The sequence below is a fragment of the Capricornis sumatraensis genome, chromosome 10 (genome assembly GCF_032405125.1).
Source record: "Capricornis sumatraensis isolate serow.1 chromosome 10, serow.2, whole genome shotgun sequence".
Taxonomy (NCBI): Eukaryota; Metazoa; Chordata; class Mammalia; order Artiodactyla; family Bovidae; genus Capricornis; species Capricornis sumatraensis.
In genome coordinates this window covers 70,099,693-70,171,781 of record NC_091078.1, presented here as the reverse complement: position 1 = coordinate 70,171,781, position 72,089 = coordinate 70,099,693, and positions in this window count along the sequence as shown.

The following is a 72,089-nucleotide window of genomic DNA, read 5'->3' as shown; positions in this document are numbered from 1 at the left end:
TCATAGGCAGATATCCTGAAAGCAGATAATCCAAACCATCACTACTAAGTGCTGCAGTTCTTTTCAATATGATGAGTAGTGTTTAAGTGAACCTAGGAGTCAGTGGAAAACAAAAAGTTTGTGGGAGTTTTCCAAAGATAATACACTACAAAGCAAGTTTTGTTTAAGTATTGATAACCTGGTTAAAATTAAGGCAAAAAGTGAGATCATATACTTCATATGGGTATGTTGCAAAACACACGCTCTTCATATGTTGTGACATCATGTACACAATAGGATACTAGCTAAACAAACATCAGTGTTCATTATTATGGTGAACATTTGGTTACCCAGGACAAAGGTTGCCAGGTAAATGAGCAAACATATGCAAAAGAAGCTAATGTAAACCACTGTTTCTCAGTCTTGGGGGCATTGATATTTTGGGCCAGGTAATTCGTTTTTAGGAGCTCACCTGTGCAATGTGGAATATTCAGTATGACCTCTGATCCTTATCCATTAGATGACAGTAGCACTATCATGTCCAAGTTGTAGAAACCAAAAATGTCTCAAGACATTGCCAAATGTCCCAAGAATAATAAATTCTCTCCACAGGTGAAAGTCACTGGCATAAACATTGACCTCAGAGATACTCACCATAAGAGGATATTTCTTGCATTTTATATTTCAATAAAGCCAGTGAGGCAGGGCTAGTCTGACACTGGTGGTGTCACTAACATGACTAAGAAAAAGTGCATTGGAATGTACTGGTGTATCTGTGCTCGTTGTTGCTTGTCTTAAGCCCTAACCTTATAAATGAGAGTGATGGTTTTATTTATTTTGAATTTGCCTTTGTTCTGACACCATCCATAAAAAAAGCACTGTGGAAAGATTTAGAATTTCAGACCAGTGACTCTTTCTTACATGCCTAACAGATTGGTGCAATATATAAAGCAGAGTGGTTCATTGCACACTTAAGGAAGCATAACCTGTACAGGAGGGGGAATGGGTAAAAGGCATGTCACATTGTTACTCTAAGGATAAATAGTACAGAGCCTTCCTTACCAGAGTGCTCCAATAGGAAAAATAAATGTATAGACAAAATGGAAAGGAATAGCTGTTAATTATTGAGTTTAGTAAGCCTTTGACAATCTATTAAACTGTGTTACATATTTACCAAACACTATTTCCCTCCATTCTGGAACTGAATGTTAGAAGGCAGGTATTTTGCTGAATATACCTACATAATGCTAAGAGAGAAAACAATGAAATGGGATAGCTTATCAATTTTATGGGTGGAGAATTATTTGCAGTAGGGTACCTGGGAGTAAACACTATCTAGATTTTTTTCACATTTTGATAAAGTTCAGATTCTCACATAATAATTCATCTAAAAGAAAGAATGCAGAAAAGGAATATGGAAATTTGCAGATGATGCTAAGCTCATGCGAGCGGTTATAAGCTGATGAAGATAAACTGGAAATAACTAACAAGGATTTCAGAAAGACCTCAGAAAGAGAATATAAACCTCTGTTACTGCAGTTGTTGAGGGGTACATCTAAGAAGAAATCAAAACGATATTTGGATTAACATTTAGATCTCTGGGAGATGATGAAGGACAGGGAAGCCTGGTGTACTGCAGTCCATGGAGTCACAAAGAGTTGGACGTGACTGAACGACTAAGCAACAAACAACAAACTAATATTCATGAAATAATGGATGCTAAACTGTCGGTCTTAACACTGAAGAAAACTAGCAGTGACTTTTTAAAACTGAAATTACGGAACCAATGATTTCCAAAGATAGAAAACATTAAAAGATATAAGTTTAATAGGACAAAATGTAGATAAAAATAACAGTACCAAACAGCAAAGACAATGTTCTCCTAACGTCCAAATAAATTATGGTAAATCTAAACATATAAGCTTGTGTTGTCGTAACTGCACCCTCAACAAAGATATAATAAGTGTTACAACAGTTTTGCATCAAGCAGTAAATATTCTCAGTAAAGTTAAGACTCATTTATGTAAGAATAGACTAAAAGTAAGAATTCTTTCTACCTGCACAGAAGATACGCTCATCATTTATAAAGCCAAGGAAAATGTGATTAAGATAGACATGGATTTTTTTCAACAAAACCTAGAATAAAATAACTCTCAGATATCCTTTATGCTTGGAAGAGGTAGCAAAGAATAAAAACATCAGGTTTTATATTATAGCTAACCCTTCACCACCTTGGAGAATTTCCTAATATAATGTGTATCAAAACGTTACTTGTACCTTTATTTGTGTGACTGTTTCACTGTCAACATAAAAGTTATATTTGGACTAGCAATAAACATCTTGAATTTTATATCAGAAAGGACATTATGCCTTCCTACATATTAAACACGAGGTATTCATGAAAAACAAATGAGGTAGTAGATATAATAGGCATTATAAGTGATAAAAGTAATGCAAATAAGAGCTACCTTGTGAATATATATGGCTCAGACCTTGACTGTGGGCCTGGTAGATCGTTCAATGGCCACAAATTCTTCCTCTCCTTGTATCTGCATCCTCTAGGAGTCCCTGTCTTCAACTGACTCTGAGCTTAAGCTTATGACTTGCTTTGACTGATGAGACCAATAGCAAACATAGAGCAAGCAGAGATTTGAAAAATGTTATTTGTTAGGACCTGCTTTCTCTTGTTCTCCTTGGAATCTTTCCACTACCATGAGAAGCAAACTGAGATAGCTTGTTGTAAGAAGATATGTGACCTCATATTTCCATCCATCATACCAGCCAACATCCAACAACTATAAGACACGTCAGTGAGGCTTTTAAGATCTTTCTGACCTAAAGAAAGACCACAGACACATTAGTCAAGTCAGTAGAGATGAGCGAACTTGGCCCAAATAGTTCAGTTCAGTTCAGTCAGTTGTGTCCGACTCTCTGCGAACCCATGGACTGAAGCATGCCGGACCTCCCTGTCCATCACCAACTCCCAGAATTTTCTCAAACCCATGTGCATTGAGTCAGTGATGCCATCCAATCATCTCATCCTCTGTCGTCCCCTTCTCCTCCTGCCTTCAATCTTTCCCAGCATCAGGGTCTTTTCCAATGAGTCAGTTCTTCACATCAGGTGGCCAAAGTATTGGAGTTTCAACTTCAGCATCAGTTCTTCCAATGAGTATTCAGGACTGATTCCTTTAAGGATGGACTGGTTGGATCTCCCTGCAGTCCAAGGGACTCTCAAGAGTCTTCTCCAACACTACAGTTCAAAAGCATCAATTCTTCGGTGCTCAGCTTTCTTTATAGTCCAACTCTCACATTCATCCATATATGACTATTGGAAAAACCATAGCCTTGACTAGATGGATCTTTGTTGGCAAAGTAATGTCTTTGCTTTTGAATATGCTATCTAGGTTGGTCATAACTTTTCCAAGAAGCAAGCGTCTTTTAAATTTCATGGCTGCAGTCACCATCTGAAGTGATTTTGGAGCCCAAATAGGAATAGTCCAATTCACCCACAGAATCATGAGCTGAATAGTTGATTTTTTAAATAGTAAGTTTCAGGGTGTTCTGTTTTATAGCAGAAGCTTATTTTGATAAATTTTTGCTACCTAGAAGTTAGATACATTTACACTTCATTCAAAGCTTTTGAAGTCTACCTCATAGAGTCACACTTTCACAAGAGCAAGCCCCCCAGAGCCTTGGGAAGGAACAAGTGAAATGATAGACATAGAGAGTATTGCTCATTGCAAAAAGTAATTCAGGTAGCAAGTTGGCATAGATTCAATTTGCTGTGCTTCTCCCCTCTGAATTTGACTATATACTCTAGAAATAATTTCACAGAAAATAATTTTTAAAAAACTGAAAAATGGAAATAAGAAGTTGAACTATCAAGGAACCTCGAAACTTGAAATATGATACACAGAAAATTTGTCATACATCTTAGACTGGGCAGCAGAGAGGGCTACAATCTATAACTGCCAACAGACATAGGAAACAAGCACATACAAGTAAAGTCTGCTCTCTGTGGGCAAAGGATTAACAAAAGGGAAAACTAGACACCCTGCCCCAGAGGCATCAGCAAAGACAGTATAGAATACCCATTGGCACTGATGGCTGGAGAATATGTCAGGGGAAGCACTTTTCATATCAGAAGTCTAGTGAACACCATCCAATGGGCCATGGAAATACCATCCGTCCCCAAAGTTATTCCTGAAAGAATTCAGTGGAAATGCCAAGTAGAACTTGAAAAAAAGAAAAAGAAAAGCAGAACAGGTTAGCATTGCAAGAGATCAGAAAACTAAAATTCTCATTGGATTGTAGCCCATATAAAGTAGGCCATAATCTACACGCTAAACTTAAACAGATATTTCCTACTAGAATAAAAGATTTAATAATACCAATAGACTTCTAAGATAACATGTAAAATGTCCAAACACAACTCAAAATGACTCATTATATCAAGATCAGAAAAACACAACTTGAATGAGAAAAGACTATCAGATGATGCCAATATTGAGATGAATCAGATGTAACCATCTGACATAAACTTTAACACAGTCATCATAAAATAGTTTCAATAAGTTATTAGAAATTTCCAATATAAGTGAAAAATGCAAAATATGAGCATTATTATTTATTAATATATATTATAAAACTTATTTAAAATAATATTTATCCAAAATATGAATTAGAGATCTGAAAAATACACTAACCAAAATAGAAAACTCACTGGATAGACTCAATAGTAAAGTGGAGTTGAAAGAAGATAGAAATGGAAAACTTAAAGGCAGAACAATGGAATTTATTCAATCTGAACAACAAAAAAGAATAGGCAACCCCCTCTTTCTCCACCTCCCTCTCCCCAAAAAAAGAGAGAGAACAAAGCCTTAGGAAACTGAGGTTCAATTACAAAAGACCTAAGATTAATATTATTTGAGTCCCAGAAACAGAAAAGAAAGAACCTGGGGCTGAAAAGTTATTTAAATCAATAGTGGCTAAAAATTAACCATATTTGGTAGAATATATAAGACTATAGATTCAAAAGCTGAGCAAATTTAAATAAGATAAACTTAAAGGAGTCCATCCAAACATCTGAAATCATGTAAATAATTCATTGTAAAGGATATAAAAGTTTTACAAGCAATCAAGGAAATGCCAAATCAGGTGATAGCTGATTTCTCATCTTAAACTATGGAGGCAGAAGGAATTTGCATAATACTTTTATGTGCAAGAAAAAAAGAACTGTCAGATGTGAATTGTATACCTAGAAACAGTGTCTATCAAGAAGTAATGGAAAATAAAAGCTCTAAATGGTAAATGAAGACTTTCTCAGGGAGGGGGGAAAAGAAACAAAGAAAATTTGTTGCAAACAAACCTAATTTAAAGAATGTCTATAGGAAGCTCCTTGGCATGGTAACAGAAAGTATAAACTTCAGAAAGATGAAATGAAAAGAATAAAATACTTAGGAATATATCTACCCAAAGAAACTAAAGACCTATATATAGAAAACTATAAAACACTGATGAAAGAAATCAAAGAAGACACTAATAGATGGAGAAATATACCATGCTCATGGATTGGAAGAATCAATATAGTGAAAATGAGTATACTACCCAAAGCAATTTACAAATTCAATGCAATCCCTATCAAGCTACCAGCCATATTTTTCACAGAACTAGAACAAATAATTTCAAGATTTGTATGGAAATACAAAAAACCTCGAATTGCCAAAGCAATCTTGAGAAAGAAGAATGGAACTGGAGGAATCAACTTGCCTGACTTCAGGCTATACTACAAAGCCACAGTCATCAAAACAGTATGGTACTGGCATAAAGACAGACATATAGATCAATGGAACAAAATAGAAAGCCCAGAGATAAATCCACACACATATGGACACCTTATCTTTGACAAAGGAGGCAAGAATATACAATGGAGTAAAGACAATCTCTTTAACAAGTGGTGCTGGGAAAACTGGTCAACCACTTGTAAAAGAATGAAACTAGATCACTTTCTAACACCGCACACAAAAATAAACTCAAAATGGATTAAAGATCTAAATGTAAGACCAGAAACTATAAAACTCCTAGAGGAGAACATAGGCAAAACACTCTCAGACATACATCACAGCAGGATCCTCTATGATCCACCTCCCAGAATTCTGGAAATAAAAGCAAAAATAAACAAATGGGATCTAATTAAAATTAAAAGCTTCTGCACAACAAAGGAAACTATAAGCAAGGTGAAAAGACAGCCTTCTGAATGGGAGAAAATAATAGCAAATGAAGCAACTGACAAACAACTAATCTCAAAAATATACAAGCAACTTATGCAGCTCAATTCCAGAAAAATAAACGACCCAATCAAAAAATGGGCCAAAGAACTAAATAGACATTTCTCCAAAGAAGACATACAGATGGCTAACAAACACATGAAAAGATGCTCAACATCACTCATTATCAGAGAAATGCAAATCAAAACCACAATGAGGTACCACTTCACACCAGTCAGAATGGCTGCGATCCAAAAATCTGCAAGCAATAAATGCTGGAGAGGGTGTGGAGAAAAGGGAACCCTCCTACACTGTTGGTGGGAATGCAAACTAGTACAGCCACTATGGAGAACAGTGTGGAGATTCCTTAAAAAATTGCAAATAGAACTACCTTATGACCCAGCAATCCCACTGCTGGGCATACACACCGAGGAAACCAGAATTGAAAGAGACACGTGTACCCCAATGTTCATCGCAGCACTGTTTATAATAGCCAGGACATGGAAACAACCTAGATGTCCATCAGCAGATGAATGGATAAGAAAGCTGTGGTACATATACACAATGGAGTATTACTCAGCCATTAAAAAGAATACATTTGAATCAGTTCTGTTGAGATGGATGAAACTGGAGCCGATTATACAGAGTGAAGTAAGCCAGAAAGAAAAACACCAATACAGTATACTAACACATATATATGGAATTTAGAAAGATGGCAATGACGACCCTGTATGCAAGACAGGAAAAAAGACACAGCTGTGTATAACGGACTTTTGGACTCAGAGGGAGAGGGAGAGGGTGGGATGATTTTGGAGAATGGCATTCTATCATGTATACTATCATGTAAGAATTGAATTGCCAGTCTATGTCTGACGCAGGATACAGCATGCTTGGGGTTGGTGCATGGGGATGACTCACTGAGATGTTATGGGGAGGGAGGTGGGAGGGGGGTTCATGTTTGGGAACACATGTAAAAATTAAAGATTTTAAAATTAAAAAAAAAAAGAAAAAAAAAAAAGAAAAAAAAAAAAAGAGAAACGCTGGGCTGGAAGAAGCAGAAGCTGGAATCAAGATTGCCGGGACAAATATCAATAACCTCAGATATGCAGATGACACCACCCTTATGGCAGAAAGTGAAGAGGAACTAAAAAGCCTCGATGAAAGTGAAAGAGGAGAGTGAAAAAGTTGGCTTAAAGCTCAACATTCAGAAAACTAAGATCATGGTATCTGGGCCCATCACTTCATGGGAAATAGATGGGGAAACAGTGGAAACAGTGTCAGACTTTATTTTGGAGGGCTCCAAAATCACTGCACATGGTGACTGCAGCCATGAAATTAAAAGACGCTTACTCCTTGGAAGGAAAGTTATGACCAACCTAGATAGCAGATTGAAAAGCAGTGACATTACTTTGCCAACAAAGGTCTGTCTAGTCAAGGCTATGGTTTTTCCAGTAGTCATGTATGGATGTGAGAGTTGGACTGTGAAGAAACCTGAGTGCCAAAGAATTGATGCTTTTGAACTGTGGTGTTGTAGAAGACTCTTTCTTGAGAGTCCCTTGGACTGCAAGGAGATCCAACCAGTCCATTCTAAAGGAGATCAGTCCTGGGTGTTCTTTGGAAGGAATGATGCTAAAGCTGAAACTCCAATACTTTGGCCACTTCATGCAAAGAGTTGACTCATTGGAAAAGATTCTGATGCTGGGAGGGATTGGGGGCAGGAGAAGGGGACGACAGAGGATGAGATGGCTAGATGGCATCACCAACTCAATGGACATGAGTTTGAGTGAACTCTGGGAGTTGGTGATGGACAGGAAGGCCTGGCGTGCTGCAATTCATGGGGTCGCAAAGAGTCGGACACGACTGAGCAACTGAACTGAATTGATGAATATGCATGCAAAATAGAAAAATAAAGATTAAACTGATAAAAAAAATAAAAAATAAACTTCAGAAAGAAAATTATAATGGAATGGTAATAATAATAAAATAATAATAGAATAGAGTAATGAAATAATAATAGAAGAGCATATAATAGACTACCCTGATACGTCTCTTAATTCATATCTGTTGGTGGAAATAAGAAAAGTAACATCTGTTGTGCTAGTGTATGGAGAGGAAATACTTGGAACAAGTATATAAATAGATATATATTTTTTAATTGGGAGTGCAAAGGACCTAAATGGAAGCAAGTTTTTAATATCCCACTTGAAGTAAAGGGTAATGATACCAATAGACTGTGATAATTTACATTTGCACATTGTAATACATAGAGCAACCACAAAAAGCATTCAAGCAATAGACTAAAAAATGCTATTAAATAAAGATGAAACCCTAAATATATGTTCAAATAACACATATAAAGAAATCAGAAACAGAAGTAAAGAAAGATATAAGAAACAAGCTGAAAACAAATTAGAGTTGTCAATGATCCGAATATAATCAAAATAATCTGGAATGCAATATATTATGGGATAGAACATGAATGTGTCCTACTACCCTGGGAACCATGGACGGGATATCTGAATTTGCTTGTACTGTGCTTAAAAATGGCTCTATGTTTTAAATGTTCTGTGACTGTACAAAGTGTTATTCACTCTGGAAAGAACATTTCTTCATTTAACCATGGGTGACAGAATCTTGATAGAAATTTCCATTAAAAAACTTAGAACTGTTACAAATATATGAAAACAGTCAATATCTTTGAGATTTCAGAGTATTTCAGAGTGTGTGTGTGTATATATATATATATATATATATATATATATATGACTTGTATGTTAATATATATACTTTATTGATTCCTACCCTAGTGATGAATAATTTTAGGTTCAATCTTTAAAAAAAAAGTGTAAGATATACAAGGAAATGTAATGAAACAGTGAATAGAGAGTAAAACAATATAATTTCGCTTCTCACCCAATGAATCGGTCTGCATTTAAAAGGTTGGTTAGGGCTTCCCTGGTGGCTCAGTCAGTAAAGAGTCTGCCTACAATGCAGGAGAGCAGGGTTTGATCCTTTGGCCGAGAAGATCCCCTGGAGAAGGATAAGGCAACACATTCCAATATTTTTGCCTGGAGAATTCCACGGACAGAGAAGCCTGGTGGGCTCCAGTCCTTGGAATCACAAAGAGTCGAACACGACTGAGTGAATAACACTAAAAGGTTAATAATACCAATGTTATGAGAGTTTGAGGGTATAGATACTCTCTTCCACTGCTAATGAAATGTCACTTAATATAGTCATTCTGTAGGGAAATTAAACACTATCTATTAAAATGTCAGACAAGCAAGTTCCATGACCCAACATAGCTACTTCTTATCTATCCTAGAGTAACAAACTATTATAACGCTCAGTGATATATATTATAAAACTATTTACAAAACAAACATTTTAAAACAAACAATGTTCATGAGTAAGGTGATGACTGAATAAATAATGATATATCTATAGTAAAGGATATCATATATTTCAAAAGTGATAAACTCCTATACACAGTCACATGGAAAAGTACTGGAGTGAATATAGCCAAGTAAAGGACAAAATATATAACTGGATACTTTCATATTTTTTAAACACATCAAAAAGACCATTTTTCCTTATACATCTATGTAGATAATTGCACAGGGAAAAACGTCTGGAATGCTACACCTTAAACTTTCGACTATTTTAAATATGGTCAAAAGAACCAATATTAAAAATGACAGGAAATGAAAAATTTTTGTCTTAACTGTAATATTTTAATTTATTCAAGGAGAATGTATTAATGTATAACAAATAGTTTAATGTGTTAAAATGCAGCACAAATAGTTTTTAAATGTGTTCAGATACTGTAAATGTTTTGAAGAGCTACAACCGATTATTAAGGACTAAAATATAAGCTTCAAATATTTTAAAATTTCTTCTAAAATCTCCTTTCTTTGTCAAGACACGCTGTCTTGGCAGCAGACTGCCAGGAGGCTGCAAGCAGAGACTAGGTCATTTTCAGGAAGGCCATGCAATGCCTGTAGAGTTTTCTAGGGCTCAATTTATAAGGCCAACTCAGAAAAGTATTATCGTGAACTGTAAGTCTTTGCATGAAGAATCTGTTTGGAAGAAGAAAAGACAGAAAATAAGGCATCAAGTCAAACGTCAAAAGAGAAGATTAAATGAAGCTCAAGTGACAGGTTGCCAGAAAGATGGAACCAACTGTTGTATGAAGCACAGACACAGAGTCCTTCAGAGTTTACAAATATCTCACCCTGGACAACAAATTACATGGAATCTTCACAGAAACAGATTGTAAAAATTAACTGTGGTCATCCAGAGAATTTATTTTCTCTGGAAACTATTAGGAATTTTATTCCAATCTTAATGCTCTCAAATTTCTGATATATGCAAACATATTTGGAATCAACTGGCTTGGACTTTTTTTTTACTTTGTTTTGTTTCCTGTTTGATTTGCTTTGTTTTGATTTTGTAAACCCTGGCCAACACTGAGTGTGCCAGTTTTATCTCATATATATACATATATTTTTTTTTTTTTACTTAGAGAAGAATTTCCATTTTTATTCCTTTAGTTATTGCCTACTTTCTAGTATATATTATTCTTTTAAAGCTTCATTTAGGTGTTTTTTCTACCTTCTGAACCTACTTTCCAAGTCTCTTCACTTTTCCATCATTTGTCTCTCCCTTTATTTCCTAGCTTTCTCAGTCACCCTACAGCCATGCCCATTTTACACTTTAGCCTATCTTAACAATTTTTTTTTTGTTTTTTGTATGACTCTAGTTGGTTCTGGAGAAGGCAATGGCAACCCACTCCAGTACTCTTGCCTGGAAAATCCCATGGACGGAGGAGCGTGGTGGGCTGCAGTCCATGGGGTTGCTAAGAGTTGGACATGACTGAACAACTTCACTTTCACCTTTCACTTTCGCACATTGGAGAAGGAAATGGCAACCCACTCCAGTATTTTTTCCTGGAGAATCCCAGGGACAGAGGAGCCCAGAGGGCTGCCATCTATGGGGTCGCACAGAGTTGGACACGACTGAAGTGACTTAACAGTAGCAGCAGCAGTTGGTTCTTCCTTATATCCACCTCATCTTACTATTGAATAAAATACAGACTCATTCTTAAAACATAACATTTAAATTTTCAAAATCTTATTCTCTTGACTTTGTTTCCATGTGTGTAAATCTATGCCAATGTTGTTTGCTCTCCCTCTTTAATGATGTAACTTTCTGCAAGTGTTGAGGAATGCTGTATTCATCTTAGTAGATGAGAATTCCTATTAGACCATCTGTTTTGTTCTTTGCACAACTCACCAGCTCCAGCCATGGCCTTAACTTCTACCATTTATCAGTGAGAAGGGGGTGTAAGGAACTAGACACTGACCAAACAGCTGGTTATTTTGTAATACTCCTTATTACTCTCAGCCATTCATTACCAGATAACCAGGTACCAGCCTGAGTCTCTAATATAAACTTACTTATTCACTGCTCCTTCCTGGAAACATATACATGGAAATTGGCTGCTTGTTCCAAGAAGCATTTAACCAAAGTTGATCAGTTTGCTCCAATGATCCAGAAACTGCTCCTGGAACTTCTATTTATCCATACAATGGCAATATCCCTTTTAAATAAGTTTATCCCTTTATCTTTGGAGCTACAATTTTCCTCTTCTATCTACCAATGATTGTTCAAAGTTCCATTGTTCTGGTTATCTTTTTAGAGGAGTGACTTTTAAGAATGGGATGCTGTGGACTTGTCACATGTGCGTCCTTTGCCACCTTGAAATGAAAATCTACCATCTAACCTTTATTGACATCTGGAGATCAAAATCTAGGACATAGGGGTCTTAACTTCTAACAGTGCTGTCCTTTATAGGAGCTTTGTTAAAAGTACTCAAAATGATGCATTTGTATGTATTAATATTTCAAATAAACATAACCTTTGACTCTGGACATAGTGGAAGAAGGAGAAGGCAGGACAAATTGAGAGAGTAGCATTGACATGTATACACTACCGTGTATAAAACTGATAGCTAGTGGGAAGCTACTGTGTAACACGGAGAGCTCAGCTCAGTGCTCTGTGATGACCCAGAGGCACGGAATGGTGGGGGACAGTGGTAGGAGGGACTTATAAAGGGAGGAGATATGTGTTTACTTATAGCTGATCCATGTTGTACAGCAGAAACTAACGTTATAAAGCAATTAACTTCCAAATTTAAAAAAATCCTATGATAAACTATAATGGAAAAGAATATTTAAAAAGAATATATGTATAAACAAATCACTTTGCTATATAACAGGAGTTATACTACAATGTAAAGCAACTATAATAAAAACAAATAAGAAAAAAATAATAAACAATAGAATAAATGAAGTCTGGGAATTTGACCAATATTGTTAATGATACCATTAAGTTAAGATGCTTAACTTAGGATGTTTATTGTAGCATTTTTTTGGAAACATAAAACACTGAAAGCTATCTGGATGTCCTTCAAAACAGTAACTAACATTTTTGTCTACTTATTCTATGGTATATTATGCAGCTATTATAAACAAGAAAACATACATGGACTGATTTCAGGTTTGGAAATTATTCTCCTTTAAATGAAAATATCAAGTTATTGAGTAGCCTAGGATAGACTGAATAAGCAAACAGACAATGGTCAGCACAGATAGAGAGATAGATACTTTAATCTGATCCACAACAACTAATCCAGGAAATTAACTCATTACTAGCCACATACCCAATCTAGTCAGACTGACATCTCTAGTCACTTACCTAGGAAGCCAAGCATAACCCTTATAATAATTGGCCCCACAAGGCCAGGATTTGATTAATAAGTGACAACTTCCCTAATTTTTGTTCCATTCCAACCTAAGACAAAGCAGGGAACCCCAAATAAACACTCCTAAGCAATAAAATAGGACATCCCACTTCTTAGTTAACTTACCTACCTGCAGCTTCCCCATGCCAACCACCTCCAATCAGGGCATACCTGAAGCATCTCTCTTTGTTTTTTTTTTTTCATTAGAAAGCTTTTCCACTCTGCTGCCTACATTTGAGTCAGCCAGAACAAGTAATGATGGTTGACTCCCTTGCTATAGCAAGTTCTGAGTAAATATTTCATACTTGTTCTCATGTATTCTTACATATATAAAGTGCAATATTGTTTGTAACCATAAAGTATACATAAACAAGTTTACATGTTTAAATCAACAACAGAAAGAAAAAGCAATGTGTGATTTTGTTTAAATTGAAAGATTAGGATTGACATGTACACACTACTATATATAGACTACATAACTAATAGCCACCTATTGTATAGCATAGGAAAGTCTACTCAATACTAATTAATGGCCTACATAGGAAAAGAATCTTCAAAAGATTCTTTCGGCTATACGTATATATATAGCTGATTCACTTTGCTACACACCTGAAACTAACACAACGTTGTAAGTCAACTATGCTCCAATAAAAAGTTCCAAAAAAACAAAAAAGGATAGGAAATAGCATGCTAATTTTCTAATTCAGGCCATTCAAAAAAATACAAAACTCATTAACTCACTTATTTATGCTTATCTCATATAAAATAACTATGATAGTCATATTGAGTATGATTTTTAATATCTTTATAAATATATTTCTTATATCAGCTACTCCTTGTGGCTGTTTGAGGAGACACCTGACTGACTGTCTTCTACGTGAACGCAAGTTCAGAAGTAGAGAGCCCTTAAAATCACTTGAAAATTATTTTTGAACTACAAATATTTAGTTTAGTGTGAGAAAATGTTTAATGCTTTCCTGCTGTTCTTTTCAACATTCATTCCATGTTTTAGTCTCATTAGACTTGAACATTCTAAAATGTACCTGAGTTTTATCTTAAGTACTGCTCTATCCAAAGGAACAAAGAATGTTCCTTATCATCCCCTTCCTGCTGGACTTCCTAACGCATTTGATTCCCAGCTATTAACCCAGGAGACCTGGGTTCACAATCACTTTGTGCTTCTTAAGACTCTACCGGTTTACTTCTATAAGACATTCTTGTAAAGATTAATACATTTTTCGGTACTGAACAATGTTTGCCAATATCCCCTTGGCTTGTGGCTAAAAAATGAATAGATCAACCAGTCAAACCACTGGAGATTTCAACTTTTCTCTGGAAACACTATGTGCTTAGGGAAGAACCACCCTGGGAAAGTGAACTGCTAACAGTATCATGTAGCCTTTTGTTAAGAAAGTAGAAAGAGACCCGTCAATTTATTAGTCAACCATCAAGACTTAAATTGCTTCAAAATATTTTCAGTAAGTCTTGACAGTTGAAAATATGTAATTATAACGAAATAACTGCCATCAATTAAAATCGATTTCAGTTCTTGGTGAAATATTTAAGGAAATCCATAAGTTAATCAAATTTCCCAAACCTTTCACCACCTACATGAGTAATAGACCCACGTGTTGACAGAATTAAAAGAGGAAGTTATTTTGTCTATACTCAAAGCTGTAAAATTTTTCTTCCCTCTTAAGGGACTTCTAAATTATAAATAGCAAGTTTTAGAAATGAAAGAAAGCCAATCTGTAGATCTTTTCAAGCTGTTTTATTTCAAATGTTTTACTTGTTTTTCTAATCATTTTAGGTAGAAAAATTATTATTATTTATGAATATAAATAACTTTTGGTGTGTACTCAACATTCTACTTGTCTCTACAGAAATTTTTTAAAATACAAGCTTCTATCTCCTAAAAGGATAAGGGGGACTCATTTGCAAAGAAGTTTTTAATGGCTAATCAAGCAACAAAACCCAAATGGACAAGAAAATATACTAAGGCTTTGAGTTATACATACAAAAGAGTTTTTCATAATAAGCAAACATTCTTGAAAAATATACATTGCCTATTGCAAGGTACTAAGGTAAAATTGTGAGTGAAGGCAAAAATAGTAACTACATGCCAAATGAACTATATGTAGATAGATATAGATATTTAGATATAAATATATCCCATTATGGAGAAAACAACATTTCTAATCATATTATTTAACCATTTGAATTTAACTCAGAGTGCATGCGTGTGTGCTAAGTTGCTCAGTCATGTCCAACTCTTTGTGACTCTATGGACTGTAGCCCACCAGGCTCCTCTGTCCATGGGAATCCTCCAGGCAAGAATTCTGGAGTGGGTTGCCATGCCCACCTCCAGGGGATCTTCCTGACCCAGGGATCAAACCATTGTCTCTCTCCCAAATTGACAGGCAGGTTCTTTACCACTAGCACTACCTAGGAAGCCCTTAATTCAGTGTACAATTACTCAAATTTTCACTTGTTTTTGCCAGAAAAGACAAAGGATTAGTTGTTTGTGGCCTTGGAATTCTGATAACTACTTATCCATTTGTCAAAAAAAAAAAAAATCCATGATTAAAAATGCATCAAATGTCACTGTAACTTTTTACAGTGACTATGTTGGATTCAAATCACCAGAAATGCATATTTTAGGAGCATAACTTTTTTAGGACAGATTGTTTGGATTGACAACCATTTATGAAGATGGTGGAGAGAGAAAAAGTACTTGTTTGAAATGAAAGTGTTGCAAGGAATCTGAATTTATCTAGTATTTGATTCCATTCCAATTTAATCTATGCATTCCTATGTCATTTATTTCCATGGTAACTGGATACTCATTTTAAAAATCACATCAAACTGTGAGAGGGAAAAGATGCAAAATTTTAAATGGATGTAAACTCAACATGATGTGAAACATTTTAATGATAAATGAATATTTAAGCAGAATCCATAACTGGTTTAATAAAACTAATAGATTTAAATCAGCGATTGCTAATTTATCCCCATTTTCACAGAATATACACATTGCTCTAGCATTTTTTCATGTAACATTAATTATTTTATTCTGATTTTTAAAAGTAATATATGCCACTTACAGAAATAGCTTACCCAGGGAAAGGCACATGAGGATGAGGTGTTTTTATGGGTTTCATTCACAACTTAAAGAGAACCTTTTGCAATGTCCAGAGTACCTTATGTCCTGAAAACTAAGGAAGAGTATGCCTTCAAATTATCCTCAAATTCCTTGCAGCAAAAACCCACTTAAGTAGCACCAGCCTTGACTTCTAAATGGAACAGTACATCTACGGGAAATAAAATGATGACATTTACATCATAAAGCTAAAGAAAACCTGGGGAAGTTTTTGCTGGCAGCTTTCACCCTTATTTCCACTGAAAACTTGACTAATGTCAGTGTCATATGTCACGTCCAACTTTTTGTGACCCATGGACTGTAGCCCCCCGGGTTCCTCTGTCCATGGGATTTTCCTGGCAACAATACTGAGCAGTTTGCCACTTCCTACTCCAGGGGATCTTCCCAACTCAGGGATCAAACCCACGTCTCTTGTGTCTCCTGAATTTTCAGGCGGATTCTTTACCACTGAGCCACCTGAAAAGCCCGTCAGTGTCATATCCTCCAGGAATTCTCCCAGTAAACTCTGCTGAAGCTTTCTGATGGACCTGGAACTACTGCTGATGCTGGGTGCTTCACTTTGGGAAACTTCACTAATCAGATCCAGGCAGCCTCGGAGAGCTGTAACTTCCAGTACCTGCGGGTTCCAGGGATGACCGCTAGCCTTTCCTAGAAGAGTCTTGGTTAACCTGCCACCATCACTCTGTGAAACACATACTTCAGTTCAGTTCAGTCACTCAGTCGTGTCCAACTCTTTGAGACCCCATGAATCGAAGCACGCCAGGACTCCCTGTCCATCACAATCTCCTGGAGTTCACCCAGACTCACATCCATTGAGTCCGTGATGCCATCCTGCCATCTCATCCTTGGTCATCCCCTTCTCCTCCTGCCCCCAATCCCTCCCAGCATCGGAGTCTTTTCCAATGAGTCAACACTTCGCATGAGGTGGCCAAAGTACTGGAGTTTCAGCTTGAGCATCATTCCTTCCAAAGAAATCCCAGGGTTGATCTCCTTCAGAATGGACTGGTTGGATCTCCTTACAGTCCAAGGGACTCTCAAGAGTCTTCTCCAACACCACAGTTCAATAGCATCAATTCTTCGGAGCTCAGCCTTCTTCACAGTCCAACTCTCACATCCATACATGACTACTGGAAAAACCATAGCCTTGACTAGACGGACCTTAGTCGGCAAAGTAATGTCTCTGCTTTTGAATATACTATCTAGGTTGGTCATAACTTTTCTTCCAAGGAGTAAGCATCTTTTAATTTCATGGCTGCAGACACCATCTGCACTGATTTTGAAGCCCCAAAAAATAAAGTCTGACACTGTTTCCACTGTTTCCCCATCTATTTCCCATGAAGTGATGAGACCAGATGCCATGATCTTCGTTTTCTGAATGTTGAGCTTTAAGCCAACTTTTTCACTCTCCTCTTTCACTTTCATCAAGAGGCTTTTTAGCTCCTCTTCATTTTCTGCCATAAGGGTGGTGTCATCTGCATATCTGAGGTTATTGGTATTTCTCACGGCAATCTTGATTCCAGCTTGTGTTTCTTCTAGTCCAGCGTTTCTCAAGACGTACTCTGCATAGAAGTTAAATAAGCAGGGTGACAATATACAGCCATGACATACTCCTTTTCCTATTTGGAAACAGTCTGTTGTTCCATGTCCAGTTCTAACTGTTGCTTCCTGACCTGCATACAGATATCTCAAGAGGCAGGTCAGGTCGTCTGGTATTCCCATCTCTTTCAGAACTTTCCACAGTTTACTGTGATCCACACAGTCAAAGGCTTTGGCATAGTCAATAAAGCAGAAATAGATATTTTTCTGGAACTCTCTTGCCTTTTCCATGATCCAGCAGATGTTGGCAATTTGATCTCTGGTTCCTCTGCCTTTTCTAAAACCAGCTTGAACATCATGGAGTTCATGGTTCATGTATTGCTGAAGCCTGGCTTGGAGAATTTTGAGCATTACTTTACTAGCGTGTGAGCTGAGTGCAATTGTGCGGTAGTTTGAGCATTCTTTGGCATTGCCTTTCTTTGGGATTGGAATGAAAACTGGCCTTTTCCAGTCCTGTGGCCACTGCTGAGTCTTCCAAATTTGCTAGCATATTGAGTGCAGCACTTTCACAGCATCATCTTTCAGGATTTGAAATAGCTCTACTGGAATTCCATCACCTCCACTAGCTTTGTTCGTAGTGATTCTTTCTAAGGCCCACTTGACTTCACATTCCAAGATGTCTGGCTCTAGATGAGTGATCATGTCATCATGATTATCTGGGTCGTGAAGATCCTCTTTGTATAGTTCTTCTGTGTATTCTTGCCACCTCTTCTTAATATCTACTGTTTCTGTTAGGTCCATACCATTTCTGTTCTTTATCGAGCCCATCTTTGCATGAAATGTTCCCTTGGTATCTCTAATTTTCTTGAAGAGATCTCTAGTCTTTCCCATTCTGTTCTTTTCCTCTATTTCTTTGCATTGATCGCTGAAGAAGGCTTTCTTATCTCTTCTTGCTATTCTTTGGAACTCTGCATTCAGATGCTTATATCTTTCCTTTTCTCCTTTGCTTTTTGCCTCTCTTCTTTTCACAGCTTTTTGTAAGGCCTCCCCAGACAGCCATTTTGCTTTTTTGCATTTCTTTTCCATGGGGATGGTCTTGATCCCTATCTCCTGTACAATGTCACGAACCTCATTCCATGGTTCATCAGGCACTCTATCTATCATATCTAGGCCCTAAAATCTATTTCTCACTTCCACTGTATAATCATAAGGGATTTGATTTAGGTCATACCTGAATGGTCTAGCGGTTTTCCCTACTTTCTTCAATTTGAGTCTGAATTTGGTAATAAGGAGTTTATGATCTGAGCCACAGTCAGCTCCTGGTCTTGTTTTTGTTGACTGTATAGAGCTTCTCCAACTTTGGCTGCAAAGAATATAATCAATCTGATTTTGGTGTTGACCATCTGGTGATGTCCATGTGTAGAGTCTTCTCTTGTGTTGTTGGAAGAGGGTGTTTACTATGACCAGTGCATTTTCTTGGCAAAACTCTATTAGTCTTTGCCCTGATTCATTCTGCATTCCAAGGCCAAATTTACCTGTTACTCCAAGTGTGTCTTGACTTCCTACTTTTGCATTCCAGTTCCCTATAATGAAAAGGACATCTTTTTTGGGTGTTAGTTCTAAAAAGTCTTGTAGGTCTTCATAAAACCCTTCAGCCTCAGCTTCTTCAGCATTACTGGTTGGGGCATAGACTTGGATTACTGTGATATTGAATAGTTTTCCTTGGAAATGAACAGAGATCATTCTGTCATTTTTGAGATTGCATCCAAGTACTGCATTTCGGACTCTTTTGTTGACCGTGATGGCTACTCCATTTCTTCTGAGGGATTCTTGCCTACAGTAGTAGATATAATGGTCATCTGAGTTAAATTCACCCATTCCAGTCCATTTTAGTTCGCTGATTCCTAGAATGTCGACGTTCACCCTCGCCATCTCTTGTTTGACCACTTCCAATTTGCCTTGATTCATGGACCTGACATTCCAGGTTCCTATGCACTATTGCTCCTTACAGCATCGGATCTTGCTTCTATCACCAGTCACATCCACAGCTGGGTATTTTTTTTGCTTTGGCTCCATCCCTTCATTCTTTCTGGAGTTATTTCTCCACTGATCTCCAGTAGCATATTGGGCACCTAATGACCTGGGGAGTTCCTCTTTTGGTATCCTTTTGCCTTTTCATACTCTTCATGGGGTTCTCAAGGCAAGAATACTGAAGTGGCTTGCCATTCCCTTCTGCAGGGGACCACATTCTGTCAGACCTCTCCACCATGACCCGCCTGTCTTGGGTTGCCCTGCAGGCATGGCTTGGTTTCATTGAGTTAGACAAGTCTGTGGTCCTAGTGTGATTAGATTGACTAGTTTTCTGTGAGTATGGTTTCAGTGTGTCTGCCCTCTGATGCCCTCTTGCAACACCTACCATCTTACTTGGGTTTCTCTTACCTTGGGCGTGGGGTATCTCTTCACGGCTGCTCCAGCAAAGCACAGCCACTGCTCCTTACCTTGGACGAGGGGTATCTCCTCACCGCTGCCATTCCTGACCTTCAACGTGAGATAGCTCCTCTAGGCCCTCCTGCACCTGGCCTGCATAGCCATGGCTCCTCTGGTTGCTCCTCCCGGCCGCCACCCCTGACCTCGGACGCTGGGTGGCTCCTCCTGGCCTATCACCTCACTATGTGGACACCACCATCCAGTGCGACAACAAGGGAACTCACTCAGCAGGTCTAATGTAATGGATGCTGTCTCGGAAATTCTGCACATGTGTGGCACCAATTCCTGTGAACACTCGTGGCAAGTCATGCCCAATTTCTATTTCTATAGAGATTCTAATGAAATTGAGAAGAAAGAACATGTTCCCACTGAAAAATTCCACAAAGGAGGAATTTCAGGGTGAATGTATTGCTCTAGGTTCTGAGATTATTGTTACTCAACCCATAGTTGCAGACTGGTCTGAAACTAGGCAGGTTCCTCAGTGCCAGTCCAGCAATTCCTTGCCAAAGACTAAGCCACTAGAGACATGTTTTCAGCTCCCACTGCTCAAGCCACTGAGTGTCTTAAACTGTACTTCCACAGGCTCTTAAACAGAAAATGGAAATGAGGTCTATGGAAAATAATTTTACTTGGGGGAAAAAAAAAACAGCTTGGAGCATACGAAATACATAAGGAAAGAAAAGTAACCATACTTTCCATATGCAAGGATAACTTTTGACATTTTGAGGTTATTTAATTCCAGCTTTAATAAGTAGATTGCTATTCTTTGTATTTGCTTCCTATTTGTGAAGAGCCTCCTAAAGGAATGATGAAATATGATGAAAGTATGGTTGAGTAAAAAGAATAAAATAAAAGAAGATCTGTATTTATTTCAGTGGGAAAAGACTCTAACAGGGTTTATTAGGAGAACATTAATTACAGCTAACCTAAACCCAACTAACAGTACTTTTTATATTATGAATTAATATTTGCCATATCAAGGACACTCAGAGTCAAAATTCATCCAACTATACAGTCATATTATTATCAATTTCATTTGTGTATTATCATTCCAATATCCTTGGTATGCCTGCTTCTCACCTCATGATACCAAAGTCCTGACCGTTTGTTTAGTTCACAGTAAGATTAGAACAGAATGGACAGAAGCTAGTGACATGTGTTCTTTTTATCAAGATAGATAGTGTTTTCAATAAAGCTTTCCCAAAAGGCTTTCCATTTCATTTTGCTGAACAAGTATTTTGCAAATATACATATAAATTTATATTTATAACTTTTTAGTAGAACTTAGACATTATTGATCAATGAAAGAGGCCTAGAACAGATCCTTCCTTTGCTCACAGCCTATCAGAAGGAACCAAACACTCTGGATAAATCAGTTTTGACTTCTGGCCTTCAGAATTGTAAGACAATAAATTTCTACTGTTTGAGCTGCTCAGTTTTCGGTATGTTAATATGGCAGCACTAGCAAACTAACATCATTTCAACCCATTGTCTCCTTTGTCCACTTTCCCCAGAGAGACGGGGTTGAAACTGTAAGTATAAATATTCATTTTCTTGGTCTCCATTATGATAGAGGAACAACATTGGTCTCTTTACCTACTGTCAGGACATACATGGTGATGGACAGTGTGGGACAAAGGACTGAGATGGCCACAGCCCATAATTTAAAGTTGAATCTGCCCCATAGGTTTCTACCTCAGAATGACATCCAATCTCAGTATGTACTAGTTCCTGTAGGTCTTTCTGGGATATCTTGGTACAGCTGATAGGATTGCTTCTTTAATGATCCAAAGAATATGTAATTAGAAGAATTCAATAATTAATTATAAATGCCTCATTTGAATACTTACTTATCAAGAAAATCATGTTGAATACCCTATGTACCTATTAAGAGTGTTCAATATTGTTCAAAAGGGAATACTGTGGTTACTGGAGGTTGAGATAAGAAATTAAATTGGTGAATCTCTCTGTAGGACTGTATATCATCTCTCAGCCTAAAAGAGGAAAGAACATTCTCACTCTCTAAAGACATGTACAGAATGAAGCATGGCAAAGGCTAATAGAGTTCTGCCAAGACAACACACTGGTCATAATAATAATCCTCTTCCAACATCACAAGAGAAGACTCTACACATGGACATCACCAGATGGTCAACACTGAAATCAGACTGATTGTATTCTTTATAGCCAAAGATGGAAAAGCTCTATACAGTCAGCAAAAACAAGACCGGGAGCTGACTGAGGCTCAGATCATGAAATCATTACTGCAAAATTCAGACTGATTTTGAAGAAAGTGGGGAAAACCACTAGACCATTCAGGTATGACCTAAATCAAATCCCTTATGACTATACAGTAGAAGGGAGAAATAGATTTAAGGGACTAGATCTGATAGACAGAGTACCTGATGAACTATGGACAGGATTCATGACATTGTACAGGACACAGGGATCAAGACCATCCCCAAGAAAAAGAAATGCAAAAAAGCAAAATGGCTGTCTGAGGAAGCCTTATAAATAGCTGTGAAAAGAAGAGAAGTGAAAAGAAAAGGAGAAAAGGAAAGATATAAGCATCTGAATGCAGAGTTCCAAAGAATAGCAAGGAGAGATAAGAAAGCCTTCCTCAGTGATCAATGCAAAGAAATAGAGGAAAACATTAGAATGGGAAAGACTAGAAATCTCTTCAGGAAAATTAGAGATACCAAGGGAACATTTCATGCAAAGATGGGCTCAATAAAGGACAGAAATTGTAGGGACGTAACAGAAGTAGAATATATTAAGAAGAAGTGGCAAGAATACAAAGAAGAAATATACCAAAAAGATCTTCATGACCCAGATATGCACGATGGTGTGATCACCAACGAGAGCCAGACATCCTGGAATGTGAAGTCAAGTGAGCCTCAGGAAGCATCACTACAAACAAAGCTAGTGGAGGCGATGGAATTCCAGTTGAGCTATTTCAAATCCTGAAAGATGATGCTGTGAAAGTGCTGCACTCAATATGCCGGCAAATTTGGAAAACTCAGCAGGGGCCACAGGACTGGAAAAGGTCAGTTTTCATTCCAATCCCAAAGAAAGGCAATGTGAAAGAATGCTCAAACTACTGCACAATTGCACTCATCTCACATGCTAGTAAAGTAATGCTCAAAATTCTCCAAGCCAGGCTTCAGCAATACATAAATCATGAACTTTCAGATGTTCAAGCTGATTTTAGAAAAGGCAGAGGAACCAGAGATCAAATTGCCAACATCCGCTGGATTATCAAAAAAGCAAGAAAGTCCCAGAAAAACATCTATTTCTGCATTATTGACTATGCCAAAGCCTTTGACTGTGTGAATTATAATAAACCATGGAAAATTCTGAAGTAGATGGGAATACCAGACCACCTGGCCTGCCTCTTGAGAAACCTATATGCAGGTCAGGAGGCAACAGTTCAAACTGGACATGAAACAACAGACTGGTTCCAAATAAGAAAAGGAGTATGTCAAGGCTGTATATTGTCACCCTGCTTATTTAACTTATATGCAGAGTACATCATGAGAAACGCTGGGCTGGAGGAAGCACAAGCTGGAATCAAGATTGCCAGGAGAAATATCAATAACCTCAGATATGTAGATGACACCACCCTTATGACAGAAAGTGAAGAGGAACTAAAAAGCCTCTTGATGAGAGTGAAAGAGGAGAGTAAAAACGTTGGCTTAAAGCCCACATTCAGAAAACGAAGATCATGGCATCTGGTCTCATCACTTCATGGGAAATAGATGGGAAACAATGGATAGAGTGTCAGACTTTATCATTTTGGGCTCCAAAATCACTGCAGATAGTGACTGCAGCCATGAAACTAAGACACTTTCTCCTTGAAAGGAAAGTTATGACCAACCTAGACAACATATTAAAAAGCAGAGACATTACTTTGTCAACAAAGGTCTGTCTAGTCAAGGCTATGGTATTTCCAGTGGTCATGTATGGATGTGAGAGTTGGACTGTGAAGAAAGCTGAGCACTAGAAGAACTAATGCTTTTTAACGGTGGTTTTGTGGAAGACTCTTGAGAGTCCCTTGGACTACAAGGAGATCCAACCAGTCCATCCTAAAGATCAGTCCTGAATGTTCATTGGAAGGACTGATGTTGAAGCTGAAACGCCAATATTTTGGCCACCTGATGAGAAAAGCTGACTCATTTGAAAGGACCCTTATGCTGGGAAAGATTGATGGCAGGAGAAGGGGACGACAGAGAATGAAATGGTTGGATGGTATCACCGACGCACTGGACATGGGTTTGGGTAATCTCCGGGAGTTGGTGATGGACAGGGAGGCCTGGCATGCTGTGGTGCATGGGGTTGCAAAGAGTCACACTCAACTGAGTGACTGAACTGAACTGAAAGACATGTAGACGAGCTGGCACTGAGTGGTGGTATATGGTTTAAGCATTATATATATTTTTATATAATCAGTATATACAATAAATTTAATATACTCTATTTCACTTATTTTAAAAGACTTATTCAATGCCTTTATCAAGAAAATTAAATATTGCTAATGAGACAAATCAGCATCATTCATTTTGAAAATAATATTGAGGTGAATTTTTCATAATATAAAATTAACAATTTTAAAGTCAACAATTCTTTGGCATTTAGTATATTCACAATATTGTGCAACTAACACCTTTATGTAACTCAAAAACATTAATCACCTCAAAGTAAAACCTTTTTATATTAAGAGATTTTTCCTAACCTCTTCTTCCTCCAGCTCCTGGAAACCACCAAATGTGTCTCTCAATTTATGTATTCTGAATATTTCATACAAATAGGATCATATGATATGTGACCTTTGGTATCTGATTTCTTTTACTTGGCATAATATAGTTGAGGTTCATTTATTATTGATACTTGGGCTGTTTCCACCTTATAATAATTGCAAAAAGTGCTGTTAAAATGTGCATGTATGTATACTTGTTCGAGTACCTTTTTTCAGCTTTTTTTGTATACATACCTAAGAACAGAATCATGAGGTCATATGATAATTCTATGTGTAACTTTTTGAGGAATTGCCAAACTATTTTCTACAGTGGCTAAACCAAATTAAGGTGTAACCAGCAATGTATGAGTGTTTTAATTTGTTGACTTCATTGTCAACACTTATTATCCATTTTAATATTTTTAAATTTTATTTTTAATATTTCCATACTAGTGAATATGGAGTCATACAACATTGTCATTTTGATTGGATTTCCCTGAGGATCAATAGTACTGAGAATCTTCTCATGTTCTCATTAGCTATTTTTTATCCTCTTTGTCCAATTCAAGTACTTTGCGCGTTTTTTAATTGGGCTGTCTTTTTATTGATGGGTTTTAAGATTCCTTTATATTTCTTAAAGACTAGACCTGTAGTCAAATATATAATTTGCAAACAGCTTATTCCATTCCACAAGCTATATTTTCATTTTTAAAATAATGTACAAAACTTTAAATTTGGATGAAGTCTGATTTATCTATTTTTTCTTTTGTTTCTTGTGCCTTTGATACATAATACTTTTTTAAAATTTTAAGTAAAGCAAATACAAGCAAACATACACAAATAGTTTTCATATTTCAGTTGTTTCATACTCATGAAGGTAATTCAAGAGTATTAGGATGTATGCTTATGAAGGCGTTAGTAGTTTTTATCTTGCTTGAATGGATATGATCTTCATTAATTAAATAAAATATATACTATTGTTACTTTGAAAGCACACTTTTCCTCAAAATGAAATAAAAAGATTTAACTCCTTTTCTGAGGTGCAGAATAACATGAAATACAAGCTTGTTTGATTATTCAGTAATCAAACATGTTTTTAGTTCCTCTAATATGCTATTTTAGACAATGGAGATAAACTAATAAAAAGATAGACAACTTCTTGCCCTCATAGAGCCTCCATTCTAGTGTATAAATGTAAATAAGTAAATAAATTCAAATAGTAACAAATACTATAAAAAAAAAACCAGGCTAATGAATTAACAGCAACACTATTTTAATTAAAGCAATCCGGGAGAGCTATTGAAGATCTGACAATTGAACTGAGACCTGGGTTAAAATTAAGGTGTCATGCTAGGAAGAATGCATTTCAAGCTAAGGAAATCACAAACGCAAGACTCTGAAGTGTAAATGAGCATTGAATTTTCCAGGGACTGAAAACATGCCACCATGGGTCATGCAGAACATGAGGTTTACCTTGCACTGAGGCCATGCTAGACATGATATGTATTAATAGGAAACAAATTGTTGAAAGCCTATTATTGCTCACTTTATTCAATAACCATACATTGGACTTGAGGCTGATCATTAGACACTATGATACTTATCCAAGCATGAGAAAAAATGAGAGATGGGGGTATGGATCAGAGAAGGGAAGTGTAAAAATAAAAAAGATACAAACTTATGCCCATGAATTTATAGTCTAACAACTAAACCACCACTACCACAGGGGAATTATAAAAACACAGCTAAACATAGTACAAGGCAAAAGAGAGTTCAACTAATTACAAAGGGTTGAGTCAGGGAAGCTTAATCTTATATTTGAAGCATATGTAGTGTTTCTATAGTTGTTAGGAAAATTTTAAGTTGGGGGAGAAAGTTAGAGGCATGAATGAGTAAGGAATGTTTGGGGTATAGAATACTGTATTATAGATCAGAAAGTATGCTAAGAAATAGGAAGATATAGAGAAAAAGGCATCAAATCTGAAACCAACATGCATCTGGCTCTTTTACACTAGAACCAAGTATTTCAAGAAGGATGGAGGAAAGTTCATCACCCTTCTAATTTCATTCAGAACCTTAGCAGAAACCACATGTGTTCTGTAAATATAAAGAGGAAATTGATGAAAATAACTTTGTTACGACCATTTCATTTGAAATTTCTTGTGAAATATCCTTAAGCAACAGTGAGAAAATAAATACACATGCTAAGTATTTAGGGGCTGAATTGATTTCTCTCCCAAATTCCTGGGTTAAAATCATGACCCTTTAGTCCAGTTCAATTGCTCAGTCATGTCAGACTCTTTGAGACCCATGGACTGCAGCTCACCAGGCTTCCCTGTCCACCACCAACTCCCAGAGCTCACTCAAACTCATATCCATCAAATTGGTGATGCCATCCAACCATCTCATCCTCTATCATCCCCTTCTCTATGGTGACCCAAGGATGAAAAAGCAGATAAAACCAAGGAGGGTCTTAGAATGCAGGAACAGAAAAACCAGACCCTTATCATCTTTCCCTCCCCCATGTTGTAACTATTAATGGAACAGTATAACCTGTCATCCCTCCTTCTCCATACGGAGAAGGTATTTGCCCTATCTTCCCCTACCCAGTATACATGCCTCATCCAATCAGCAAATGACCTGCAAGACCCCATCCCACTCCTTGGGTGTAAAAGTGGACTAAGGACCCCAGTTCAACGTCAGTTCTCCCTTGAGCTGGCCTGGTGTTGTAACAATGTCTCCCACTCTAATAAACTTTATTTGCTCTCTCATTCTGTCTCATGTCTGGAAGTTCTTTACCAACACACGCCCAGACCACGACATTCTCCTCCTGCTTTCAATCTTTCATAGCATTAGGGTGTTTTCTAATGAGTAAGCTCTTCACTTCAGCTTCAGCATATATTCCAATGAATATTCAGGGATAATTTCCTTAGGATGGGCTGGTTGGATCTCCTTGCAGTCCAACAGACTCTCAAGAGTCTTCTGCAACACCGCAGTTCAAAAGCATCAATTCTTTGGCACTCAGATGTCTATGGCCCAACTCTCACATCCATATGTGACTACTGAAAAAAAAAAATCATAGCTGTAACTAGACGGACCCTCATCAGCAAAGTTTTGTCTCTGCTTTTTAATATGCTGCCTAGGTTGGTCATAGCTTTACTTCCAAGGAGTGAGCATCTTTTAGTTTCATGGCTGCAGTCACCATCTGCAGTAATTTGGAGCCCCCAAAAATAAAGTCTGTCACTGTTTCCATTGTTTCCCCATGTATTTGCCACGAAGTGATGGGACCAGATGCCATGATCTTATTTTTCTGAATTATGAGCTTCAAGTCAACTTCTTCACTCTCCTCTTTCATTTTCAAGAGGCTCTTTAGTTCGTCTTCACTTTCTGCCTTAAGGGTGGTGTCATCTGCATGTCTGAGGTTATTGATATTTCTCCCAGCATTCTTGATTCCAGCCTGTGCTTCATCTAGCCCTGCATTTTGCATGATGTACTCTGTATATAAGTTAAATAAGCAGGGTGACAATATACAGCCTTGACATACTCCTTTCCCAATTTGGAACCAGTCCATTTTTCCCTGTCCAGTTCTAACTGTTGCTTCTTGACCTGCATACAGATTTCTCAGGAGGTAGGTCAGGTGGTCTGGTATTCCCATCTCTTTAACAATTTTCCACAGTTTGTAGTGATCCACATGGTCAAAGGCTTTGGTGTAGCCAATAAATCAGGAGTAGATGTTTTTTTGGAATTTTCTTGAAAACAAAGTCTTTAAAGAGGTAATTAAGTACAGTGAAGCTATATGGGTAGGACATAACCCATCCTAATGATGTCTGTAAAAGAAGACATTAGGCCATTGATATGCACAGAGGAGAAGACTCTGGAGAGGTCCTTGGACTGTAAAGAGGTCAATCTTAAAGGAAATCAACCCTGAATATTCTTCAGAAGGACAGATTCTGAAGCTGATGGTGCAACAATTTGGCCACTGAGGCAGAAAACTGATTCACTGCAAAAGAACCTGATGCTGGAAAGATTGAAGGCAAAAGGAGAAGGGGGCAGCAGAGGATGAGATGATTAGATAGCATCACTGACTCAATGGGCATGAATTTGAGCAAACTCAAGAAGACAGCAGAGGACCCAGGAGCCTGGCGTACTGCAGTCCATGGGGTCACAGAGTCGGACATGACTCAGTGACCGAGCAACAACAAGTGCACAAAGAAGAGAACATGTGGAGACCCGAGGAGAAGGTAGCCATGTACATGCTAAAGAGAGAGGCCTCCAAAGACGCCAATTCTGCCTGACATCGAGGTCAAGCTTCTGGCCTCCAGAATTGTGAGAAAACTAATTTCTGTCATTTAAGCTACCCATCTCTGGCAGTTTGTAATGGCAGTTTAAAAAAATATGCTGGAAAGCATGTTTAACTGACAATATTATCTCTCTCTCCTATTTGATGTGAGGAATTCAAAGTCTCAGAAAGAAGTAACTCGGTCTTTGTCACGTGTATCTTGCCATGAAGAACACTCACTTTTTAACTAGAGTATGCACATAATCTATTATGCTAACTGGGACATTTTTGAGAGTGCATTTGGTACTATGAATAATTATAGTGAGACAATAGGTGAAAACCAGGTCACACATCTGAAAAATAGTATCTTAAGCTCCCTGGTAAAGCAAGCAATTCTCTCTTCAGTGGGATTTTCTTGATCTATTCTAGCTGAAATTGAAGATGTTTAATAAGTTATTAACAAGATGTTACCAAGTCATACATTGCCTCTTTTATAAGTATTCACAGAAGAAATTTCTAATTTTACTACCAAGAATAATTGTGTTTCATCTGAGCTTAATTGGGTTGGTTTATCTTTTGGAGACTATGAACTACATGACTGACTGTGTCTCCCTCCTCCAGTTAGGCTGCTGGAAAGCTTAACCCAAATTTGAATCCTGATTCAAGTGTAAAGATGAGCATACCATGCTATTTTCTTGGTTTCATCTCACTTTTCTATATTCATCTACGTTTTCTTATTACCCTTCCACCTTTGCCTTTTTAAATATCTTGTTATACTTTATGTATCCTTGTGAGCTACATTGAATCTTCTCTGGGAATGTGGTTCTATAAATCAATCTGTCACTCAAAAGATGGACTCCTTCTTTGCCACTGTTCCAGACTTTCTTTTGCTATTCAGTGCCAGTTGAAAAATTTGCATCCAGATTCACTCTTATTAGATCATCCTGTTTGTATCCTAGATGTTTATAACTTGTGGGATTCCAAGCCTGTGTGCAGTCATGTGGCGATTCCAAGGTTGGATAACAATGTGAAAACACAGGGACCATCTGGAAGAAATTCGTATTAGGCTGTGCTACCTGCACATGTTCTTTGTTGTGGTAGAGGAAAAGTAATTTTCCTTCTCTACCATAAAAACTACCATTATATGATTTTTAAAAAGAAAACATTTTCTAAACTTTAGCAACACTACAGGTTGTCTATAATTATAATGTGACACTTTACTCAAATTACCCTAGAACAAAAGAATACTTCTAAGTTTATTACATTGTACTCTCTGTACCATTACTAAGTATAGAATTTCACATTGGTCTACTCCAAATATGTAATTGTTGAAACATGGGAAAAAGAAGAGCAGTTCACTGGCATGGATTCAGCAGAATTCTTGCTGTGTTATTCTTTCTGGGTATATTTTTTTCCCAGCCATTTAATTGTAACACACCTGCCTTATTTCTCAAAGATACATAAAAATAACGTGTCCTAGTATGCTTTGCTCTGAGTGAGATTAAATGAGCAGCTGAATCTCCAATGGAAGACAAAGGAAGAGAAATAAAACTTGGTATATACTTTGCCTCCATTCAGCAATACCTAAGTTTTGAGATTCTCTTACAGTCAGTGTGTGGGGGAAATACGTGATGCTTATATGCTTGAATATAGAGTACACATTGAACAAGATGAATAGCAAAGAGGGTGTTTACGACTGAACAAAGTATGTGTTTAGGAACTGAATTGCACCCCTCCTGCAACCTCCAAACCATATGCTGAATCCTTAACCCCTCAAAGTGGCTATTTTGGAAATGGGCCTTGAAAGAGACAATTAATGGTAGAGATCATAAGGCCGAAGTCCTAATCCAGTACCACTGATGTCCTTATCAGGAAAGATCACGTAAGGGTACAGACAGAAATTCAACATCTGCTAGCCAAAGAGGGAAGCCTCAGAAGGAGCCAACCTGCTGACATTTTGACCTTGGACCTCCAATCTCCACAACTAAGAGATAAATTCCTCTTGTTTGAGCCACTCCCTTTGCGGTGTTTTATTATGGCAGCCCGACAGAGGGGATTGAGAACTAATGAAATTATATATATATATATGATGCTTTTGTCTAATCCTATGCAAGTTATATTATATTTCAACTGTACTACAGACCAAAGAGTTGGGCTTCCCAGGTGGTTCAGTGGTAAAGAATCTGCCTGCAGTACAGGAGATTCAGGTTTGATCCCTGGGTCGGAAAGATGCTCTGGAGGAGGAAATGGCAACCTACTCCAGCGTTATTGCCTGGAGAACCCCAGGGACAGAGGAGTCTGGTGGGCTGCAGTCCATGGGGTCACAAAGAGTCGTACACACCTGAAGCGACTGAGAGCACACAGACAAAAGAGTAGTCAGACTATATGTTCTTTTTTTTTCAGTTGGCTGTGCTGGCGCTTAGTCCTGGAATGCAGGATCTTTGATCATCATTGCAGCGAGCAGAGTCTTCAGTTGCAGCATATAAACTCTTAACTGCGGCATGTGAGATCTAGTTCCCAGACCAAGGACCGAACCCAGGCCTCCTACACTGGGAGCATGGATTCTCAGCCACTGAACTAGCAAGGAAGTCCCCAGGTTATATGTTCTCATATCCATTCTGTAGATAAGAACATAAGAAAAGGGTTTAATCTCATACAAGTTAGTTATTGACTGGGAGCTATAATTGTAAGAGAAAAAAATTAAAATCATCTTTGTGTATATTCTCATCTTCTAACACTTTCCTTTCCTACTCATTTTGAACATGCCTTCAGCAAATACATATGCTTTATATACACAGAATATGATAGCTTTTATTGGGGCCCTTTGTAGTTTTCCAGACTGCTTTTCTATCCAGATGCAACATAAAAGAATTGGCGCTGAAAAGATGTATTAGCTCCTATGCTGCTCTGATAAAGCAGATTCAAAGCAATGCCAACTCCCTGGAGTATCCCAATTGTATAACAGGGCCTCACTTGAAAGACTTCAGAGTATTCTAACAGAATTATAAAGCATTTTTTTTTAAATTCCCATAGATAGATTATAAGTAAAAGATAAATTTTCATCGTGGAATTAAGACAGGAAAGTAAAAAAAAAAAATTGAAAACAGTGTTACAGTAAAAATATCATAAGATTTATATGAACGTACCATATAAATGGTTGCTAATTTACTTCCAACAGTGTAGATAAAATTTTTGCAATTTCAATGCTGTTTTGGATGGCCACTTGCAAAGGATTCAGTAAGCTTTAACAATTTCCAGTATTTAAAAGATGCTTGTGGAGCAGTTTTTAATTGTACTGTAAAAAGATAATTTGGCTCTGATAGCAATAGAAACACCACTTTCTGAGTAGACAGAATTTTCCTGCTCAGTCTTTATATCTTATTTATTTCCGACAGTAGCTTGTCAACAGAGACAGCCTGTTTATACAAGAGTCAGTGTTAGAGGTAACCACGTATACATTGTCAGGCACATCTGTGTTCAGTGATGTGAAGAAGTATGATTTTTTTTTAAACCAGGAAGGCTACTTTTCTTTGATAATTTGGGGGGGTGAGGAGGGGAAATATATGTATTTGAAAACCATCTGTGTTTTCTGTTTAAGTTTTATAAACAAACTGGAAAGACTGGATCAATTTGAATATAATCCCCATAAGAAATGAGTTTATAAGCTGGATCTTAATGGTAGAATAGGAAGACGTTAAAAGTAGATTGATCTTGAACCTGAATTTTTATTCTCTTTGGCAACAGGTATTTTTAGAATCAAGTGAGAAACCTGGATTTCTTAAGGCATATTACATCGATTATCTGTGTTTCAGGAAAGGGAGATTTAAAAACTAGAAAACAGGAAGCCACGTGTGACACCTCCTGACCTCCCAGCCCACATCTAATCCATCAATAAATCTAGCTGGTTTACATTTTCTTTGCCAAGATACCATTATTTTTTTTGTTTTCTTTCTTTCTTTCTTTCTTTTTTAACCTCCACTACAGTAATAGACATATTGGTCCCCTTATTTCTTCTCCTGTTTTTACCTCAACCTACTACTGGACTGAATCCAGATTAAAATGGAAATCTGTCCATCCCCTAGTAAACCTTTCCAGGGATCCCCAATGTCTTAGGACAAACATTAAAATCCTTAACATAACTACCTGACCTTGGATGATCTCTCACTTTCCTGCACACAAAACTTCTTCCCCATCTCTGTGATCCAGCCACAAGCAACTTTTTCAGTTCTTGCAATTAACCTTGCTCCCTTCTGGTGAAAACTTACCATATTCAATTCCTGCTCTTAAAACACCATTTACCAGCTTCTTTCTGCTAATTCACTTGAACTCTTCACATCTCCATTCAGTTATTTCCTCAGGGAAGACTTCTACAATCTAACTAGGTCAATTTCTTCCTCTCATGTGCTTTCAAAGAACCTTGCTCTTCTTTGTCATACCACTTTTCAGTGCAGGAGTTTTACTTTTGCATGTATGACTATGTCATGTCTGTTCATCTGCTCCATTATAAAATTCCATGTGGCCTGGAAAATGGCTGTGTTTACACACTTTCCTTTATCAGGACCTTAGCTTAGTAACTAAAACATAGTTTATTCTTGGTCATGCCGTTAAAAGCTAATAAATTTTATCTTTGTTAAAATTTTTATCTTTGTTCCCTCTTCAGTTCAGTTCATTTCATTTCAGTTCTGTTCAGTTCAGTCACTCAGTCGTGTCCAACTCTTTGTGACCCCATGAATCGCAGCATGCCAGGCCTCCCTGTCCATCACCAACTCCCGGAGTTCACTCAGATTCATGTCCTTTGAGTCAGTGATGCCATCCAGCCATCTCATCCTCAGTCGTCCCCTTTTCCTCCTGCCACCAATCCCTCCCAGCATCAGAGTCTTTTCCAATGAGTCAACACTTCGCATGAGGTGGCCAAAGTACTGGAGTTTCAGCTTTAGCATCAGTCCTTCCAAAGAACACCCAGGGCCGATCTCCTTCAGAATGGACTGGTTGGATCTCCTTACAGTCCAAGGGACTCTCAAAAGTCTTCTCCAACATCACTGTTCAAAAGCATCAATTCTTCAGTGCTCAGCATTCTTCACAGTCCAACTCTCACATCCATACATGACTACTGGAAAAACCATAGCCTTGACTATGGAACATTGTTGGCAAAGTAATGCCTCTGCTTTTCAATATGTTATCTAGGTTGGCCATAACTTTTCTTCCAAGGAGTAAGCGTCTTTTAATTTCATGGCTGCAGTCACCATCTGCAGTGATTTTGGAGCCCAAAAAAATAAAGTCTGACACTGTTTCCACTGTTCCCCCATCTATTTCCCATGAAGTGATGAGACCAGATGCCATGATCTTTGTTTACTGAATGTTGAGTTTTAAGCCAACTTTTTCACTCTCCTCTTTCACTCTCATCAAGAGGTTTTTTAGTTCCTCTTCACTTTCTGCCTTAAGGGTGGTGTCATCTGCATATCTGAGGTTATTGATATTTCTCCCAGCAATCTTGACTCCAGCTTGTGCTTCTTCCAGCCCAGCGTTTCTCATGATGTACTCTGCATATAAGTTAAATAAGCAGGGTGACAATATACAGCCTTGATGTACTCCTTTTCCTATTGTCACTCAAATTTTTACATAGAGTAGACAGCCACTATTTTTTTAATTTTGATGTACCAAAGAAATATGGTAAGACTCTATGTCTAGAAAGCATCAGTGGTATGATGTAGTATGGTACTTAGAAATATCATATGGTATTTAAAAATATGTGTATTTAAGTATTATTTTTCTTTCTTATTGATTCTCCACTTTGAAGTTTAAATATTCATATAGCAATATTAATTAAAAGATTATTTTGTCAAGAAAACATCAAAGTTTAAATTTTTTCAGCAATATATTATATCTTAATTATTCATGAAACCCCAATGACCAATTCAGCCTAATTTTAATGTTAGCAAATATTACATATAGATGAGTTGTTTGGTTTTTTAGTGATAGCCTTACCCATCTGGAAATATATACTCATATAGATGAAAGACCAAAAAATACACTTAATAATATAGAGAATGCTAAAAAGTAAATGAGTTTGAGTTTGCAATGTATATTTTACTTGAGTTATACTTATTTGAACATGATGGAGCCACTGAGATTAGATCACAGTATAATTACTTCTATTGGTTAAAAATGAACAGCACAAAGGAGGTGTTGAACAGATTTAGGTTTGCAGAAAGTAAATCACAGAGGATGAGATGGTTGGATGGCATCACCGACAGATGGCCATCATCATGGACAGGGAGGCCTGGAGTGCTGCAGTCCATGGGGTCACAGAGAGTCAGACACGACTGTGTGACTGAACTGAACTGAACTGAAATCACATGGACCAATTCTATGTTTCAAAATTCATTTTGTATAAGCTAGGTGACCTTTGTGGTTGTTTGATTTGTTTTGTTATTGTACACATCTTATACCTTGCTCTCTTGCCTTAAGCCTTCTAAAGGCTTGTGTGTTATTCTTCCCTATGTGTTATTTCCTTTTTTAGAAATTTTTACTTACTATTTTTAGTTTCTGGCTACTCTGGGTCTTTGTTGCCACTCACAGGCTTTCTCTAGTTGTGGCGAGCAAGGGCTAACCTTTGTTGTGGTGCACAGTCTTCTCATTGAGGTAGCTTCTCTTGTTAAAGAGAACAGACTCTAGAATGTGTGGGCTTGGTAGTTGCAGCATGAGGACTCAGTTACTCTGCGACATGTGGAATTCTCCTTGACCAGGGATTGAATCTGTGTCCCTTGCGTTGGCAGGTGAATTCTTAACCAGTGGACCATCAGGGAGGTCCCTTATGTGTTATTTCTATAATCCATTTGTCATAATCATTTCCAAATCAACTTACATATTATGTGCTCATTTTGATTATCTGACATGTGGGACACTGTATTTTCACCCCTAATTACAGTGTTCATAAAATAATGTTTTATTTATGGTGGTGGTGGTGGTTTAGTCGCTAAGTTGTGTCTGACTCTTGTGACCCCCATGGACAGTAGCCTGCCAGGCTCCTCTGTCCATGGGATTCTCCAGGCAAGAATACTGGAGTGGGTTGCCATTTATTGTGGCAAATAGAATAAATTATAGTAGTCCACCTTACTAGAATTTCACAAGGTGTTAAAACTTCCATACAAAACTTCATAATAATCAAAATTCTAATTTGTGTTTGAAATCAGGGCCTGAATTCCACTTGTTTTCATTAGTGAAATACTCATTTCTCCATGTCCAGGGGAAAAAGACATTTTTCTCTTCAGTGTAGAGCTCATGCTACTGCATTTAGGAATTCCAGATAATTCAGAGAGTTCATTATAGCAAGCTCACTTTGGGCTGAGTTGGGTTAACTTAATTGTGGCTGTCTTTTCTCATGTTAACAGCAACACTGAAAATAATTTAATACAGTCTGGGCCACTTTACCAATTCAGTGCACTCCAGAGTTCCAGATGAGCTACAGAAAGGAAGCAATATATGATCAGGCAGGGGGTTTGCACTTATTAGCACCAAGTGCTAAGCTGCCACTGGTAGCAAAACCCAGGCTGCATAAACAATCCCTTCTCTCACTCACTTCCAGGCTGTCTGAATGTGCCTGTAGCTTCAATGCATATGTAACAACCTCTTGTGTGACCAAAAGAAAAAACCCATTACTATGAATTCCTAAAGTTAAAAACATTTGATGTCTTTCTGTTTACTAGCATTTGTCTACTCAAGAGGCTGGCACTATTATCATTACTTTATGAATAATCAAAATGGGTTCATTACGACATGATAAATGTTAGTTGTAGAATTCTTAACCTTGGAATTATTAAACATCTACGTGTTAAGAAACCCCCAAGCTGAAAATCCAGAGACTTGAGTTCTCCCTGCTTGGTAAGGGAGAGTAGATCTGAGACACGCTGGGACCTGGGACCTTGCAATAACTGCCTAAATCTACAGTTGGGGGAAATTCTGGACAAAAAGATTTTTTTAAAGACCAGAAAAACCCATCTGCCACTTCTGAAGAGCAGGGAGCAAAAACAGTTTGGGGAGCAAAAGCAGGGTATAGCACATGCTCTCTGCACTCAACACCACCTGAAGGATGGGCAAAACACCTAAGCCACACCTCCGGCCTGACCCTTGAGCATTCCCATACCCTCACCCATTACCAGTTTACCCCCGACTTGGGGAGTGAGCAAAGGAGCCTCTTACTTATTTTTACTCCCTCCTGTGGCTGCAGGAGTTCCAGTAAAGCCTGACCTGAATTTGTTGTCTGGCCTCTAGTCAATTTCTATTGATTGGAAAAGGTCAAGAATTCTGGTTGTTGTTAGATCCTTCAGCTCTCAGGATTCATTCACTCTTCTCAGATTATTCTCAGTGGTCCCAAAGACCCCTGCATTTCTAAACCTATTTCCATGGGGCAGATTGAGATCTTTAAAAATATCATAGATGTTGTGCAATATTTTTCTAGGTCTGTGGGCTATTTCTGTTCTGTCTAAGCCTTTGTTTAGATGTTTCTCCTTTAATTTGACCTCCTTTCAGAAAATAATCAATGTATTCAGTTCAGTTCAGTCGCTCAGTCGTGTCCGACTCTTTGTGACCCCATGAATTGCAGCACACCAAGCCTTCCTGTCCCTCACCATCTCCCGGAATTCACTCAAACTCATGTCCGTTGAGTCAGTGATGCCATCCAGCCATCTCATCCTCTGTCATCCCCTTTTCCTCCTGCCCCCAATCCCTCCCAGCATCAGAGTCTTTTCCAATGAGTCAACTCTTCACATGAGGTGGTCAAAGTACTGGAGCTTCAGCCTCAGCATCATTCCCTCCAAAGAAATCCCAGGGCTGATCTCCTTCAGAATGGACTGGTTGGATCTCCTTGCAGTCCAAGGGACTCTCAAGAGTCTTCTCCAACACTACAGTTCAAAAGCATCAATTCTTTGTTGCTCAGCTTTCTTCAGAGTCCAATTATTATTTACTTCTAATTGCTCCATTTGCTCTATTAAAGTTACAAATAATGCAACAATCAAGAAATTTAGATTTCTCCTCATTTTTTTCTACCATCACTATTAGTGATAGTTGTCCCAAAGGTAAAGTTAACTACTAATTTAGTTTGGCAAATGTTGTATCTATAGGTCATTTTTTTAAAAGCACCAATGTCTCCACCTGAAGAACAGAATTGGGTCACCAAGTATATTAGCACATCACAGACAATTATTCTTTCACAAGCTAGAAAAGAAGAGAGCAAGAAGCAATAGAAATGCAAAATCTGCCATGATTAGTTTGTGTTCAGAAAAGGAAAACGTGCTCCTCTGAAGAGATTCGTTTGTGAAGCATTAGCTTTAAAATTTCTGCAAATCATGCAGAAGCTCCTTGCAGAAGCTCCTGCTACCTCAAAATAGTCATGGATGTTATGGATTTTACAGTACCTGAGCATTCACATGGAAAAAATTTTCAGATTTCACAGTTGAGTGCCTCCCATGCAGGCACGTGTTTGTCAGAGCCCTGAGTACCTTCCCTACTCAAGGAAAAAGAACCAGAAATTCCTAAATCCCATCCTTGATTCACTGCTTATTTTAAACTGCTCAAAATTTCAATGAGAATAAATTTAATAAAGGAAGAAAATGAAAAAAGCTTATAGCCTTAGTAGGTAGATTCCAGATTTGGGAGTTGCACAATATTTTCAGGCATTTGCTTCTTTCTCTTCTGCCTAAAAAATTTTATGGGTTTATTGTTTGTTATCAGTGAGGAGCATTAGCCTGCTGGAAAAAGTGTTATCCTTTTTTTGCACTTAGAGGAATGAAATGTCCAGTTTAAAAACCTTTTGGATTTCACCCTATTAATAAGACAATTTAAAAAATTGACTGAGATATAGCAAGAACAACTTAAGAATAGCTGAAACTTAGGAAGGTAATACATAAATACCTAAAATCCTCCCAAAAAATGAAGCAGAATCCATAGGTACTCCCAACTTAATGGAAAATATGGCCAGAAAATGTAAACGGAGTGTGTGTGTGTGTGTGTGTGTGTGTGTATAATACATATACAATATGTAGTTATAGATGATGTAATTTTAATGTAATATATGTTAAATTGCCAGTTACCAAATATAATGGCATTTAAACAAAGTAATAAATAGGAAAGCAGAAGCAAAACTATTATTTTGAAATAAGGACCAAAATAAGATTTTAAAGGAAAAATTGGTTTTTTTAATATTTATATTAACTAGTTCAGTGTATAGCAACATAGTAAGAGCTCAGTTAATACAAGAATTGATGAATGATTGAATAAATGAGTAAATGTTTGTGACCTAAGCTAAAGAGATACTTTGTCTAAAATCTTAGGCAGTTCTATGCTTTAAGACCAAAAAGAAAGCACCCACTTATATATTTTTAGAAAATGTATTCTGTTGCTTCTATAGTTCTCTACAATACAAAAACCAAGGGTGTTGATATTTGTAGCAGAAGCTCTGTGTGTATTTGTTTTTTTTTGTTTTTTTTTTTTTTTTTTTTTTTACTTTATTTTACTTTACAATACTGTATTGGTTTTGCCATACATTGACATGAATCCACCACTGGTGTATACAAACTCCCAATCCTGAATCCCCCTCCCACCGCCCACCCCATGTCATCTCTCTGGATCATCCCCATGCAACAGCCCCAAGCATCCTGTATCCTGTATCGAACATAGACTGGCACTTCGTTTCTTACATGATAGTATAAATGTTGCAATGCCATTCTCCCAAATCATCCCACCCTCTCCCTCTCCCTCTGAGTCCAAAAGTCCTTTCTATACATCTGTGTCTCTTTTGCTGTCTCCCATACAGGGTCATCATTACCATCTTTCTAAATTCCATATATATGTGTCAGTATACTGTATTGGTGTTTTTCTTTCTGGCTTACTTCACTCTGTATAATTGGCTCCAGTTTCATCCATCTCATTAGAACTGATTCAAATGTATTCTTTTTAATGGCTGAGTAATACTCCATTGTGTATATGTACCACAGCTTTCTTATTCATTCATCTGCTGATGGACATCTAGGTTGCTTCCATGTCCTGGCTATTATAAACAGTGCTGCAATGAACATTGGGGTGCATGTGTCTCTTTCAGTTCTGGTTTCCTCGGTGTGTATGCTCAGCAGTGGGATTGCTGGGTCATAAGGCAGCTCTATTTGCAATTTTTTAAGGATCTCCACACTGTTTTCCATAGTGGCTGTACTAGTTTGCATTTCCACCAACAGTGTAAGAGGGCTCCCTTTTCTCCACATCCTCTCCAGCATTTATTGCTTGTAGACTTTTGGATCACAGCCATTCTGACTGGTGAGGTACCTCATTATGGTCTTGATTTGCATTTCTCTCATAATGAGTGATGCTGAGCATCTTTTCCTGTGTTTGTTAGCCATCCGTATGTCTTCTTTGGAGAAATGCCTCTTTAGTTCTTTGGCCCATTTTTTGATTGGGTCTTTTATTTTTCTGGAGTTGAGCTCCAGGAGTTGCTTGTATATTTTTGAGATTAGTTGTTTGTCAGTTGCTTCATTCGCTATTATTTTCTCCCATTCAGAAGTCTGTCTTTTCACCTTACTTATAGTTTCCTTTGTTGTGCAGAAGCTTTTAATTTTAATTAGATCCCATATGTTTATTTCTGCTTTTATTTCCAGTATTCTGGGAGGTAGATCATAGAGGATCCTGCTGTGATTTATGTCAGAGAGTGTTTTGCCTATGTTCTCCTCTAGGAGTTTTATAGTTTCTGGTCTTAGGTTTAGATCTTTAACCCATTTTGAGTTTATTTTTGTATGTGGTGTTGGAAAGTGATCTAGTTTCATTCTTTTACAAGTGGTTGACCAGTTTTCCCAGCACCACTTGTTAAAGAGATTGTCTTTACTCCATTGTATATTCTTGCCTCCTCTGTCAAAGATAAGGTGTCCATAGGTGTGTGGATTTATCTCTGGGCTTTCTATTTTGTTCCATTGATCTATATTTCTGTCTTTGTGTCAGTACCATACTGTCTTAATGACCGTGGCTTTGTAGTAGAGTCTGAAGTCAGGCAAGTTGATTCCTCCAGTTCCATTCTTCTTTCTCAAGATTGCTTTGGCTATTCGAGGTTTTTTGCATTTCCATACAAATCTTGAAATTATTTGTTCTAGTTCTGTGAAAAATATGGCTGGTAGCTTGATAGGGATTGCATTGAATCTGTAGATTGCTTTTGGTAGAATACTCATTTTCACTATATTGATTCTTCCAATCCATGAACATGGTATATTTCTCCATTTATTTGTGTCCTCTTTGATTTCTTTCACAAGTGTTTTATAGTTTTTGATATATAGGTCTTTAGTTTCTTTAGGTAGGTATGTTCCTAAGTATTTTATTCTTTTCGTTGCAATGGTGAATGGAATTGTTTCCTTAATTTCTTTTTCTACTTTCTCATTATTAGTGTATAGGAATGCAAGGGATTTCTGAGTGTTGATTTTATATCCTGCAACTTTACTATATTCATTGATTAGCTCTAGTAATTTTCTGGTGGAGTCTTTAGGGTTTTCTGTGTGGAGGATCATATCATCTGCAAACAGTGAGAGTTTTACTTCTTCTTTTCCAATTTGGATTCTGTTTATTTCTTTTTCTGCTCTGATTGCTGTGGCCAAAACTTCCAGAACTATGTTGAATAGTAGCGGTGAAAGTGGGCACCCTTGTCTTGTTCCTGACTTTAGGGGAAATGCTTTCAAGTTTTCACCATTGAGGATAATGTTTCCTGTGGGTTTGTCATATATAGCTTTTATTATGTTGAGGTATGTTTCTTCTATTCCTGCTTTCTGAAGAGTTTTTATCATAAATGGATGTTGAATTTTGTCAAAGGCCTTCTCTGCATCTATTGAGATAATCATATGGCTTTTATTTTTCAATTTGTTAATGTGGTGTAGTACATTTGATTGATTTGTGGATATTGAAGAATCCTTGCATCCCTGGGATAAAGCCCACTTGGTCATGGTCTATGATCTTTTTAATGTGTTGTTGGATTCTGATTGCTAGAATTTTGTTGAGGATTTTTGCATCTATGTTCATCAGTGATATTGGCCTGTAGTTTTCTTTTTTTGTGGCGTCTTTGTCAGGTTTTGGTATTAGGGTGATGGTGGCCTCATAGAATGAGTTTGGAAGTTTACCTTCCTCTGCAATTTTCTGGGAGAGTTTCAGTAGGATAGGTGTTAGCTCTTCTCTAAATTTTTGGTAGAATTCAGCTGTGAAGCCGTCTGGACCTGGGCTTTTATTTGCTGGAAGATTTCTGATTACAGTTTCAATTTCCATGCTTGTGATGGGTCTGTTAAGATTTTCTATTTCTTCCTGGTTCAGTTTTGGAAAGCTGTACTTTTCTAAGAATTTGTCCATTTCTTCCACATTGTCCATTTTATTGGCATATAATTGGTGATAGTAGTCTCTTATGATCCTTTGTATTCCTGTGTTGTCTGTTGTGATCTCTCCATTTTCATTTCTAATTTTATTGATTTGATTTTTCTCTCTTTGTTTCTTGATGAGTCTAGCTAATGGTTTGTCAATTTTATTTATCCTTTCAAAGAACCAGCTTTTTGCTTTGTTGATTTTTGCTATGGTCTCTTTTGTTTCTTTTGCATTTATTTCTGCCCTAATTTTTAAGATTTCTTTCCTTCTACTAACTCTGGAGTTCTCCATTTCTTCCTTTTCTAGTTGCTTTAGGTGTAGAGTTAGGTTATTTATTTGACTTTTTTATTGTTTCCTGAGGTATGCCTCTATTGCTATGAACTTTCCTCTAAGCACTGATTTTATAGTGTCCCACAGGTTTTGGGCTGTTGTGTTTTCATTTTCATTCATTTCTAAGCATAATTTGATTTCTTTTTTTATTTCTTCTGTGATTTGTTGGTGATTCAGAAGCGTGTTGTTCGGCCTCCATATGTTGGGATTTTTAATAGTTTTTCTCCTGTAATTGAGATCCAATCTTAGTGCATTATGGTCAGAAAAGATGCTTGGAATGATTTCAATTTTTTTTAATTTATCAAGTTTAGATTTATGGCCCAGGATGTGATCTATCCTGGAAAAGGTTCCGTGAGCACTTGAGAAAAAGGTGAAATTCATTGTTTTGGGGTGAAATATCCTATAGACATCAGTTAGGTCTAACTGATCTATTGTATCATTTAAAGTTTGCATTTCTTTGTTAATTTTCTGTTTAGTTGATCTGTCCATAGGTGTGAGTGGGGTATTAAAGTCTCCCACTATTATTGTGTTATTGTTAATTTCCCCTTTCATGCTTGTTAGCATTTGTCTTACATATTGCAGTGCTCCTGTGTTGGGTGCATATATATTCATAATTGTTATGTTTTCTTCTTGGATTGACCCTTTGATCATTATGTAGTGGCCTTCTTTGTCTCTTTTCAAAGCCTTTGTTTTAAAGTCTATTTTATCGGAGATGAGTATTGCTACTCCTGCTTTCTTTTGGTCTCTATTTGTGTGGAATATCTTTTCCCAGCCCTTCACTTTCAGTCTGTATGTGTCTCTTGTTTTGAGGTGGGTCTCTTGTAGGCAGCATATATAGGGATCTTGTTTTTGTATCCATTCAGCCAGTCTTTGCCTTTTGGTTGGGGCATTCAACCCATTTATGTTTAAGGTAATTATTGATAAGTGTGATCCCGTTGCCATTTACTTTATTGTTTTGGGTTCGGGTTTATATGCCCTTTTTGTGTTTCCTGTCTAGAGAATATCCTTTAGTATTTGTTGGAGAGCTGGTTTGGTGGTGCTGAATTCTCTCAGCTTTTGCTTGTCTGTAAAGCTTTTGATTTCTCCTTCATATTTGAATGAGATCCTCTCTTGGTACAGTAATCTGGGCTGTAGGTTATTTTCTTTCATTACTTTAAGTATGTCTTGCCATTCCCTCCTGGCCTGAAGAGTTTCTATTGAAAGATCAGCTGTTATCCTTATGGGAATCCCCTTGTGTGTTATTTGTTGTTTTCCCCTTGCTGCTTTTTGAATTTGTTCTTTGTGTTTGATCTTTGTTAATTTGATTAATATATGTCTTGGGGTGTTTTGTCTTGGGTTTATCCTGTTTGGAACTCTCTGGGTTTCTTGGACTTGGGTGATTATTTCCTTCCCCATTTTAGGGAAGTTTTCAACTATTATCTCCTCAAGAATTTTCTCATGGTCTTTCTTTTTGTCTTCTTCTTCTGGGACTACTATAATTCGAATGTTGGAGCGTTTCATATTGTCCTGGAGGTCTCTAAGGTTGAACTCATTTCTTTTAATTCATTTTTCTTGTTTCCTCTCTGATTCATTTATTTCTACCATTCTATCTTCTATTTCACTAATCCTATCTTCTGCCTCCGTTATTCTACTATTTGTTGCCTCCAGAGTGTTTCTGATCTCATTTATTGCATTATTCATTATATATTGACTCTTTTGTTATTTCTTCTAGGTCCTTGTTAAACCTTTCTTGCATCTTCTCAGTCCTTGTCTCCAGGCTATTTATCTGTGATTCCATTTTGATTTCAAGATTTTGGATCATTTTCACTATCAATATTTGGAATTCCTTCTCAGGCAGATTCCCTATCTCCTCCTCTTTGGTTTGGTTTGGTAGGCATTTCTCCTGTTCCTTTACCTGCTGGGTATTCCTCTGTCTCTTCATCTTGGTTATACTGCTGCGTTTGGGGTGGCCTTTCTATATTCTGGGAATTTGTGGAGTTCTCTTTATTATGGAGTTTCCTCACGGTGGGTAGGGTTGTATCAGTGGCTAGTCAAGGTTTCTTGGTTAGGGAGGCTTGTGTTGGAGTTCTGGTAGGTGGAGCTGGATTTCTTCTCTCTGGAATGCTATGAATTGTCCAGTAATGGGTTGTGAGACTTCAATGGTTTTGGAGTAGTTTTGAGCTGCCTGTATATTGAAGCTCAGGGGTGTGTTCCTGTGTTACTGGAGAATTTGCGTGGTATGTCTTACTCTGGAACTTGTTGGCCCTTGGGTGGTGCTTGGTTTCAGTGTAGGTATGGAGGCATTTGATGAGCTCCTATTGATTAATGTTCCCTGGATTCAGGATTTCTCTGATGTTCTTAGGATTTGGACTTAAGCCTCCTGTTTCTGGTTTTCAGTTTTATTTTTACCCTAGCCTCAGGACTTCTCCATCTATACAGCACTGATGATAAAGCATCTAGGTTAAAGATGAAAGGTTTCTCCACATTGAGGGTCACCCATAGAGGTTCACTGAGTTACACGGAGAAGAGAAGAGGGAGGGGGTAGTTAGAGGTGACTGGAATGAGATGAGGTGGGATCAAAAGAGGAGAGAGCAAGCTAGCCAGTAATCATGTCCTTATGTACGCTCCACAGTCTGGACCACTCAGAGGTGTTCACGGAGTTATACAGGGAAGAGGAGAGGGAGGAAGTAGACAGAGGTGGCCAGGAGGATAAAAGAGGGAAATGAAAGGGAGAGAGAGAGATCCAGCCAGTAACCTGTTCCCTGAGTGTTCTCCACCGTCTGGAACACACAGAGATTCACAGGGTTGGGTAGAGAAGAGAAGGGGGAGGGAGGAGACAGAGGACACCTGGTGGAGAAAAAGGAGGGGAGAGTGGTCAAGCCAGTAATCTTGCTCTCAGGTAAAATTGGGTACTGAATATTGGGTTTTTACATGTACAAAATTGACAACAAATACCAAAAAGCAAAGATTAAAAATCTGGAGTAGAGACTGGATTTTCAAAAATACAATATTAAAGAAAAGAAGAAGAAGAGGAAAAAAAGAAAGAAAAAACAAACAAACCAAACAAAACAAAACAAAAAAGCCACAAGAATTATTAAAAATAATAATTAGAGAAGTAGAGTACTTAAAATTTTAAGAAAGTTAAAAAGGAGGAAAACAAAAAAAGAAGGAAAAACAACCACGCAACCCCATCAACTCAAAAAAAAAAAAAAAAGACTGTGAAAATAGTAAAGGTATATCTGGCCCTTTCTCTGGTGTTGTGGGTTGTGTGGGGTCACTTCCAAGGCAGCTCCCTCTGTTTAACTTCCTCTGTTTGCTGGTCTCTTCAGTGTCTGATTTCCATCTTGACACAGGGGGGGCAGTGGTGGACACACTAGGTTCACTATTCAGTCGCGCTGTGGGGAGGGAGGGATGCTGCAAACAAATATTACTGGCGTGAGCTTGCAGTGACTCATCTACTCTGGGCTTGCCCCTGCTCGCGGTGCACACTGCTCAGGCTCTACGTAGCTCTGCCAGGGAACTGTCTGAGGCCGGCCCTAGGCTTCATGCACCTCCCCAGTCTAAGCTGCTCAGGCTCGGTGCTCAGGAAGCCCTCAGAGGCGCAGATTTGGTTGGGCCTGCATTTTGTGCCTTTCCCAGGTCCGAGTAGCTTAGGAGTTTGGCGAGCGCAATCGCTGCGACTATGGCCTTTCCCTGTTGCTCAGTTTTCTGAGTGTACTGCTGGCATTCCTTCTCAGGCGGATGATGACTGTCCAGAACCCCCAGAAGTCTTAGTTAACAAAGAAGCCTGCTTGCATTTTGGTAGGTAATTCTCTCTTAGGCTGCGATTGCCCCCTTCCAGCCCTTAAGGCTCTGGCTGCCTGTCACCGGAGGGGATGGTCTGCAGCCGGCTATTTCCAATCCATCCTTTGTTCTGTGCACGGTCCTGGCGGTGTCTAATGTTTGAGCATTTCGCGTGGTAGCTATCCCACAGTCTGGTTTGCTAGCCCAAGTTAGTTCGCTCTGTCCATGCGCAGGGCGTTCCAGCCCAATTCTCAAAAAAGCACTGCAGCCCACGCCTCCCATGGCCCAATTCTTAAAAAGCACTGCCGGCTGTGCCTCCCGCTCCTCCCTGCCCAGCCCCCACTTGCTAGTGGCGGATCCAGGCGTCTGCGCTGCTTTTCCGCTGGGGGAGTTACTGTTGGGTACGTAATCTGTTGGGTTTAATTATTTATTTATTTTTCCTTCCTGTTATGTTGCCCTGTGTGCTTCCAAAGCTTGCCACAGACTCAGCTGCAAGAATGTTTCCTGGTGTTTGGAAACCTCTCTTTTTAAGAGTCTCTTCCCAGGACGGGCTTCCCTTCCCGGGACGGAGCTCCTCCCTACCTCCTTTGTCTCTTTTTTCATCTTATTATATTTTTTCCTACCTGTTTTTGAAGCCAATGATCTGCTTTGCTGGGTGCCTGATGTCCTCTGCCAGCATTCAGAAGTTGTTTTGTGGAATTTACTCAGCGTTGAAATGTTCTTTTGATGAATTTTTGAGAGAGAAAGTGGTCTCCCCGTCCTATTCCTCCACCATTTTAGGACCGCGCCCCTCTGTGTGTATTTGTTAACCATATAAGAAGAGTAGGAAGAAGTGAAGTAGAAAGTACTAAAGATCACAGTGAGATCATGAAGGTAGATGCTAGGAAGTTACCAATTTGACTTTAAGCTCCTTAAATTCAGTGTTTGTCAGGTGTTAGGTGGGCATCCCTGATAGCTCACACAGTAAAAAATCCGCCCGCAATGCAGGACACCTGGGTTCAATCCCTGGGTTAGGAAGATCCCCTGGAGAGGTGCATAGCAACCCACTTCAGTATCCTTGCCTGGAGAATCCCCATGGACAGAGGAGCCTGGAGGGCTACAGTCAATGGGGTCGCAGAGTCAGACACTACTGAGTGACTAAGCACACACACACAGGTGTTAGGCAAGGCTTCTACTGCTTATTTCTCCCAGAATGTGCCACAGTTTCCCTTCATAACACCGATGACAACTGGTGATCAGAGTTAGTTAAATCAAAGTAAGATCAAACCAAAACAAGTTAACAATTCAGCTTGTTATGGTAAGAACATTCTCTTCTATGAAAATCTGATTACACACTCTAGCCCTTCCTTTTGTAAGGCACAAAACTACTCACAAACTAAGTTTTTCAGAGAAGTTCCTTTCTGAGCTTTATAAAATCTATATTGTCAGTTGAATCATCTTCATGCACAGATGAAGTGGGATGGTGGCTGGTTGGAAGTATTGACTCTAAAGCCAGATTGCCTGCAGTCAAGTTCCTGTGAGGATTAAATGAGTGAATAGCTGGAGGCATGTAGAGAAATGCACCACACTCAGGAAATATGCAATAAATGGTAGAGTTTATCATCGTTATATTAATTCAGTCTTCATGCACAGTATTTGCTGATTAGGTATATATGTCACTTTAGATTCTGGTGGTGCTCTTACTTTAAAGAGTACTTTTATTAATATATGTATTGTTGCATTTTGAAATCTGGAATGCATGTGACTAGATCAGGGCATCCGGTCCCATTACTTCATGGCAAATAGATGGGGAAATAGTGGAAACAGTGGCTGACTTTATTTTGGGGGGCTCTGAAGACTCTGATGCTGGGAGGGATTGGGAGCAAGAGGAGAAGGGGATGACAGAGGATGAGATGGCTGGATGGCATCACTGACTTGATGGGCATGAGTCTGAGTGAACTCCTGAAGTTGGTGATGGACAGGGAGGCCTGGCGTGCTGCTATTCATGGGGTCACAAAGAATCGGACACGACTGAACTGAACTGAACTAACTGAAAATCACTGCAGATGGTGATTGCAGCCATGAAATTAAAAGATGCTTACTCCTTGGAAGGAAAGTTATGACCGACCTAGACAGCCTATTCAAAAGCAGAGACATTACTTTGCCAACAAAGGTCCGTCTAGTCAAGGCTATGGTTTTTCCAGTGGTCATGTATGGATGTGAGAATTGGACTAGAAAGAAAGCTGGGCACCAAAGAACTGATTCTTTTGAACTGTGGTGTTGGAGAAGACTCTTGAGAGTCCCTTGGACTGCAAGGAGATCCAACCAGTCCACCCTAAAGGAAATCAGTCCTGAATGTTCATTGGAAGGACTGATGTTGAAGCCGAAAGTCCAGTATTTTGGCCACCTGATGCAAAGAGCTGACTCATTTGAAAAGACCCTGATGCTGGAAACGATTGAGGGCAGAGGAGAAAGGGATGACATAGGATGAGATGGTTGGATGGCATCACCGACTCAATGAACATGAGGTTGGGTAGGCTCTGAGAGTTGATGATGGACAGGGAGGCCTGGCATGCTGCAGTTCATGGGGTCACAAAGAGTCGGACAAGACTGAGTGACTGAACTGAACTGAACTGAAGTAGTCTAGCACCAGACAGCCCTGGTTTGAACCTTAATTCAATTTATCTGCATGATCAAGGTCATTGTTTTCAAACCTCAGCTTTCTTATAAGTAAAATTGGGGTTACAAACATTTTCTTTCCTTAAGCAGTAGCTAAGTTAATGAAGAAAATACATAGCATAATACCTGTCTGTATATATTGTGATGGGTGCTAAATAAAGTGTGATTTGTATTATTACATTAAATCTTACAATCTTCATAGTCTCCACTCCTAAAATGAGATCTCTTCTTGGATATATCAGCTCTTTTGTAATGCAATGAATCTACATTAAATTTATCAGTCTTCCCCCATAAGCTAACCTTCCTCCTAAATCTGTATTTCTATTATCTTTCCAAATGCCTATACTTGGTAGGACTCTATAACCAAGACTGTCAGGTTGGATTTTTATATAGATAAGAACATCACACCAGTTACGTGGCTTGCCTGTGGATACACAGCAGGTAAGAGACAGAGAATGTCACAGGTTTGCATGCCGAGCTTTTGGTCTCCTCTGCTGAGATTTTGAAACTGTTACTTTTTAAAGTTGCATAATTCAAAGTAAGTCATCTACCAAAGACATTCTTTAACTGTTAGTGAATGTCTATGAGATTTACACATATTTTTCATCTCCTTTGCACTAAGTGTCCAATCTAGTAAAATATATCCTGTGACCTTGTGGTAAAATATGCTTTAAAATAAGTGCCACATAACCATTCATTTTAAAGGGTATGGAGTAAATATACTGCTGGTACCTGCGGAGCAAATTGATGTTTTTCTTAATGCTATGCTTTTGTTACTTTTCTCTAGTAAACCCAAAGTTTGAACTTTCAGGCAATGACGCTAACCAAAATGTGTATACATCTAAGTGGTACATATAAAATCTCTTAAACTAGAATGCAATTACCTTTCCCAAAAGTCTGAGCATTTCCCACACAAATTTATCTTCTATTCAAAGAAATTTGTTGCACTGATGTCTGAAATTCATCAGTCATCTGACACATAGACAAAAAGCTATGACTTACAGAAACTCTACCTTCCAGACACACACACACAGGTTCACACACACACACACACACACACACACAGGAGCCCCATAATTTAATGTATCATAAACTAACTGAAAATAATTAACTCTATATATCACTCATGGTGGCTGTTTGTTTTTCTTTGCAGAATCAATATTTAAGCATTTGGGACAAAGCCCACTTTATCCAAAGACTGAATTAGTATTTTAAATTGTATGTTGACCTGATGTTGTATTCCTAGGATTTAATTAATTATCAGTTCTTTCTTTGTTTGCTTTTCAGTAAAGCACAAAGCTCCAAAGGTGATAGTCTTTTGGGAAAAAACAAAAGAAAATAAAATATTGTCATGATGATACATAGCCCATATCCTTGATATTATACACAGAGAAAGCTCTGGTTTGAAAAGATTGAAAAAATGCTCAGACTATGAGAGTGTAAACAATAGAATGATTTACCAAGTGATCTTATTCCTTATTCTCATTTTTTTTGAATCTGGTCTCTCAAAGATCAGAGAGAATGCAAAATACACTTTCTTCTACAGAACTCATTTTCTCTTCCACTTATACATATTTCACATTCTTCACAAATCTCTTTCACTTTAAGCTATCTTTTTTATACATTAATCAGTTAAACATTTTTTATCAAAACACTGTATAAGTCAGGCACAATTTCAGGTATGGGGAATGAGGCAGTACCAAAAAAAAAAAAAAACCAGGAAAATATTCCTCCATTTCCATCGCTGTTTACTCCCTCAAAATTCTTTAACAGATTTAATCTTGTAACTTTCTGCCTTTGATCTCCTCTTTGCTCAAGTTCAGATCATTCTCTCAGTCATGTCCAACTCTTTCTGACCCCATGGACTGCAGCATGCCAGGGCTCCCAGTCCATCACCAACTCCCAGAGTCTACCCGAATCCATGTCCATTGACTCAGTATTGCCATCCAATCATCTCACCCTCTGTCATCCCCTTCTCCTCCCACCTTCAATCTTCCCCAGCATCAGGGTCTCTTCAAATGAGTCAGTTCTTTGCATCAGGTGGCCAAAGTATTGCAGTTTCAGCTTCAATATCAGTCCTTCCAATGAATATACAGGACTGATTTCCTTTAAGATGGACTGGTTGGATTTTCTTGCAGTCAGTCCAAGGGACTCTCAAGAGTCTTCTCCAACACCACAGTTCAAAAGATCAGTTCTTCGGTGCCCAGCTTTCTTTCTAGTCCAACTATCACATCCATGCATGACTACTGGAAAAACCATAGCCTTGACTAGACAGAATTGTTGGCAAAGTAATGTCTCTGCTTTTTAATATGCTGTCTAGGGTGGCCATAACTTTCATTTCAAGGAGTATGTGTCTTTTAATTTCATGACTTCGGGCACAGTCTGCAGTGATTTTGGAGCCCCCCCCCAAATAAGTTTGAAAAAATAAATAATAAATAAAACTGTCACTGTCTGCCCATCTATTTGCCATGAGTGATAGGACCAGATGTCATTATCTTAGTTTTCTGAATGAGCTTAATGCCAACTTTTTCACTCTCTTCTTTAACTTTCATCAAGAGGATTTTTAGTTCTTCTTCGCTTTCTGCCATAAAGGTGGTGTCACCTGCATATCTAAGGTTATTGATATTTCTCCTGGCAATCTCGATCCCAGCTTGTGTTCACCCAGCCCAGCATTTCTCTTGATGTACACTGTATATAAGTTAAATAAGCAGGGTGATAATATACAGCCTTGCTGTACTCCTTTTCCTATTTGGAACCAGTCTTTTTTTCCATGTCCAGTTCTAACTGTTGCTTCCTGAGCTGCATACAGATTTCTCAGGAGGCAGGTCCAGTGGTCTGGTATTCCAGTTTGTTGTGATCCACACAGTCAAAGGCTTTGGCATAGTCAATAAGGCAGAAATAGATGTTTTTCTGGAACTCTCTTGCTTTTTCCATGATCCAACAGATGTTGACAATTTGATCTCTGGTCCTTCTGCCTTTTCTAAAACCAGCTTGAACATCTGGAAGTTCATAGTTTATGTACTGTTAAAGCCTGGCTTGGAGAATTTTGAGCATTACTTTACTAGCGTGTGAGATGAGTGCAATTGTGCGGTAGCTTGATCATTCTTTGGCATTGTCTTTCTTTGGGATTGGAATGAAAACTGACCTGTTCCAGTCCTGTGGCCACTGTTGAGTTTTCCCAATTTGCTGGCATGTTGAGTGCCGCACTTTCACAGCATCATCTTTCAGGATTTGAAATAGCTCAACTGGAATTCCATCGCCTCCACTAACTTTGTTCGTAATGATGCTTCCTGAGGCCCACTTGACTTCACATTCCAGGATGTCTGGCTCTAGGTGAGTGATCATACTATTGTGATTATCTGGGTGGTGAAGATTTTTTTTGTACAGTTCTTCTGTGTATTCTTGCCACCTCTTCTTTATATCTTCTGCTTCTGTTAGGTCCTTACCATTTCTGTCCTTTATCGAACCCATCTTTCCATGAAATGTTCCCTTGGTATTTCTAATTTTCTTGAAGGGTTCTCTAGTCTTTCCCATTCTGTTCTTTTCCTCTATTTCTTTGCATTGATCGCTGAGGAAGGCTTTCTTGCTATTCTTTGGAACTCTGCATTCAGATGCTTATATCTTTCCTTTTCTCCTTTGCTTTTTGCTTCTCTTCTTCTCACAACTATTTATAAGGCCTCCCCAGACAGCCATTTTGCTTTTTTTGCATTTATTTTCCATGGGGATGGTCTTGATCCCTGTCTCCTGTACAATGTCACGAACCTCTGTCCATAGTTCATCAGGCACTCTGTCAGATCTAGTCCCATAAATCTATTTCTCACTTCCACTTTATTTTTTTTTATTTTTTAAAAATTGCATATATTTTATTTGCTATTTTTCAAAAAGATTTAAAAACATATTGATTACCAATTACTACATGAAAATAATTTCATCACATGATGTGAAAGAGGAGGAGGTAGGGAATGGATGTTACAAAAATGATTCAGTCAAGGTATCAAAAATGCTAGGAATATCACTGAGAATCACTTAACTGTTTTGATGGAAGGAGTCACAAGAGAATGGTCAAGGTGAATCATAAAAGATGTCATCATTATATTTCTATGTAGTTGTATGTATGTCTAATATACTAACACATATATATGGAATTTAGAAAGATGGTAATGATGACCTTGTATGCGAGATAGCAAAAGAGACACAGATGTGTAGAGCGGACTTTTGGACTCGGAGGGAGAGGGAGAGGGTGGGATGATTTGGGAGAATGGCATTGAAACATGTATACTATCATGTAAGAAATGAATCACCAGTCTATGTTTGATGCAGGATACAGGATGCTTGGGGCTGTTGCATGGGGATGATCCAGAGAGATGATATGGGGTGGGAGGTGGGAGGGGGGTTCATGTTTGGGAGCTCATGTACACCCGTGGTGGATTCATGTCAATGTATGGCAAAACCAATACAGTATTGTAAAATAAAGTAAAAATAAAAATCACTTCCCCTTTACAATCACAAGGGATTTGATTTAGTCCATACCTGAATGGTCTAGTGGTTTTCCCTACTTTCTTCTATTTAAGCCTGAATTTTGCAATAAGGAGTTCATGATCTGAGCCACAGTCAGCTCTCAGTCTTGTTTTTGCTGACTGTATAGAGCTTCTCCATCTTTGGCTGCAAAGAATATAATCAATCTGATTTCGGTGTTGACTCTGGTAGCTACTCCATTTATTCTCAGGGATTATTGCCCACAGTAGTAGATAATGGTCATCTGAGTTAAATTCACCCATTTCAGTCCATTTTATTTTGTTGATTCCTAAAATGTCAATGTTCACTCTTGCCATCTCCTGTTTGACCACTTCCAATTTGCCTTGATTTATGGACCTATCATTCCAGGTTCCTATGCAATATTGCTCTTTACAGCATTAGACTTTGCTTCTAACATCAGTCACATCCACAACTGGGTTTTGTTTTTGTTTTGGCTCTGTCTCTTCATTCTTTCTGGAGTTATTTCTCCACTGATCTCCAGTAGCATATTGGGGACCTACCAGTCTGGGGAGTTCATCTTTCAGTGTCCTATCTTTTTGCCTTTTCATACTGTTCATGGGGTTCTCAAGGCAAGAGTACTGAAGTGGTTTACCATTCCCTTCTCTGGTGGACCATATTTTGTCAGAGGACCACATTTTTGATCAAACGATCAACAAATTTTACTGCATCATTCCCTGTTTTCATGCTTCAGTATTGTCAGTTTACTAAAGACACTCAGAATTATATCCTTATGCTCATCATCTCTCCATAGTCTATGCCTCCAAAGTGATGCCACTTCTGAGATACATGAACAGTGCTGTAACTCAGCAAATCTAGACCAAACTTTTCCTCCTAAGCTAATCTTACAGAGTTTTCATTCCCATGATCTTTCCAAATGCTCCTGTTTGAGAAGACTCTGTCTGTTGTCTGCCATACTCAGTCAACTGTCATAGCTTTGGTCCTACAGCTGTAACAAATCCAGAATTCAATTTCATTCTTTAACCTTGATTTCATTCTTCATCCCCAATTAATCTTTTTTTAATGCAATAATTTCCTTAGTGGCTTTTCTGTCTAAAATGTTTCTTTTCCTGTCCCATCCATGCTTTTTGCTCACTAAATTAGAACTGTGATGATTTTTGTAGGCTTTATAAAAATGTTGATCACCTCTCACAATAATTATTAAAATATATAATTATTAAATAAATGTTTTGCCTTCCAATTAAGACTTTCTCTGATGAACTCTCTGCTAGTGTTTCCTCACAAACCCCATAGCCCACAGTCTAGGAACAGGTGGCTCTTTTCCTGTAGTTTATGTAGGGGTCATATGTAACCTCTCTTGGCAACCCACTCCAGTGTTCTTGCCTGGAGAATCCCAGGGACGAGGGAGCCTTGTGGGCTGCCATCTATGGGGTCGCACAGAGTCGGACATGACTGAAGTGACTTAGCAGCAGCAGCAGTAGCAGCATATACCTACATTTAAAATATGATATATTTGGTGGATTAGATGACTAAATGAAGAAAACATTGCAAATATGAGAGAGTGGAACCAAAAATCAGAATCCTGTTGCTAAGATTACAGTAAGAATTTCTTATTTTTGCCCTCATCTTTCGTTGGCTTCAATGCCACCTTTCTCATGTAGCAAATAACTGTAAATTATGGTAAGATGTTCCATTATATCTAGGACAAAATTAATTTGGATTTCCAGTCAAACATCCTATGTTGAAACAACCATAACCTATGACCTGCTTATAGAGCTTCTAAATAAATGGTTTCAGCAACATGGCAATGAAATGTAGGTATGACTAGGAGGCAAATGACCTCTCAAGATCCACTGAAGAGTGATATTATTTCCTGTTACAGCATTCTCAACTGTGGAAATATTCTTACTATTTTACACTGTAAAGCTCTTGTATATTTATTGTAGAAATATGAAAATGAAAATTATCTGTAATCCTACCTGGCTGCTAAAATTCCTGTGAATATTTGATATATTTTTCTAGGATTTTTACCTTGTATGTACAGTTAAGGTTATATTTTTTAAATTAATTCATTATTATTGAAATATAATTGATTTACAATGATGTGTTAGTTTCAGGTGCACAGCAAAAGGATTCATATGTGTATATATATATATTCAGATTCTTTTCCATTATAGATTATTACAAGATATTGAATATAATTTCCTGCACTGTACAGTAGATCCATGTTGTTCATCTGTTTCATATATAGTGTGTATCAGTTCATCCTAATTTGGCAACTGTTAAGTTCATTTTCTATGTCTGTCTGTCTGTCTGTTTCTGTTTTGTAAATAAGTTAATTTCTATCATTTTTGCAAATTCCACATGCAAGTTATATCATATGATATTTGTCTTTCTCTGACTTGACTTCACTAGGATAATCACTAGTCTATACACGATAGTCTATACACTCCCTCTCTCTCTCTCTCTATACACACACACACATTTTTTATTCATCTGTCATTCATTCATTCATCTGTTTTCATTCATCTGTCAATGGACACTTAGGTTTTTTCCATGTTTTGGCTGTTGTAAATAGTGTTGTATGAACTTTGGGGTACTTGTATCTTTTCAAATTAGAGTCTTCATCTTTTCCAGATACATACCCAGGAATCGGATTGATGGATCTAATAACCAAGGTTTTAAATGATAAAGAAACCTAATAATGCATGTCTTTTTACTTAAGTTAAATTAGAAGCATGTTTTTATATCAGTATATATAAATCTATGGGCTTCCCAGGTGGTTCAGTGGATAAAGAACCTGTCTGCAATGTGAAGAAACACAGGAGATGTATTCTATTCCTTTGTCAGAAAGATTCCCTGGAGGAGGGCACAGCAACCCACTTAAGTATTCTTGCCTGGAGAATCCCGCAGACAAAGGAGCCTGGCGGGCTACAGTCCACAGGTGGCAAAGAGTTGGACACAACTGAAGCAACTGAGTGTGCACCCATATAAATCTACACCTTTGTATGATACCTTTATTGTGTAAAAACAACCCTACATTTAATTATTCAAATTGCATTGTTTTTAATTTCTTTAGTTTTTTTAAAGAACTTCACCTATTAAAAATATTTCATTAAACATCCTAGAAGTGGAGTTTAATATCTGATAGGACAAGTTTCTTCACTTTAAACATTTTAAGTTTTTTTTTTTTTTTTTTCCCCAGTGAACTTAGTAGCCATTTTGTTCTAGGATCAAACATCAGCTTTTCAGACTGAGAACTGCTTGCTTCATCATGAGTGGATTCATTTTGCATGATACCACATCAGCAAAGACTATGATACTGACCAAATACCATTGTGATAATTTTCAGTAAAAATTTACAGTCAGAGATACAGGAATATCCAACATTCTTTGATCATCAGATTATCTTCATATTATAAATCATTTGTTTTTAAAGATAAATTTCACTTAATTACTCAAACTTCATTAACCTCATTCTCTCTTCCTAAATATCCAACATGAGAAGATTAATTATAATAGAAAAATTTCCTAGTGATCAGAGAATCAGGTGATAAAATAAATAACCAAAATGTGTAACTGAATCAGAGCTACCCTGATGCAATCTTTACACAGTATTGATGGTCTTGGCAATGGAACCAGAGTGTGTGGGGTGTGTGGAACAGAGTCCACTGGGCAGTAACGTTGTAAGGTGCTCAGTCGTTCAGTTGTATCTGACTCTTCACAAACCATGGACTGTAGCCTGGAAGGCTCCTCTGTCTATAGGATATCCCAGGCAAGAATAGTGGAGGGTGTTGTCATCTCCTGTTCCAGGGATCTTCCCAATCCAGGGATCAAACCCACATTTCTTGCATCTCCTACATTGGCATGCAGATTCTTTACCACTGCACCCACTTGGGAAGGCTAGACAGGACTTGGGTAGGCATTAATGATAGGAACTGCAATAAGTCACTCTTTTTAATTCACACTTACTTGCCTAATGAGTCCCTTTCTGATGGACTTATTCACCACACAGCACAGTCTTGCTATTCCAGGGGGATTTTTCTCTCGGCATAACTCTGGTCACATACGATTTACTTCCTTTCTACTCAAGGATGAATGGTAGCATCAGCATTACTTAGAAGCTTGTTATAAACACCAGGTCCCACTCCCCATCCTGATAATATTGAACTCAAATATGCATCCTATCAGGTGACTTGTGTACACATTAAAGTTTGAGAAACACCGACTAGTCTGTAGTGAATGTATCATATAGTTTGACATTCATAACAATAATCATACGACCTACTTGCAGCTTCATAGGAAAGCCTCACAGTGGTTTCCATGTTATGACAGTTCTAAGTACTATATTATGTGCATTTTAATGACTATAAATAGCAGTACCTCTTACTACAGAGTCAAAATGCAAATGAGCTATCTGTACCCAACAGTGAGTCTTAACCCCAGTTACCCATGCAATTAATGGTATAAGGACACCGTCTATAGTCCCTGCTGAAAAATATGAGGAAAATTCACTCACACTTGTTCCATGATTGTAAATATCTTTTTTTTCTTATTTCTGCTAAAAATAATTTAAGATGGATCTTTCATTTTGCATTTCTTGTCAAGCTTCTGAAGTTGTCATATTCCATCATACAGCTTCCCTAAACTTGGCGTGACTAATCCAACATGTGTCACAACACTAACTGCAATTTTAATAAGTTCTTCAGTTTAAAAAAAGAGAAAAAAGAATGGCTAAAGAAAGCAGGCCTTCCAGGAAGAAGAAATGACATGATTCTTAAACAAAGTCTTGCTACAATAAACTCTGTGTTATTTAGTGGATCAGAGAGTCTGAAATTCTGCCAAATAATTCCATGCATCTCTAATTCACTTGGTTGACTTTCAGAAATGCTAACAACTATTAACTAGACTTTCATAGTATGTCAGTCTTTTCAAGTGAGGAAAATGGAGGGAAAGTGTTCTGAATGTGTTCTTTCCCTAGTGATGACTATAGAATGTTTATTGACCATTTGTGTCATTAATCACTTTTTATTCCAAGTGAGTAACTTCTTCTATGATGTATGAATTAAAAGTCAAGATTGTTTAAGAATATTCAGGGAGGGGGAAAAAGAAAATAAATGCCTAGCAGTGGTCTTTAACTGCAAAGCAAAACACATGTTTCAAAATGTTCAAGGAATACAGACACCATAGATTCTTTGCAGAAACCGAGGTCCATAAATCAAACATTTTCCCAAACCTTACACTTTGAATTGCCAAAACAAAAATAGCCAGACAAACACTTACTTGTTTTTTGTTTGTTTTACTATTTTCAAAATCCAGCTTTAAATGGAAACCTCTATGTAATTCCAAGGACTTAACTGTAACATCACGACAGGGCTTTGGAATAGAAAGTAGACAGTGTCCTGGCAGGAAAAAAGATTCTTACATAAATTCCTTCATATCAGGGAGCTTATCTAAACCATTTTTGTCAAATTCCATTGTATCTAGCATAGGGATTTGTACACAATAAATTTGTAAGTAATAATTTGTTGCAGGAAGGGGAAAGAAAGGAAAGATAAGAAGGAATGAGGGGAAAGGGCAGTTAAAGTGTCTTATTGAATAAATGTGAGTGCTCCTGTAAAGTTGGTCATTCCTACTTCTTATATCCATCCTATGTTACGGATGCCATAGACTTTTTCAGTTGTTTGCAGACAATACAAACTCTCTACAGAGACCAGACTGGCTTGCAGAATTATGGGAAAGTTTATTGACATCATGAGACTCATTGACTTTATTTTACAGAACAACAAATGAAAAGAAATATCTCCAATCCACTCAAAGGAGCTAAGTTATAAGAAGATTTACATAGAGATGAAGATCATGCTGTCACCACACTACACAAACCTTCAAGTTCTACAGTGTGACCTTTCATTTCCTCCCTCTCCCATCAGTCAGGACATGATCACTGGATACAGAATGGACCTGGCTACAAATGTGAACTTTGCTCTGATTGCAAGGATGTTTGTTCTGAAGGTCTCACCTGATATCTCATCTTCTTTTGATGTGTTCTTAGCATTTTTATTTCATAGAACATTGCTATTAAGGCTGTGAATATCTTCAGAAAGTTTTGGGAACTTTCATCCCATTAGAACTTAGAAGAATTATACCAGCTTCTCCTCTATACCCAGGATGAATAGTTGAATGAATGATAAAACAACAGAAGTGAATACCACATTTTAAATAATTAAGAAAAAAGGGTATAACTCTATGTAACTCATGTAATCATGGAAGAAAACAGTTCAAATGTTTTGAGAATAAAGGAATCTATCATTACCAAATAAACTAATCAACAAAATATTCTAATCCAAAGTTAACAAAAGTAAAAAGAAAAGGCATTTCTTGCCCATGGATACTGACAATATCTAACATTCTCTTTTCAGGAGTGACTTTACTATGCATACTGCATACAACTAAGTGGATCAACATTTTCTCGACAGTATACCCATGACCAAAGTCGCTATAACTCCATTTCTCCTTCTTCATCTCACCAGAATTAGTAAGATTTAAATTGTACAAGAATAAATAACATCTATACAACCAGCAATTGGTAAATTATGTTTCAGCTCTGAGTATCTATCCTACAGAATAGCCATCACATCCTTATATCTGTTCTTCATTGACTAACAGTCACACACAGGTGCCATCACCTTCACACACTCCAGCTGTTTTACCTACCTGTATGTGGTAGACAACAATACTTCTCGCCAATATTTTCAATTCTGTTATGTTGAAAGTATATTCCCCAGCTGCCTTACAATGCCTAGTTCTGGAAAAAGTGCTGGAAATGGCCAATATTCATAAATGGTCAACATATGTAAGTGGCAATATCTGTCTCTGCAGAGTTTCCTCTCCTGCCGCAGCAGGTTATAAAAGATTTATGCAAAGTGGCGGTGCTGCAAGACTGGAAATCTTGGTACCACATGAGAAAGAGCTGCCCTGGAGAGTCATTCAGACCCAAAGCATACTTTGAAAGAGACTTTGATTGTGTTAAGCCATCAAGATTTTGGTATTTGTTACCCCAGTTCAACCTAGGGTAACAAACACCAAGCTGACTAAGACATAGTAGTATTATCCTTTTTCTTCACTATGCTGTGTTCTCATATCTACCCCATAATGACAGAATTCTGCAAAGTAACTGGACAGGATTTTGAGAATAGTCTGTTTTGATAGAACATAAATTCCTTCTTATAGTAGGCAAACTTTTTCATTCTTGACCCATTTCCTTGACTCTCAGCAACCGAGTTAACCTGCCAAAGTTGGAAGAATATCACATTTGGAGGTGGGAAAAATATTTATGAGTCTGATTTACAGCATGTGAATATGTAGCCAATATTAGCATATTTCAATTAATATACTTTCATGAGGTTGTTTTTCCTTTGTGCAAGTAGGTTTTTTGAATTCAACACTTCACTGATATTGTTCTAACATATTTTGTGCTGCCCACTTGTGCTCTGATGTAAAAATGGTTAACTCCCTAGATATCCTAAGGTGGACCTGTTTACAGCTTTTGCGATTAGCAATCAGCTCCTCCCCACTCCTGTGACAATGTGACAGATTGATTCAGGGATGATAGATTGAGTACATTCACTGGGATTTCACACGTAAATCCTCTAAATGTAAAGTTTAGAAATTCATTTTTTGAATAGAGGATGGTTTGTGCACTTTTAATGTGTTTGTGCATTTTTAAGGGTTTCTAGTACTTTTGATTCCCTCAGAGGATGTCCTGAACTGGACATCAGTGTTTACTAGGTGAACTCTTTGAATTTTCATTGTTGTTGTTTCTATTCTTTTTAAACATAACTTAAAAGAAGTGGGATGTGAGGTAGATCATGTTAGCAGTTGCAAGTCACAATTGCTTTCTACTTCCTTTCTTTATAAGGCAAAATATATATTTCTAAGTAAAAAGATATTTTAATATATATACATATATTTAAAAATATTGGTATACAGGAGGAGTAAATACTGGAAATCTCATTATTGATCTGAGCTAGGTAAATTTATCCATAGAATCTTACTCTCTCCAAACTCTGAAAGGCCATTTATTGCTAAGAAAGATCAGTTGTCAGAGACTTTTATCCCTCCAAGAGAAGCTAGCTTCACAGCCTGAAGGGAGAACCGTGCAAGATCTGGAAAAATGAGACCCATGTTGTCTTTGTGTCTCTCTGTTCCAGCTTCTAACATTGCTGGCAACTTACGGGAAGAATAGAAAAGCAGACTTGATCAGGCTCTAGGAACGGAGAAAATATTCATAGCTGTAAGATGAGAAAGATAGAATTCAAAACACAACTCTTTGACATTTAAAAAATTATCTTACTCTGGCGTTGGTCTTTACAGCGTTTTCTCTTTGTTATCTCATCTTATGCTTGATTTCAGTCTGTGTTTATCAGGTTCTAAGATTTATACACTGAGAAAGGCAGAAAAATGGCTCCACATAGGCATCTATGTCTTAATGCCAGAGGCTGTGAATGTCCTTTGCTACATGGGAAAAGGGTTTCAAATGTGGTTAAATTAAGAACTTTGTTTTGGGGAGACTAGCTGGGATTATGAACCTGGGCCCAGTATAATCACATGAGTCCTCAAAATCACAGAACCTTTCCTGACTGTGATCAGAGGGAGATGTGACCATGGGAAAATGGTCAGAGACATGCAGCTTTGCAGCTTTAAATATGGAGATTAAGAATCACGAGTCAAGGAAAGTGCAAAAAGTAGATTCTCTTCTAAAGGCTCCAGAAAAGAACCAGTCTTGTGAAATCTTGATTCTAACCCAGAGATTTGTATCAGATATCTAACCTACAGAACTATCATAAAATAAGATTTTTCTATTTCAGCCATACTTACTTCATACTTTGTTACATTAGCAGTAGCAAACTAATGCCATACCCCAAAGTGTGGCAAGCTTTAAGACTTCAGGCTACTCTACCAGAAAGCATCATGCTTTGGTTTATATGTTCTGGTCAGTTTCCTTTTATATGAGTTGAGATTCCAGGTTCTTAGATTCCCAAAAAGCATGTTTGTTTAATTCTTCTTTATTGTTTTGTTTTCCCTACTTCACCCTACTGCATCTAATGTGGTATATACAATTAAGCATGAATTGGTTCCAAGAACGTATGTGTCATCATTCAGATACTATACATTTGTTCCGTGTGTATGAATGCTCCGGCTAAGAAAAAGAGGGTTTTGTTTTGTTTTAATTTTTTTATCTCCTGTGAGAACTCCAAAATTACAACTGGCTGCTGAACAATCATCAACAGGAGAATGTTGGATCCCACCAAAAAAGATACCCACATCCGAGGGCAAAGGAGAAGTCCCAGCAAGACAGTATGAGGGGCAAAATCTCATTTAGAATCAAACCCCATACCTGTCAGAGATGCTTGGAGGGGCCAAACCAAACCTTGTGTGTTCCAGGACCCAGAGATCCCACAGAGATTGAGCCCGGCCTGCGTTTGACTCTTTGGTGGAGGTACAGATCAACAGTGGCCTGCAATAGGGATAGGAGCTCTGGGTACAACTACCTGGGTCACACAACCTGTTGCATAAGACCTCTTGGAGTAGGTCGCCATTAACCCCACCATAGAGCTGCAGAACAATTATACCAAATAAATTCTTGCACTGTTAAGAAAGTTCTAGGACCCACAACAGATTTCTCAACCTGGGGACCCAGCAAAGGGACTGAGAAGCCCCAGAGAATTTGACTTTGGAGGCCAGTGGGATTTGATTACAGAACTTATATAGGACTGGGAAAACAGACTCTTGGAGGGTACAAGCAAAACATTGTGCACACCAGGACCAGGAGAAAGGAACAGTGATCCCACAAGAGATAGACCCAGACTTGCCTGTGAGTGTCCAGGAGTCTCCAGCAGAGGCATGGGTTGGCAGTGGCCCGCTGCAGAGTCAGGGGCACAGTGTGCTGCAGTGTGTGCACAGGATCGTTTGAAGGAGGTCGTAGCCATTATCTTCATTACCTCCACCATTATTTGCTCTTAGGTCAATCAATAGGGCAGAAACACAGCCCCACCCATCAACAGGAAATTAGATTAAAGATTTACCCATCAGAATAAAACCCAGTTCCCCACACAGTCTCTCCCATCAGGAAGCCTCCATAAGCCTCTTATCCTTAACCCTCAGAGGGCAGACAGAATGAAAACCACAATCACAGAAAACTAATCCAACTGATCACATGGACCACAGCCTTGTATAATTCAATGAAACTATGAACTATGCCCTGTAGGGCCACCCAAAATGGATGGGTCATGGTGGAGAGTTCTGAGAAAATGTGGTCCACCGGAGAAGGGAATGACAAACCACTTCAGTATTCTTGCCTTGAGAATGCCATGAACAGTATGAAAAGGCAAAAAGATATGACCCTGAAGGATAGACTCCCCAGGTTGGTAGGTGCCCAATATGCTACTGGAGAAGAATGGAGAAATAATTCCAGAAAGAAAGAAAAGATGGAGCCAAAGAGAAAACAAAACCAAGATGTGCATGTGACTGGTGATGGAAGTAAAGTCTGATGCTATAAAGAGTAATATTGCATAGGAACCTGGAATGTTAGGTCCATGAATCAAGGTAAATTAGAAGTGGTCAAACAGGAGATGGCAGGAGAGAACATTGACATTTTAGGAATCAGTAAACTAAAATGGACTGGAATGGGTGAATTTAATTCAGGTGACCATTATATCTACTGCTGTGGACAAGAATTCCTTAGAAGAAATGGAGTAACTCTCATAGTCAACAAAAGAGTCCAAAATGCAGTACTTGGATGCAATCTCAAAAATGACAGAATGATCTCTGTTCATTTCCAAGGCAAACCATTCAACATCACAGTAATCCAAGTCTATACCCCAACCAGTAATGGTGAAGAAACTGAAACTGAATGGTTCTACAAAGACCTACAAGACCTCGCAGAACTAACACCAAAAAAAAAAAAAAAAAGATGTCTTTTTCATCATAGGGGACTGGAATGGAAAAGGAGGAAGTCAAGAGATATCTAAAGTAACAGGAAACTTTGGTCTTGGAATACAAAATGAAGCAGGACAAAGGCCAGAAGAGTCTCGCCAAGAGAATGCACTGGTCATAGAAAATACCCTCTTCCAACAACACAAGAGAACACTCTACACGTGGTCATAACCAGATGGTCAATACTGAAATCAGATTGATTATATTCTTTGCGGCCAAAGATGGAGAAGCTCTATACAGTCAGCAAAAATAAGACGAAGCTGACTGTGGCTCAGATCATCAACTCCTTATTACCAAATTCAGACTTAAATTGAAGAAAGCAGGGAAAACCACCAAACCATTTAGGTGTGACATAAATCAAATCCCTTACAATTATACAGTGGAAGTGAGAAATAGATTCAAGGGATTAGACCCAATAGACAGAGTGCCTGAAGAACTATGGATGGAGGTTCATGACACTGTACAGGAGGCAGTGATCAAGACTACACCCAAGAAAAAGAAATGCAAAAAGGCAAAATGTCTGTCTGAGGAGGGCTTACAAATAGCTGTAAAAAGAAAAGAAGCTGAAGGCAAAAGAGTAAAGGGAAGATATACCCATCTGAATGCAGAGTTCCAAAGAACAGCAAGGAGAGATAGCAGAGCCTTCCTCAGTGATCAGTGCAAAGAAACAGAGGAAAACAAAAGAATGGGAAACACTAGAGATCTCTTCAAGAAAATTAGAGATACCAAAGGAATATTTCATGCAAAAATGCATATTTTATGGGCACAATAAAGGAAAGAAACAATACGCACCTAACAGAAGCAGAAGATATTAAGAAGAACTGGCAAGAATACATGGAAGAACTATACAAAAAAGATCTTCATGACCAAGATAACAACAATGGTGTGATAACTCACCTAGATTCATACATCTTGTAATGCAGAATCAAGTGGGCCTTAGGGAGCATCACTATGATCAAAGCTAGAGGAGGTGATGGAATTCCAGTAGAACTATTTCAAATCCTAAATGCTGTGAAAGTGCTGCACTCAATGTGCCAGCAAATTTGGAAAACTCAGCAGTGGCCACAGGACTGGAAAAGGACACCAAAAAAGGGCAATACCACAGAGTGTTCAAACTATCACACAATTGTACTCATCTCACATGATAGCAAAGTAATGCTCAAAATTCTCCAAGCAGGCTTCAACTGTGAACTGGGAACTTCCAGATATTCAAGCTGGATTTAGAAAAGGCAAAGGATCAGAAATTAAATTGCCAATTTCCATTGGATCATAGAAAAAGCAAGAGAATTCCAGAAAAACATCTACTTCTGTTTTACTGATTACACCAAAGCATTAGACTGTGTAGATCCCAACAAATTGTGGAAAATTCATCAAGAGATGGGAATACCAGACCACCTTACCTGCCTCCTGAGAAGTCTATGTGCAAGTCAAGAAGCAACAGAACTGGACATGAATATAACAGACTGGTTCCAAACTGGGAAAGGAGTACGTCAAGGCTGTATATTGTCACCCTGCTTATTTAAGTTATATGCAGAGTACATCATGTGAAATGTCGGGCTGGATGAAGCACAAGCTGGAATCAAGATCAGTTCAGTTCAGTCACTCAGTTGTGTCCAACTCTTTGTGACCCCATGAATCACAGCACGCCAGGCCTCCCTGTCCATCACCATCTCCCGGAGTTCACTCACACTCACATCCATCGAGTCAGTGATGCCATCCAGCCATCTCATCCTCTGTCGTCCCCTTCTCCTCCTGCCCCCAATCCCTCCCGGCATCAGAGTCTTTTCCAATGAGTCAACTCGTTGCATGAGGTGGCCAAAGTACTGGAGTTTCAGCTTTAGCATCATTCCTTCCAAAGAACACCTCCTTTAGAATGGACTGGTTGGATCTCCTTGCAGTCCAAGGGACTCTCAAGAGTCTTCTCCAACATCACAATTCAAAAGCATCAATTCTTCGGCGCTCAGCCTTCTTCCAGTGCAAGTCTCACATCCATACATGACCACAGGAAAAACCATAGCCTTGACTAGACAGACCTTAGTCGGCAAAGTAATGTCTCTGCTTTTGAATATACTATCTAGTTTGGTCATAACTTTTCTTCCAAGGAGTAAGCATCTTTTAATTTCATAGCTGCAGTCACCATCTGCAGTGATTTTGGAGTCCCCAAAAATAAAGTCTGACACTGTTTACACTGTTTCCCCATCTATTTCCCATGAAGTGATGGGACCAGATGCCATGATCTTCATTTTCTGAATGTTGAGATTTAAGCAACTTTTTCACTCTCCTCTTTCACTTTCATCATGAGGCTTTTTAGTTCCTCTTCACTTTCTGCCAATCTTGATAGCCGGGAGAAATATCGATAACCTAAGATACACAGATGACACCACCCTCTGGCAGAAAGTGGGGGGCTCCAAAATCACTGCAGACCATGACTGCAGACATGAAATTAAAAGACACTTGCTCCTTGGAATAAGAGCTATGACCAACCTAGACAGCACATTAAAAAGCAGAGACATTACTTTGCCAACAAAGGTCCATCTAGTCAAAGCTATTGTTTTTCCAGTAGTCATGCATGGATGAGAGTTGGACTATGAAGAAATCTGAGTGTGGAAAATTGATGCTTTTGAACTGTGGTGTTGGAGTAGACTCTAGAGAGTCCCTTGGGCTGCAAGGAGTTCCAACCAGTAAATCCTAAAGGGAGTCAGTCCTGAATATTTATTGGAAGGACTGATGCTGAAACTCCAATACTTTGGCCACCTGATGCAAAGAACCGACTCATTGGGAATAAAACCCTGATTCTGGGAAAGATTGAAGGCAGGAGGAGAAGGGGATGATGGAGGATGAGTGTTTGGATGGCATTACCAACTCAACGGACATGAGTTTGAGCAACCTCTGGGATTTGTTGATGGACAGGGAAGCCAGGCATGCTTGGGATCAGGAAGAGTTGAACACAACTAAGCTACTGAACTGAACTGAATAGTCAGTTCACAATATCATGTTAGTTTCAGGTATACAACATAGTGATTCAACATTTTTATAGATTACACTGTATTTAATGTTTTCACAAAACAATGACTGTATTTCCCTATGCTATACAATATATCCTTGTTTTTTATTATCTATTTTATGTATAATACTTTGTATCTCTTTATTCCACACCCCTATCTTATCCTTCCCCAAGTGGCAAAAGTTTTTCAATGAGGGAAATCGCCCTGGAATTCTAACTCTGCCAATTACTATCTGAATGTCATTTAACTAGTCAATCAATCTCTTTAATTTTAGTTTCTTCATTTCTACCATGAGGACAGTATTAGTAATTCTCTCATAGGGTCAGTGTGCAAGCTAATGCATTTACAAACATTCCCAGATTCTAAGCACAGCATTCATAATGGGTAACTTTTTTGTGATGGTGGTTCAGTTCATTTCAGTCCCTCAGTCATGTCCAACTCTTTGCGACCCCATATACTGCAGCACGCCAGGCCTCCTTGTCCATCACCAACTCCCAGAGTTTACCCAAACTCAGGTCCACTGAGTCAGTGATGCCATCCAACCATCTCATCCTCTGTCATCCCCTTTTCCTCCCGCCTTCAATCTTTTCCAGAAACAGGGTCTTTTCCAGTGAGTAAGCTCTTCACATGAGGTGGCCAACGTACTGCAGTTTCAGCTTCATCGTCAGTTCTTGCAATGAATGTTCAGGACTGATTTCCTGTAGGATTGACTTGTTGGATCTTCTTGCAGTCCAGGGGACTTTCAAGAGTCATTGTTCAAAAGCATCAATTCTTTGGTGTTCAGGTTTCTTTATAGTCCAACTCTCACATCCATACGTGACTACTGGAAAAACCAGTGTTGACTAGATGGACTTTTGTTGGCAAAGTAATGTCTCTGCTTTTTAATATGCTGTCTAGGTTAGTCATAACTTTTCTTCCAAGGAGTAAGTGTCTTTTACTTTCAAGGCTTCAGTCACCATCTACAGTGATTTTGGAGCCCCCCAAAATAAGGTCTGCCACTGTTTTCACTGTTTCTCCATCTATTTGCCTTGAAGTGATGGGACCATATGCCATGATCTTTGTTTTCTGAATGTTGAGCTTTAAGCTTCCATAAGCTTCTTATCCTTCTTCATCAGAGGGCAGACAGACTGAGAACCACAATCACAGAAAACTAGCCAATCTAATCACATGGACCACAGCCTTGTCTAACTCAATGTAACTATGAGCCATGCTGTGTAGGGCCATTCAAGACAGATGGGTCATGGTGGAGAACTGTGACAAAATGTGGTCCACTGGAGAAGAGAATGACAAATGACTTCAGTATTCTTTCCATGAGACTCCCATGAACAGTATGAAAAGGCAAAAAGATAGGACACTGAAAAATGATAGTGGTTATCATCATATGATTCTAGTCATGGGTGGTCATCTCCCCCAGATGAGCAGATGAAGGGAAAATCTTTCATTGATCCCATCTTAGGGCCTCAATATGGGCTTTTGTTTTGGAGAATAGCTTGTCCTTATATATTATCTGACCTCTGTTTCATGAACATAGAGATCCCACTTATTTTATGTTCATCCTTCCCCTTTCTCATCACATACCTCCACAGCCCAATATCTGAAAAATGGTCCATGCTTCACCATACTCAACATGACAAATGTTTTGCCAAGAACTGCTACTTCTTGGTGAATCTCCACCTATACAGGCAAACCCAGAATCCCTCATCAACAGAAAGTTTCTAATATCTTCTAACTTTTTGCAAGTATCTGAACCTCAACCAATAATGATAGCTCTTGAAACATTGCAAGTATACTCTTCTGCAAACCTGTGGGGAAATGCCTACACTTCTAAGGGACAGATAAATACCAGAATCAGAACAAATCTGCTTAGTTTGATGAAGTTGAGGTAGGGTGTCAGGGAAAGGTCAAACATCATTTCCATGAGGAATTAGAAACTCTTTAGACCTGACATCTATTTTGAAATTATGTTAGAAAACACTTTTGACAGACAGCCTCAGGGTGTGATCCATATACTATAAATCTGCTATCACTGTGGAGTTCAGTGTTTAGAAAAGCTCTTTGTAACTAAAAGGACATAAAGATATCCGTGTGATAGTAAATGCAGAGGACTGTGAGCTCATTATTCCTTGAGCAGGGTACAGAAAGTCTTACTCTTCACCCTTGATACTTAGTTATATGTATCCAATACCCATTCTGTAATTTGGGCTTGCAGACAGTTATACTTTTCCTGCTTAGGTAATGTTGCATTTTATAAAAATAAAATGTAATAATGTGGTTCACATTTACAGGAGAAAGCTGAACTTTTTTAAGTACAGTGTATAAAAGAAAGAACAGGTAGGATTTTGATCTCTCTTTCATACAACAGAGCTATTGAGAACTTTCTTTCTAGTTTGCCATTTATGCATAGAATGGTCTCCAGGAGAATATGGTCTTTTGGAGAATGCCTTTGGAAAGTGAATTTACTTATTAATACAATAAGCCTATGGTCTTATAAAGCTTAAATATTTGGCGTGTGTGTGTTAAGTCGCTTCAGTCATGGCTGACTCTTTGTGACTGTATGGAGTGTACCTTGCCAGGCTCCTGTGTCCATGGAATTCTCCAGGCAAGAATGCTGGAGTGGGCTGCCATGCCCCCCTCCAAGGGACCTTCCCAACCCAGGGGTTGAAGCTGTGTCTCTTGCGTCTGTCTCCTCCATTGGCAGGTGGTTTCTTTACCACTAGTGCCATCCAGGAAGTCCTGAACTGTTTGGTATGTTGGCCCAAAGATCTTGAGTTTGAATCCTAACAACAACATTTAGAAACTGTGATCTTGGAAAGCTTAATTTTTATGAACTTTGGTAACTTTATCTATAAATAATGAAACTAGTACTTGCTTTACTCAACCACAAGAAGTAGCTGGGAGGATATAATAATACAATGGCCATGACTTTTATGAAATTTAATCATTAATTTGAGGTTTTGTTATTATATGTAGAAATGGCTGTTATATTTCTGGAACTGAAATAGACACTTCTGAACATAACTTTTAATTCTACAGTAGGAGAAGTAGATCTAGAGATGATGCAAGTCACCCAGATTTGGAGAGCAAGTCAGCAGCAGGATTATATAAGTACATTTTTATGTGTAGCAAAAAGACACAGTCTCTGCCACATATTAGGTATAGAAGCAACACTTATGAAAATATTACAAGAAAACTACAGACTATTACCTTTACTGAGCAGAGATATGTTAAGTAGTTAGACTAGAAAAAAGGAGTCCAAAATGGCCGTGGCTAAAAGACAAAGAAAAGGAATAGCCTACAAAAACAGAACCAAAGAAAACCCACAGACCAGAGTGAGAACTTCAGGTGAAACAAACGCAGGAAGCCAAGATGGATTGAGTCCTCGCCTTTGGGGTGGCCCACCGTCATGCCTCGAGGGTATACTTTCCTTTGCTAGCCAAATAAAACTGAGCTTTAACAGAGCTGTAACCCTCATCTGCCATTTCAAATCTTTGCTGCAGGGAAACAAAGGAAATTACACACTCCCCCAACATATCAGAAAATCCTGCACAGAATGCTTTCACATCAAACTCAGTGTAACATAAAAAGATAATAACAACCAAGTGGAGTTCTTTCCAGCAATGTTAGATTGGCACAATTTATAAAGCACTCAATGTAATTCATCATAGTAATTGACTGAGTAGGGAGAGGAAAGAAGAGAGGGTCAAGGTATAAGTCGGGGATTAAGAGCTAAAAGCTACTAAGTATAAAAGAAATCAAAAGAATATACTGTATAACAGAGGTAATACAGCCAGTATTTTATAATAAATTTAAATGGAATATCAGTTCAGTTCAGTTGCTCAGATGTATCCTACTCTTTGCAACCCCATGGAGTGCAGCCTGCCAGGCTTCCTTGTCCATCACCAAATCCCAGCGTTTACTCAAAGTCATGTCCATTGAGTTGGTGATGCCATCCAACCATCTCATCCTCTGTCATCCCCTTCTCCTCTTGCCTTCAATCTTTCCGAGCATCAGGGTCTTTTCAAAAAAGTCAGTTCTTTGAATTAGTTGGCCAAAATATTGGAGTTTGAGCTTCAGCATCAGTCCTTCCAATGAATATTCAGTACTGATTTCCTTTAGGATTGACTGGTTGGATCTCCTTGCAGTCCAAGGGACTCTCAAGAGTCTTCTCCAATACCACAGTTCAAAAGCATCAGTTCTTTGGTGCTCAGCTTTCTTTATAGTCCAACT